A 55,269-nucleotide genomic window follows, 5' to 3' on the forward strand; every position below is an offset into this window, starting at 1 on the left:
AAAAATAAATGTATTGTTCGCCTATTGTATGCGATTAATTCGTTTTATTGGGTCAGTTTGGATCATTAGATGAACTACGTGGGCGTGGCTCTCATTTAAAGTACAGATATTTCTCGTGACAATTTGTAAAATCAACTGTAAATCAATATTAAAACAGATTAATTAGTCACTGTTTCATATAATCGCAGGGCACTTTTGTGCACAATGCTATGGATCCGTTTGCAATATGCATTTAAAGCTGCAGTCTGTGGATGCATCAGGGGTCATTCAGAAATTAATTAAATGTTGACGATCTTCGTTTGGACCGGTGTCTCCAGTATAGTTGCTTAAAAGTATTTAAGATAAACTAATTTTTGAATGTTTTATATTTACGGGTTGTCTGCAAAGCAGGGGACAGAAAAACAAGGGCATGTTGCTCGTGAGTCGCCTGAACCGGTCACTTCCTGTCAACCCGGCTTTTGCGTAATACGTCATAACCGATTACGTTTCACGCTGCTGCTGCTGCAGTAAAGGTAGCCAAAGACAGATCTCGAGAGTGCTCGCATATTACATGCTTTGTTACCATTACTTATAATATTTATAAATTAAATATCAGTTTGTGTCTTAAATGTTTACTAAATGTTGAATGCAGGCGTTTTGAAGATTTTCCAGGGTAACAATAGTTAACTTATTTAAGTTGTTTACTTAAAGTAGAACTGTGATAACTTGGGATTAGCCACAAATGTCATCCAAAAAAAAAATTAAAATGATAGAAAAAGATTCTTATACTATTCAAATCAGATCCCATATTTATTTATTATGATTTTACAGTGGAAACTATATGTTTATCCTTTATTGGTTTATGCTTTTTTTTGTACGTATAGGTGCCATAAATAGATGCAAATCCCTGTTATATGTGTGTCGCCTTCAGCATGGGCAATCTGAAACACGTAGCAACACGTCTTGTCTGGGGTGCTTTGCATTTCTTGCCTTATCTTATCAGTGTTGAACTAAAAAGACAGCCAAACTGTGTATTTTATGTTAATGAACTATTCAGGAGCTATATATTAAAGTATCAGTATCCCACCTCCAAAGTGTAGTGTTTGGTCAACAGCCTAGTGAGTAATTTATCTATTGGTAAAAGCTTGTCATCAAGAGATTTCTGGAATGGCTGGAACGGCAGTGACACCCAACACACCTGCCCACCCCCAACCCAAACATGCATGTATCAATATTAACACTGAATTTTGACTGTACCGGTTCCCAGTGAACAGGTGACTCAACAGTGTAATCGTAATGTTACACCTAAAGCTCACTGAGCAGAGGTGAGTGAGTCATTACAGCCTACTAACACAAAATATTTCACAAAGTGATGTATGCAGTGGTACAGCATTCATTGTTTCCTGGTGGGTGTGTGAGTATCAGCTTGTCGTTTAGGGTGTGGGGGTCCATGACAATGGCATATGTGTGTGTGTGTTTGCAAATGATGCTGTTTTATCAGTTTTAGATTCTATATTGTTTCTCTCATCAGCAGATTACTGAAGCCCTTATATGGATGTTTCAAACAGAAAGAGGAAGAGGAAGAGAGATAGACGATTTAAAGTCTTACAGCCACAGCATGTGACACATTTGAAAGGAAGTCGCAGGAGTTTGTATCAGAAAGGAAATATAAAGTAAGCCAAACTTAATTTAGTCTACTCTCTGAAATAAATCTAGCGTATAAACTGGTTGGAAAGCTTGTAAAGTGTGATTGTTCATTCATTTATTAGTTTGAGCAGCTGTTATGACATAAGGGCATGTTTAATGTGATGGAGGGTACCAACATACACACAGAGCTAAATGAAAAGTTTTTGTTCCATATAGCCATATACAGAGTTCAAACATGTCACATGCTGTCCAATATAACGGAAGGAGATAACCTTTGTGTTGTTTCTTGTTTACAAAGACAGCTTGTTCAGGGCCCCTTTAAGAGATATTCAGCCAATCTCCTTAAAAGGCAATCTCTGGATGAGTCACATGGTATAGTACTTTGGAAGCCAAGGCGAAGTCACGTGACTCCTTAAAGCGGAAATTAGAAAGAGTGATTGGCACTCTTTGCTTCTCTCTCTGCTGTCATTGCATTTATTCATTATAGGGTTTTTTTGGAACAATTATTGTGTTCAATTACTGTAACCACATAGGAGAATTGAAATACACAATAAGATTACATAAATAAACACAATAAGTGGCCTATACTGACTGTCTCCACCCATCAGACCTTGAGTACCCTATATGGAAACATTGACAGGTAACACACACTCACACAAAGTCTGATGGGATGGACTGGTGGATGCTGCTCTCAATAAGCAATGGGAACAGGTAGACTCCTAATATGGAAATATACCCAAAATGACTGAGGTTCGCAAAAGGAAACTAAGCATGATTGATCTTAAGTAAGTTACATAAGGTACATATGCCTCATGATGTGTAACCCACAATATTTGTTTTCCACAGGTAACCTTTCCCAGTTATTTTCCAATTGTTCAATCCCACTTAAGCTCTCTCTCTGAGCGGTTCAGACTAGAGCACAGTGCTTTGAATTTGACGTATTAGAAGCCAACTTTATGCTGTCTAATTACTGAACATGACAGTATAACATAAGGCAAGCTCTCATTCTTTCATAAAATGAAACAGCCTGTTCCAAATAAGCTCTCTGATTGTACATACACTGTAAAAAGGTTTTCAAGCAGTACTTCATCCAATTCATAATTTGTCTTTCAATTCAGTTTACCATTATTTGTTTTATTTTTCAAATAATATTTTTTTCGTTCAAAACATAGTTAAATATAAATATTTTTCATTAAGAGCTCAAATAAGAAATATTTGTTTCGACGAATGTACAATTTCAAGATTACACACAGGATTGCGCATGGGCATTAAACACAAATCTTCTCGACGACAACGATCAGTCAGCAGACCGCTGTAACCGCTCTTCTACGTTCCGTGGATCACTTTGCTGCTCCAGTCAGAGAGAATCAGATTTCATCGCGGATAAACTGAAGTAAGTGAAACAAACAACCATTTAAATGTGCTGCTGTATATTTAGAAGCCTGTACAAGACATGTTGCTCTGCCGAATTTATCTGTTAGATATCGTTATGTAACTTACGTTAGTTTAAAAATGTGTTAGCTAGCTTAGTTTACACTAGGCAAGTTAACGTGTCGACGTTAGCTGCTAATCAATTCCTGACCGATTGCAAAAGGGAACATATACGTTTACCCCTGGCTTATTTTGATTTTACAATGGTAATTAACGTGAACGTTTAATCATTGAACATAACGTTATCTCGATGCAGCGTCATAAGAACGACGTTCTCTGGTTGAAACCGTAGAAACCTGATCAACAACTAAGGAGCTAAAGTTAGCTTACATGTAAAAGGACTGACGTTCACTTGTGATTAATGGTAACGTTATCTAACACGTATGACTGTCGACACTCACAATGGTCTTTTATTTATGGATTGTATGCATAGAAGTATTGCTGCATTGGCGCCAATCGGTTGATGTCGGTTGGTTTTCAAAAAAGTGTAGTAGCAGCTACTAGCCAGAGGACATTTTTTCGTGGCGTTAGTAATAGGATTGACACACTATTGAATCATATATTATAATGATTATTATATCAACTGATAACGTATATTGTGCTAAAGTTTGTTGACCATAATGTACCCTCATGCCAAATTTGTATTATCTTGATGCAGGATACTGACACCGATACAAAGAGCACTGAAATATCTCATCCTTTATATGGGAGAAACAGTGGAGGACCTCATCAAAGATTTCCTGGTAAGGCCAGATTACTTTAGAGATGTGAAAATGCTAGATATGGCTGTCCACTTCAAAATTAGCCATCAGACTATGTTCAGATATATGTCTGATAACAGTCTGAAGGCTAATTTCAAATATAGAAACAATTACTTTCAGCTAAAATCAGAGTCCCATGTGCTGGAAAGTTTGTGCAACTTATATTTATATGTCAACAACAAATTGGAGTAAATTTTATAATTAGTTAGAAGTATTAGTATTATGTAAACTAATTTGGGGGGAAACCCAAGCTGTATTGATTCCTTATTCTTTTTTTCTTAAATTCTTTTCCAGGTGTTGGAGAAGGAAGAGGCTGAAAAAACTCTTCAGCAGAAACCATGGAAATCTTTGTCATCAGAGATGCACAAGCTGTATACCCACAAACATTGGAATCATACTTGAGGGTCAAGAGGTTCTGAAGGACTTGCTGTCTGTCGCAAATGTTGAAAAAGTTGAAAATCTGACACGAAATTGTGGATGTGTGGAAGTAATGTATATACGGTAATAATTTAATAAATATCGATTTAATGAAAATTATGTGTCTTTTTTATTTGATTTTGGACAAGATTAATTAATGTTCCTTATGGGAAATATGTTTTATTGAATCCATATCTTTTTGTTTGTTTAAAATAAATAATTACTATTAACTTGTATTTTTAAAAATGAGAAATAATTGTATTATTAAATCAATATCTATTTAATTGGAGAAAACAAATAATTTCTAATACATATTTATTAAATGATAATTTTTGCTTTGATTAAATCTATATATTTTTGTTTAGATCAAAAATAGAATTTAAATTAATAGATTTTTTTCAACAAGAAAAATATGCTTTGTGCCAAGTTTTATAAAATAGTTTTCATAGACATAGAAAATATTGGTAAGGGCAAGTTATTTATTTTTCATTGGCTCAAGTTATAAAATATAGATGTGAACCATTACCCTAAAATTTTTTAATTGGATGAATGAAAATATTTTTTCAGTGTATAAGGAAAAGAGGGTGGTCACTCGCTGTCATTTCAGGAATGTATGTGTGTCAGAACATGCATAAACTCAGGCATATTAAAATAAGATTCAGTTTTACTTTCACACTCTTGCATCCATGAATGCAATCATGTAAACCAGATTCTCAATTTTAGCACTCTCTCAATTTTGGTTATTTTGTGTGTACTGCAATGCATTATATTAGAGCATTATATTTCCTTATTTTATGATGTGGCTTTAAAAAGATATAAAGGAATAACTTAATTAAAAAAAATGATGTAATTATATTAAATAAAAATACACTATCTTTTAAAAGTTTGTGGGCAGTAAGGTTTTATTTTATAATAATACTAATAAGGACTAATAAAAAGGGCATTAAATTGATCAAAATTGTCAGTTAAGGCATTTATAATGTCACATAAATTATAAGCAAATATCACAGTTTCCACAAAAATATTAAGCAGCACAACTTTTGTTTCTTGAGCAGCAAATCTGAATAATTCTTTGAAGGATCATGTGACACTGAAGAGTAATGATGCTGAAAAATCAGTTTATAACAAAAAGAGTTTGAGTTTCAACTTCTACAAAATCATCAGCAGAGAGAGCTGTTGAGTCGGACTAAGAAGATCATGCAAGATTTTATGCAAGGACACATTCGTGACACACAGATGGGTTTACTTTCAACAAGCACTCTAAAGATGCATTGACTTCTTGAAATACTTGCCAGAGAACAGGACATTCGTGTTTTTGAATTTCATTCTTCAGTCTTTGGACAAAGAGATTGCAACATGTTTTGTGTGAGTTGATTGCAAAAGTATCTTAACCTCAAAGTGAGAAACCTGCCACATTGATCGACAATACTGATATTTTCTGCTACTTTTTGAGTTAATTGGGGAGAAAAAAATAGCTTTCAGCATTATATTTTAGGATATTATTTTCACTTAATGGTTTCATAAGTTGGTTTTGACAGATGAACCTCATTAAATCGAGAGATTTGCACTCTGTTCATCGTTTACACTGCTTCATTAGCAGAGATTATGGGCATAACTCAGTCAATGCTGATTTTGGACTGAGAGAGCAGTCAGAAAGCCTGGAAGCTGTTATGGACCACATAAGAGTTCAGCTCATTAAGAGAGTAAATGAAGCTGGTTTAATTTGTTTTTTAAATGGTCTACTTTAGGCTGTGTTGTGTCTAGGGGCGTGATAGTTATCAGTGTAAATATGGTATAACATTTAATTCTGTCACAGAGATGCTTCATCTTAATCCATCAGAGTGTTTGTTCCACACAATGCACTCGTAATGTTCATTTTCCCCCAAGAAAAAATGCAAAAGGAAGCTCAAGTTAGATTAGTATTGTCATATTGCATATTGTCAATGGCCTTTTTCTGTGTTTGTCTTCACTATTACGGCTGTAAACTTTGACATTTTTTCATTTGAAAGAATTTGAGATATGTTAAAACTCTAGATCATGTGAAGATATCAACATGAACTCTTTTTAACAATAAGAATGGTAACACATTTGTCAACATAACTAGTTACATCTCAGAAAAAAAGGGTATCAAAAGCTGTCACTGGGTGCATATTAGTACCTCAAAGGTACATATTGGTACCAAAAGTTTACATATTATTACCTAAATGGTACATAGTACCTTTTTAAAGGGTACCGCCCCGGTGACAGTGAACTAACAGTGAAAATGACCTCTAAAGCATTTATTAATATTAATTTAAACATTTACTAATATGTTATTAAAATCAAAATTTGTATCTGTTCATATTAATTATTGGATTGAAGCTAACACGAACTAACAATGAGTTGTATTTTTATTAGCTAACATTAAGATGAACAGATACTGTAAAATATTGCTTATAATACATTTCAATAACTAATGGACCTTATTGTGTTACCAAAGAAATCAAATAAAAACAAATCATGCTTGAATATAAACTATTTGTTTAGTCAAGCTGTATCAAATTGATATATATAATGGTTTGTGTAATGTTTAGTGCTGTGTATTATTTAATGTGAATGTAAACAGATTTTACATTTAGTGTTGATTCTATTTCTGCCTGAATTTTACATCTTTATTTGTCAGTATAAAAATTAACTGTGCTGTGTGATTTAGTGGATTTTGTTGTTGTTGTTATTAAATTAGAAAAACCAAACACAATTTCTAAATAGGCTACATAATAACACATAAAAAATTGAATTATCCCTTTAATGCAATCAATAATTGTACCTCTTACCACTGGTATTTAGGCTATGTGTGTTCATGTGCAGAAGAAAAGAGGATGAGTGGAGAGATTTAATTTACATCAAACAGTCAGCAGAGCATAAAGGACTGAATCAATATCCTGTCCTTTAAGAGGAAGAGGAAGAGGAAGAGGAAGGCAGCTGCTTGGCCTGAAAATAACCCAAGCAAGTTCCTGCTTCATTCGTCCTTATTTCAGGAGCAGAGGAAATGTTTGGGGGACATCTACAGCTGTTGATACAAAATAAGTTGAATGGCAGGCGAATGTAAAGTATTGAATGTTACAAAAAAGTAGGCCTAAATTTTACACACTTTCATTGGTGATGTAACGAGTTTATATGTGGCGATTTGTAAAAAAAATTTTTAGGTTTATTGAAGGCAGAACCTTTTAACATCACTTTTGAACAACAGTGCCTTTTACATGACCATCAGTTTATGGGGCGTTAGAACACAGACAGATCATACGAAGAGCGCCCTCTTCTGGCCGCACTTACAGCCTGCAACCTCAGCTTTCCCAGAAGGTTTCCTATACTGACCAAGCTCAACCCCTCAGTCTTAAGCTACAGGTTGCTAGTTGTTGCAGAAGGTCTCTTCAAGTGTCCCATACACCCCACTTCCATAGTCTTCAAGGTTTAAACTTATATAATAAGCTAAGTAGGCCTACGTTTCTGTAATAATGTCAAATTATTTTTTTACTTTAAAGTACATTTTAAAACATGATTTTGTAATGCTTTAAAGAAGCACGGTTATCTTGATGTTGACTTAAGCACATGTAAAGTAGCTACTTGATAATTTTGTAGTATGATATTTAATATAGAGTTAACCTGTTTTAAATGTAAATTTCCAACCAACTACAACATTACAAATGTTTAATTACAAAAATGTTTTAAATACACTATAGGCTACAAGTGTCAATACAAATGACTTTAAAATAGCCTTTACCTTAAAATGCTTTTATTTGGCATATAACCATATTTCAAAAACAAGTAGGCTAATTAGGCCTATATGAAATCACATAGCCTATTGTACTTAGACCTACTTAATGGTCAAAATATTTAAACTCATTTTGATGCAAATAACATGCATGCACTAGTATAGGCTAAGTGTCAGAAAGCATTAGCCTATATTAAGTTCGCATTTAAGTAAATTAATTTAAAGTATGGCTCTTTAAATATATTTAATTAATTATTTTTTTTCACAAGAGAAGGCACTTTAATTTAAGATCGGTCTATTCTTCCCATAGCAACAGCAGCGAGATGACGTGGAAAGCGGTTCCAGTCTTTGCATTTTATTAGGGTAAATCAAGTGGTGCAAACAGCTGTCCAGTACGATGATGCTCCTGTGTGGAATAAAACAACAAGACACCTAAAAAAATATTACATAGGCTACAGCCTTCATATCAGCATCATCAGCATCAGCATCTCTCTCTCTCTCTCTCTCTCTCTCTCTCTCTCTCTCTCTCTCTCTCTCTCTCTCTCTCTCTCTCGCGCGCGCCATCGTGTATCAATCGTCACACCCACTCCTCGGAACCGCTGCTCACCGATTCTCACCGAACCGTAACGTCTAAACAGCTCCAACATGTCTTCTGAAGGATTAGGCGAGACTTTGGTGATTCGGTTCGGGCTAATAAACGCCGGTAACAAATATCTGACAGCGGAGATGTTTGGTTTTAAGATCAATGCCTCCGCGAGCTCAATGAAGAAAAAGCAGGTGTGGACACTGGAGCAGTCCGGAGACCACGGAGACTCCAATGCCGTGTTCATCAAAAGCCACCTGGGTCGCTACCTCGCCACCGACAAGGACGGCAACGTGACCGCGGACAGCGAGCAACCCGGCCCGGACTGTCGGTTCCTTGTGATCGCCCACGACGACGGCCAGTGGTCCCTGCAGTCCGAGCCCCATGCGCGCTACCTGGGCGGGACCGAGGACCGGATCTCGTGCTTTGCGCAAAGCATCTCGCCTGCGGAGAAATGGAACGTGCACTTGGCCGTGCATCCTCAGGTGAACGTGTACAGCATCGCGCGCAAGCGGTACGCGCACCTGTGCGCCGAGAGGAACGAGCTCGCCGTGGACCGCGACGTGCCGTGGGGTGTGGACTCACTGCTCACGCTCGTGTACCTGGACCACCGGTATCATCTGCAGACCGCAGACAACCGCTTCCTCACGTGCAGCGGCGCCCTGACTGCCAAACCGGGCACGGGCACCGGGTTCACGCTGGAATTTCGCTCGGGGAAGGTGGCTTTCCGGGACGCCACGGGCAAATACATCGCGCCCACGGGCCCCACCGGGACAATGAAGTCAGGCAAGAGCGCGCGTGTCGGCAAAGATGAGCTTTTTGTCCTCGAGCAAAGTCACGGGCAAGTGGTGCTCACAGCCAGCAACGAAAGAAACATCTCCATGCGCCAAGGTGAGCAGTGATTGCAGCATGATTCATAAATAATACTATTAATAATAGGTCTGGGCCATATTTGGGTGAATTTAAGTAAAATGGGCCACTTTTTTTTTTATTTAAGTATCCAGCGCTAAAATAGATCCAGACTGCTCTTTTTGTGTTATTGTGAAACCTTGCATGCAGGGCGCCCGATTTATTTATTTATTTTCATACCCGACATTTGTAAAATGATTGTCCTGTCTTAGCAAACCAATCAAAGTTACTGTAAAAAAAAAAAAAAAAAGAAGCAATTTATTGCATGACAAACAGATATGCATGCTATAAAAAGTGTGCATATTGGCTCAGAGTTTTGCTTTACTTTTAAGAGCTCTGGAAATCTGTCAGTGTGTGTACATGCATGCAAGTATCAGATTCGAATTTTAATTATATATTGATTAACTTCACTCTCCTAGTCTGTCTAAAAATCGCACTCTGATTGAATTTATTATTTTAGGGGTTGACTTATCAGCCAATCAGGATGAGGAGTCTGATCAGGAGGTGTTTCAGATGGAGATGGACATGGAGACAAAGCGCTGTGCCTTCCGATCTTGCAATGGGAAGTACTGGAGTCTCACCCCAAGTGGAGCGATTCAATGCTCTGCCTCCACTAAGTAAGAACAATTAACTATACGTAACTACTATCAGAAAATGTCACATAGATATAAATCACAGGGTAGAATAGTAGATTAGCCAGTCTGAGTCTAAAAGATTGTTTGCTGCTGAGTGAACCATATGGCAAGAGGAATTAAATAAAGGCAATAGGGAATGCAAACATAACAGCTTGTCTTGACTAGATGTTCTGTTTACTCAACAATTTTATATATATATATATATATATATATATATATATATATATATGTATATATATTCTCCAATAATTTTTAAACATACCAAAATGGAGGAAAGTTTTCAGTGATGGAGTAAGTTATACCATTTCATAAAAAAATAAAAAAAGCAATTTGTGATAATGTGCACTGATGATTTGTTACATTCACATTTTGCATTTAGCAGACACTTTTATCCAAAGCAACGTACAGTTAAAGTTTTCTAAGAGCCACAATATTTGCAATACATAAAGCAAAGTTTATTGTTAGGTAGAGTTGAACACAAGCTCAGTTGTGCTCAATAAGAACAGAATTGTACGTTCCAAAATTAAAAACGGTCTAGTCTATTATTTTTCAAAGTTGATTTTAAGAAACTGTCTGTTTATCCCCAGATCACCCAGTTGTTTCTTTGACCTTGAGTGGAAAGGGTCAAAAGTGGCACTGAAGGCCAGTAATGGTAAATACATGGCAGCCAAGAAGAACGGACAGCTGGCGGCCGCTGTGGACTCTGCAGGTTTGTGTCTGAGGGTGTGTTCACACTTGGCAGGTTTGGTTCGATTAAAATGAACTCTGTTGCAATTGCTCAGTTAATGTGGTTCATTTGAATAAGTGTGAACCCTGGTGTGCACCAAACAAGCTTCCAAACAAACTCTGGTGACATCTAAACGAACCAAAAACAGGATGTGATGTCACAACACGCAACCCCAAAAAGGACAGAATGCGCAAAAATACCTGGTTCCTCTCGTCATAGGAGCCATGTTGCCAATTACAGTACGGTATAGGCATTGGAACCGCAGAAGATCTCAGTTTGTGTGTGTAACGGAGGAATTCCTGGCGCTGTTTTGACTCTGAAGGCCCGTTCACACTAAGGATGATAACGATAAAAATAACGATAAAATATAGTTCTAAAATCTTTCTCAATATTAAAGAATAGCAGATTTCCCAGCACAGCTATAACGATAGCGATATAGAGAAACGATATCGTTGGGATCACTTTCGGAATGATTTTTTTCCAGCTGTTGAACGATAAAACACTGAGAGCTAATCAGAATAGATTCTAATTTAAGGGCTCGCGCATTTAAAATGGCAGACAACATTGTGCAGAACAAGTTAATCGCCGAGGTCCGGAAAAATCCACCACTGTTTGAGAAGGGTTGAAAATGGATATGGGAAAAATCCATATTTTAACTTACTATGTCAGTTAAATTCACTGTTAGATTATTTAGATCATTACACTAGCTTCACTCAAAACATAGCATGCCGAGGACATCTGCTGGTTAAAGCCATGTAAATGCAACAAGAACAGCAAAAACATGTTTAATGACGTTGTAAACACTTCGAAACCGCAGCGAGCGAGCTTAGAATAAACAGACCGTTATTGTCTGTTGGTGTGGTCGCAAATATAGTTATCGTTCTTGTTCTTTTTGTGAACGGCCCTTTACACATTTTATACACATCCTACTCAATCTGTTCCGAGCGGGATTCGAACCGACATCTCCGGCGTGGGTGGCAGGCGCGCTAACAAGGACGCTAAAAACTGCAGCCTCTAGCACGCTTCTTGAGGCCAGGGGAGTGAGGTTTACACGCACAGCGACTACTAGCTTGCCTCCGTTACACTCACCCGCCTAAACCTCACTTCCATCCAGGTCATGGCACCAATGTAACCCCTCCGGTCCTACTTGACCTGCTCTGAGCAGGAACCGGCGTGGGAGGCACGTGCGCTATCAAGGACACTAAGGACGCTAAGGACGCTAGCGAGCCTCATTAGGTCAGGGGAGTGCGGGTTACACGTACAGCGACTACTAGCTTGCCTCCGTTACATATGCACACACAACGAGAGCATCTAGCCCAGCACCCAGCATTGTTTTAGATGTTCGATAAGTTTAATCACAAAAATACTTAAATTAAAGACAGTGTGAACGCTAAGCTAACCAGGATTAAATGTATCATTTTCTTTTTTGGTCCGGACCAAATGAACCAAGAGAACCAATCTACAAGTGTGAACACACTTATAATTTCTTTTATCATGCATATGTAAAATCAAGAGCACCGTATGATTAACCTCAGCTAACAGGTTATATGTAGAGTATGTCCTAGCGTGTGCTGTTCTCTTTTACAGGCGAGCAGGAGGAGTTTGTGGTGAAGCTCATCAACCGGCCGCTGATAGTTCTGCGTGGGGAACACGGCTTCATTGGTTGCCGTAAGCAAGGAACCGGTACACTTGATTCGAACCGCTCATCATATGATGTCTTCCAGTTAGAGTACAACAACAACGCTTACAGCCTCAAAGGTGAGTGACAGTGTGATTCTGACTTGGTAGGATTTGGTAGGATGTAAATAGTTACCATTTCTCGAATTGCTCTCCTCAGACTCGGTGGGGAAGTTCTGGACAGTGGAGGCCGACGGCTCTGTGATTAGCAACAGTGGAACACCTGTCTATTTCCACTTTGAGTTCTGTGATTATAATAAAGTGGCCATTAAGACCAAGGAAGGCAAGTATCTTAAGGGAGACCACGCTGGGGTTCTCAAAGCCAGCGGCCAGGCGATTGCTGATGCAACATTGTGGGAATACTGAGAAACATTCATGAATCTGCACACACACAAACAAACTATGTGTGTTCTTTAAACCTATACTTAAACATAACACATTCTCTATAGCACAAGATGATAATGTAAAGTCCACATAACGCAACATACAGAAATATTTCAACATAATCTAATGGCTTAAGACACAAAAACACATTTGAATGTAAAAGTACAAACAAATGCACAAATTACTTCTCATTAAACTCATTACATTAAAGGGGTATTTCACCCAAAAATGATCATTCTGTCAGCATTTACTCATTGTATGACTTACTTTCTTTAGTCGAACATAAAATAATATATTTTGACTTCCTTTGTGTTCTACAGAAGAAAGAAAGTGTTTGTGTTTGGAACAATATGAATGTGAGTTTTCATTTTTGGGTGAGTTTTCCCTTTAATGAAGCACAAACTGATGGTACACTGACAAAATATAATACAAAAAACTGGATTATTGTTGCACAAACTGTTTTTTTGCTTAATCTCAATTAGCATAAGTCTTCACGAAATAATGCAACAATACATTAAGCAATTGAATGCACTTTGTGTAGAATCATGCAAAGTCACTGTCATTGCCTCTCAGTGCTTTCATGGTCTTATTTCACTCCGTATAATAGCGGTTTCTAGGAAATTCTGAATCTAAATGTGCTATTACATAATGGTCAGTAATTTTGCTTATGCAAAATGCTGTGCATCATAAGCTGAGCCTTCGGCCATAGGGTTTGTTCCTGCTCCCGAAAACATTTTTAGAGTGAACTGGCTTCTGTAATGAGGCCAGGTTTTAAATAGCAGCAACGTGGCTCAGAAAATACTGGAGAAATATCCTTGTTCACATCAGAGAGATTCAGATTTCTCCACGCACACATACACAAGCACACAAAGCCAGTCAAAAGCAAATCATTTGTTTGTCAAATTGTTATTTGTGGTGTTTGTGGACATTTTGGGTTACATGACTTGTATTCAGCATGTTCTGACATCAGGAACAACAGTGTTTTTTATTGTAACTCTAGCTTGTTGATTTGCACTTTTTCGGCTAAAGCTTTTCCATGTGAATGTGTTGAAGAAAAAGATGAAGTGTTTGTGCCTTCCCTGGTGGGATAAGATCTCATAAGGTGTGAAAATGCAAATTTTTGAACTTCATTTTTATTGTATTCTCATTATGTGCCATTTGCAACTGGACATGACAATGAAATAAAAACAATGGTTGGACAGTAAATACTTAAAGAGTGTGCTTTGTTTTTTAGTTCTTGTATAAAAAGGTTCATCTCACATAATTAATATATTATAATCAGCTAGCAATAGATATGGTTACACTAATCAACTGCCTTTAATGTATCCATTTTTAGTTATTTTTTCCTTTACTCTGTATAAGTTTACATATTGCAACATAACCCAATAGTTTTGTTGCCATGGAGATGACATTTGTAACATTAATTTTACATTTTCTGAAGCAAATGTGAGTAGATTTTGTTTCTTCTTTGTCTTATGCACCTCTGTACCTTAACTTTTTTCCAGTGAATTCTCCCCAACTCGACCTTGGAGATTTTCCAAGATTTTTTAGCTGACAGTGTGGCTCTTGAAACTCAAGAAGACTGCACTGCACACACAGACACACACTCTCACTCACACACTCACACACACACACACACACACACACACACACACACACACACACACACACACACACACACTCTCTCTCTCTCTCTCTCTCTCTCTCTCTCTCTCTCTCTCTCTCTCTCTCTCTCTCTCTCTCTCTCTCTCTCTCTCTCTCTCTCTACACACACACACACACACACACACACACACACACACACAGACACACACTCTCACTCTCTCTCTCTCTCTCTCTCTCTCTCTCTCTCTCTCTCTCTCTCTCTCTCTCTCTCTCTCTCTCTCTCTCTCTCTCTCTCTCTCACACACACACACACACACACACACACACACACACACAGACACACACTCTCACTCTCTCTCTCTCTCTCTCTCTCTCTCTCTCTCTCTCTCTCTCTCTCTCTCTCTCTCTCTCTCTCTCTCTCTCTCTCTCTCTCTCACACACACACACACACACACACACACACACACACACACACACACACACACACACACACACACACACACACACACACACACGGAGATACTAATATCTAACAGATGTTAATATTCCATGTGGCAATAACAAAGAAATATCTGCAGCTGTTTTCTGTGGGTTTTAGATACTACAGCAACAACTGGAGGACAAATTACATTACTTAAATCTGTGATTTTAAGATTTAGATTAGAGGTCTGGTAGTATACATTTGAAGATGAAAATATATAATTGACAAAAGCGTATGACTTATGTGTGTGCGCAAATAGCCATACACTCAAACAGAATAGTGCATTTCAGTTAACAGCTACTCATTCAACATTTAAAAATACTAAGTTAATGGATAAAATTCAAACTAGCTACTTACAAGAAATACAGTAGTGTTTGTATAATTAATATCAGGGCAGTGCAAGAAGACGTGGAATGACCATAGACATATAAAATACAATAGTATTCTATTATGTCTATGGGAGGAACGTGCAGAATGAAAGTCACATTAGGTCATGACTCAGAGCGGTGCTGCCACCTACTGGTGAAATGACTTATTACTGTCTATTTAAGGAAAACAAGACAATCTTCACATCCATTCACTTATGCACACTCACTCACAGGCTACACGTTTTATTTATTTTTATTTGGATAAAAACATATTGATTAACATATTGAAAAATTTAAATATAAATCGCTTTTTGGTTATACAGAATAAAATCTAGGACCATATTTTCTTTGCAACACATGACTTCCATGAGCACAAAAAATTGAGAACTTCATATTTTTTATATTTACATGTCACATCTCACATCTCAGTAACTATAAAGTTGAGTCAATAGACCAATTGTACAAATACAGTGATTTTGCTAGAGAAACATTTACTCTCATCTTTTAACAAACTGTTTTACTATTTAATTTAGGCAGGAAAGCATTTAAATAGCCTAATACACTTCAAATACAGATATGTTGCACAACATGTTTTTTTTTGTTTGTTTTTTTACATTAGAAAGTATTTCATATTTACAAACAGGTATCAGTGTCAATCCCAAATGAATTATCAAATTAAAATATCATTTACATAGACAACAGTGTTTATAATCTACATACAACAAAAATGAAGTTGGTGTACAAAAATATGAATTTTATGAAATGACATTGTGTGTATGAGTCAATCTGTTATGAAGAGAATGCTCATTATTTCCAGCGGTTGATCCTGCGTAACTGTATGTATGCAAATGTCATACACACCAGTATAATGCCCAGAAGAGCCACCTCGTTCTGCCAGAAGCCCCACATACTGTAGTCGATCCCCTGAGATTTCAGATACATCTCTCCAGTTAGTCTGACCATGAGAAAGAGATCAAACAGAAGATGTAAATATCTAGGTTTGGTTATCACTATAAAACAAGTTTAAATTTTAATAGCTCAATCAAAAATTGTATTAAGCAATGATTTAAAGAATACCCTTTATGCCAGTATTGTGTTTTGATATGCACTACACTTCAAAAGTTTGGGTTTGGTAAGATGTTTTAGATGTTTTAGACCAAGACTGCATAATTTGATCAAAAATACAATATTATTACAATTTAAAAGAACTGGTTACCATTTATTTTAATCAGAGTTTTTTAACAATGTAAAAGTCATTACTGTCACTTCTGATCATTTAATGAATATTAGTGGTTAATAAAAATATTAATATCTTTAAAACAAATCTCACTGACCCCAAGCTTTTGAACAGTATAGTGTCTGAGCCAGTCATGATGTGCAAGAGGTTGTCTAACTTCCCAGTTATACAACTCTGTGAACTTTCACTGACCTGTCATTACACTTTATCTTTATTCAATATAAATAACTTACGTAGTGTTGACACCGTAGAAGACCTGCCCTTTCATTTCATTTATTGTCACAGCCTACAAAAGAACACCACACAAGTACAGTATAATCAGCACTGCTTATGTAATCTGATAATGTGTGGCGATGCATTTAAAAAGCATGTGTTACACTCTTTTAATATGTGTTATGTCTTGCAAAAACACTTTGTGCATTAAAAAATGAACGTCTTTACTCCTCCTCCTTACATCTAGTCCATATTTGAAGATACTGGCCCACTTGAGCCAGGACAACCAGTTGAGCATTGAGTTGAGATTTACCAGGAACCCTCCAAATACCTGCAACAAAGAGAGAGAAAGACACGTGGAATAAGAAAGAATGACAAAGAACAAGAATATATGTGTTGTGCAAGTGTATGTTTAGAAATCTGACCATCATGAAGACAAAGGGCAAGGCTATGAGGATGTTGGCCATGGCGAATGAGCTCACGCTGGCACTGATCAGGAAAGCCAAGCTGACTCCCGCCAGACTGACCATAGACATGGTCAACGCAAAGCACAAGAAGGATGTGAATGCTGGATTCAACCCTGTTGACAAATATATATTCATTTACTACACAATATGTACTACTGATAGTTTTAATGATGTGCCAGATGTTTAGCATACTAATAATGTATCATGTGACACGTGTGCTTACCCATCATATAGTAAGAAATGCTGGAGAAGATGAAAATCGGTACAATGCGATTCGGTAGCAGATCCACAAAGACCTTGGACAGGAAATACACGGATGTACGGTAATATCCCCCAGAGTTCTCATGCCTAAACCATGCACATAAAACACACTTATTATTTTTTTGTAAAAGAAAAATTAAAGGGGTCATGACATGTTTATTTTTTATTTTTATTATGTTCCTTGAAGTTCACTTATAATGCTACACAAAAAAATACACATCAGTGTTTTGAAAACATTACCCATATAAAGCCATCCTTTATGAAATCATTCACTTACAGTTTGTGTTGTGCTGCTGTCAGATCCAATAGGCTACAGTTTACTGCTTCATATTTCAACTAAAGTTTATTTGCAAACTCTCCATTACACTGTGCCTCATTTACAAAACGAAACGCTCTGAACAAACATTTAATCCTCTGACGCGATCAGGGATTTCATTAAACTAAACCATCCACTTGTTTCCGACACTGCCTGGATCCTTCTGAAGTCTGTACAGAGATGCAAACGAGCTGTTTAAACTGAACGTGTCAAAGCAAACGTTCTTTCATTCTTACATTTGTCCTGTTGTCGACAGATTAAAGTGTGATAAATATGACAGAAACTGAACACGCATCTGTATAGTCAAGTCAAGTCAAGTTTATTTGTATAGCGCTTTTCACAATACAGATTGCATCAAAGCAGCTTCACAGTATTAAATTAAAATAATACAACAAAGTTTGTTTCAAGAGGAATTTATTGATTGATAAAATTAAATTAAATATCCCCAAAATATCCCCTATAATACAGTATTACTGTATCCAGTGTAGACAGCGTCAGTGATTATAATCGGTGTGTAGGCAAACGTCGACTGAACGCCAGTGGGCGGGGCCTATAGTGTGATGATGTATAACTATACAGGGTGGGCCATTTATATGGATAGACCGTGGTGGCATGGGAGTGGTTGGTGATATTGAGGTCCTGTTTGTGGCACATTAGTATATGTCATGGTCACCACCCATCTTGAGGAGTTTGCCCCCTCACATGTACTGGTGTGCCACAAACGGGACTTTGGTGTCACCAGCCATTCCCATGTTGTTGCGGTGTATCCATATAAATGGCCCACCCTGTACATCGATGTCTTGCTCTGGAGGCAGTCATATGTTTGCCCGTATGATATTGTCACAGATCCCACAATATCAAAACGATGTGTTTTTGGAGCTTGATTAAATAAATGCTTTGTTTATAATGAGGAAGACGTCTTAAGCTATGAAACTTGCAGGATGTTTTATTGATACAAAGTCCTTTTGTCAAAATATCAAGGCAAATTTGATTTCTCATGTCATGACCACTTTAATGAAAGGAAATTTCAATAAATACAAACATAATATGGACACATTCATTTCAGTGTTGTTATGTTAACCAAAACTAAAACTATTAAAAATAATTTCCATTAATTTAAATAAAAACTGATATAAATAATATATATAAATATTAGATGAAAAATGCAAACTTAAAAATCTTCAAATGACAATTAGAAATGTTGTCTTGGTAACTAACTGAAATAAAACTAAAATAAAACTAAATTAAAACTAAACTAAAATTTAAAATAACTAAATCACATCACAAAATTACTAACACTTAACACTGAAAATTTAAAATATAAAAATAAAAGCTAATTCAAAATATATAAAACATACGATAATAGTATATAAATAACACTAAAATAACATTGAAAATTTACAATTATAAGCACAATTTATGATTTGAACAAATGATGTCATACTCACACAAAGATTGCTCGCTCATTAATGAAGAGTTCAACTGCTGATAGATTGCCAAACACCATGTTGATGATGAGAAAGAAGAACGCTCCAATCCTGCTCACACAAACACAGAGAAATTAATCTGTAATGATGTAAGGATGGATGGATGGATGGATGGATGGATGGATGGATGGATGGATGGACAGACGGATTTTGGATGGGTGCTTGGTTGGAAGGATGGATGGATGATGGGTGGGTGGATGGATGGGTGGACGGATGGATGGATGATGGGTGGATGGGTGGATGGGTGGATGGATGGCTGGATGGATGGATGGCTGGATGGATGGGTGGGTGGGTGGATGGACGGACGGATGGATGGATGGATGGATGAGTGGATGGATGGGTGCTTAGTTGGAAGGGTGGGTGGATAGATGGGTGGATGGATGGGTGGGTGGATGGATGGACGGATGGATGGATGATGGGTGGGTGGATGGACAGATGGATGATAGATGGGTGGATGGATGGGTGGGTGGGTGGATGGATGGACAGATGGATGGATGATGGATGGGTGGATGGACGGATGGATGGATGAAGGGTGGGTGGATGGGTGGATGGACGGATGGATGGATGAAGGGTGGGTGGGTGGATGGATGGATGCGTGGGTGGGTGGATGGATGGACGGATGGATGGATGGATGGATGGATGGGTGGATGGGTGCTTGGATGGATGGATGATGGGTGGATGGATGGATGATGGATGGGTGGATGGATGTGACAGTACCTGTTCTGTAAGGCTTCAGGAAGAGTTAAAGGCATCTGGTAGTAGATGAGTCCAATCAGTAGAGCACAGAGGATGTTAAGTGCCATCTGAGCATATGAGGTCTGAGGATTCCTGACAACGTTCAGCATTGTCCTCCAACATACCACATTTAACTACATACAAACACACACATTTAACCACATACACATGTTCAGGTAAGCATGCACATACACATACATGGAAAAAACATAAAACCATTGTCACATCTGTTTTGTAGTTTTATTTCAAGTTTATATTTTCATGTCTCTTATTTAGAATTTCTCATAGTTTTAGTTCCTTAGTCTAACTTGCCTTCAGTGGACTTCATGTTACAACCATCCGAAAGACAAGGTTTATGGCACACTGTTTATTTCACCCATAACTGACCTGATAACAGCTATGAGCTAAAGTTGAACAGTCGGTCAAAGTAATGTACCGGTTAAACATTTACTTATAAACACACGCCTAAAAGACTTTTTTCTTATGAAACAAACCTGGTAGAAAAATGAAGTGACATAGGATGGTGCCTTGCTCTTGGCTTCAAATGAGGGATCTGATGGTCCCGTGATACATTTCAACTCCTCTTTGATAGAAGCACAGTACTGAGACTCACTGTAAAGCTCAGCCAATGACTTCTCTGAGGAAGAGAGAGAAACTTTCAATCCACTTAACTCATGTGATTGAACAATACCACAAAACATTGATTACCTTATATAAGTTGCATTTGTCGATCCCTCAGTTTCATAATCATGTATGTGCTCATATCTGCATGTCTGTGTATGTGTATTACCTGTTGGCATTGAAGGAGTCGTCTCCCCATTGGTTATGTCCAGAAAGAAATCGGCAGGGTTGTTGAAAGCCTCACACTCATAACCTGATCAACAGAGGAAACCATATTTATGAGGAATTTAATAATATTTGAAAATATGAATGGCAAGTATTCTGTTTGGTAACACTTTATTTTACAGTATCCATAATATGTTACATGTAGTTAGTATAGTAACTATAAATTATGCACAATTACATGCGACTAACCCTAAAACAAACCCTAATCCTAACCCTATAGTAAGTATATGCTTTAATTATTATCACTCAGAACTTAAATGTATAATAACACTGTAACAAAGACACCTTAAAATAAAGAGTAACCTTATTTTTCTATTATAGCAAAGGCACTGTAGTGAAGATATTAACCACTAAATGAATTCTATGGAATATTGTAGTGTTTTGTATGAATACACAAGCAAAAAGGCTAATAGACTAGAGCATGAATTATTTTTATTATTATACTGAAAGATAAATTGTCCTTTTCAGTTTTGATTTAATTCAATTCTGGCACCTTTTTTGCTTTTAATTATTTCATGCGTCCTTGTTTCATGCACAATTTAAATAAATCTATTGAAAACAATAGATTGCACTATCGTGGTACTTTGATACTATACTATATTTATATATCACAGAGTATGGTACTCCAAGGTTCTTCAAAGAATACCTTCAAAGTATTACTATTTTAGTGTTCAAAAATCATGGAATTGGTTGAGTTGGATGGGTCTGATATAACATTTTCGTTTAATTCATATTTATGTGACCAGCATATCAAATGTGTGGGTATTTTACCCAGACTCTGGAAGTAGTCCATGGCTTTGCCGGCAGGGCCAGCATAAACGGTTTCTCCTTTATGGAGAAGTGTCAGATGATCAAAGAGCTTGAAGATTGAGTAACGTGGCTGGTGGATCGAGAAAATTATAGTTCTACCGCCCCGTGACAACCTGAATGACCAGAAGAGAGAAAGAGGGGAGTTGCAGAGATAAGATAAAATGACATGAACATAAGGATTTCGAGATCATCTGGTTTCAAAACAAGAAGAAGTTAAGTTAGAAGTACATAATTAACCAGGCGATGAAGTGTTGTTAAATAAGGCACACGTCTGTACCTGTGCAAGAGAGAAATGATGCTGTTAGCTGTATTGGAGTCGAGGCCTGTGGTCGGCTCATCCAGGAACAGAAGACTAGGAGATGTGATGAGCTCCATACCAATGCTACAGCGCTTTCTTTCTCCTCCCGATACACCTCTTATGAACTCTGTACCAATCTGGGAGAAAGATATTATCTATTTAATATATTTAAATAACATTTAACACGTTTAATTTTTTTTATGGCAAAAGTATTTTCAAATGAACACCATTTGAAGCATGAACCTGAACTGACCTTGCGATAAAAAGATCTCTCTATTGGCACGTTTACACGACAACGACGTAAAATGGGGGGGGGGGGGAAATCCTTGCCGTTTTTCACGTACAGAAAACAACATTGTCAAAACGATCCCTGTTCACACGGACGCCAAAACGACTAAACACTGTTTTCTGCTGCCAGGCCAGTAGTTGGCGATGTCATTTTGTAAAGAGTGAAAAAAATCCGCGTTTTTGTAGTTTACACAGAGACGATGCAGTAACTTTTTTGTTTTTTTAAAAGTGCACTTTGTAACCCGTTTTTAAAAGTTTGCGTTTTCAGGCCCCAAAACGCTGTTGTCTTGTAAATAAACAGCCAGAACTTATAAAAACGTTTCCGTTTTAAGCTGAAAACAGTGTCGTGTAAACGCCCCTAAAAGATTTTTGTGACCTTGACTAGATTTTCTCAATAGGCAGTTTACAAATATTAATAATATTTTAAAACAAAACTTCATTATTTCACTACTTTTTTTTCGTTTTAAGACAAAAAACAAACAAAATTAAAATTAAAAACAAATAAAAGATTATTCCCAATTAATTAATTTTTTTAATCTTTTTAGCAAGGTTTTTCTTTTTTTTTCTTTGCAATCTCAGGACAGTTACATTTTTGAGTGTATGCACCACACATCTAAATGAATAGATCTGGACATAAAAAGCTGCAATCACATTTGTGACCAACCTTGGTGTCTGCACAGTCCTCCAATCCAAGCTCCTGAATGATGCTCTCCACTTTTTTTTCCTTATCAGCAGTGGAATACTGTTTCCTTGGCAACCGCAGATTTCCAGAGAATAAAAGATTCTCCCGCACAGTCAGAGTTCCCATCAGGACATCATCCTACAGAAGGGGAGAGACAGACAGACAGACAGACATGTAGCAAAGAAAATGCTGGAAATTAAACCGATTAAATGCATGCAAAAGACTCCAGAAGAGAAGACAAAAATAATTCTATCACATAATAATCTTCCCTGCATTAACATTTACATGTGTCACACAACAGAGCAGATTACTCCTGTATCCTCATGAGAGGACATACTAACAACTGTAAAGTTGTGCATTCTCACCTGTACGACATAGGCAGACATGAGACGGAGGTCAGAGGTCACGACCTTGTTGTCAACAAGAACTTGACCTGTACGCAAACCACGAGGATCCTTCCTGCCAGCGATCACATCTAACAACCTTCACACAAAAAATAAAAGGTTATTAATTGTGCGTAGTTGCCAGCTTGTTGTCAGTTGTGACTATAGTCTGATAATTCTGAGCATCTTACGATGTTTTGCCGCTTCCTGTTGCTCCCATGATTGCATTCAGTCCCGTTTTCATGATTCCACTAAAACAGGAAATAGCAAAACAGTCTTATATGTGCTCTGTAAATATGTTTATCAAATAACCTAAAAATACGATTCATGTGGCGACATCTAAATTAAGTCAAAAATATCTGTAATATGCTTCAATCATTAGGTTTCACCAATGAAAGTAACTTGTAAGAGTAAAATTCACTTTATATTTTTCATATACACTACTAGCGTTCTCATTTGAAAGAAATGAATACTTTTACTCAGCAAGGATGCATTAAATAGATCAAAATAGACAGCAAAACATTTTTTTTCTTTTTTACAAAATATTTCTATTTCAAATAAATGCTATTCTTTTGAACTTTCTATTCATCAATAAAAAAATGTAACAATAATATCAATATCAAGCAGCACAACTGTTTCCAACATTGATAATAAATCATCATATTAGAATGATTTCTGAAGGATCATGTGACACAGGAATAAATTACATTATAAAATATATTAAATTAGAAAAAAGTTATTTTTGGGATTTACTTATTTATTTTTTTACTGTATTTTTGATTAAATAAATGCTGCCTTAGTGAGCATAAGGGACTTTCAAAAACAAACAAAAACGTACCAATTTCCAACTTTTGAACAATAGTGTATAATTTATCATATTAAATATGTTTTTGACTTTACAAAGTCACTTTTTCATTTAACAGGTCATTTAAACGTTAATGCGCGAGGCACATTTTTGGTTATCTGATTTCATTATATAACAAAAGAGCAATCTATATATCTAGTATTGACGATATATTATCATTAAAAATATGTGGCATTTTTATTGCAATTAATATAAAGTATTATTTAAAAAATAAATAATACAAAAACGATTAAATAATTGGTTATATTTCTTGTGACATAGAAAAGAACCATCACAGTTCCTCAACCAAAGCAAGCAACTGATTGCTGCATATAACACAAAAAATGAAACATGAACACACTAACACAAAAAAAACTATGAAGAATTACAATTTCAGGACTTCTTTTTCATTCTAATCTCTAAACATCTGATCTCTGGACAAACTTTAGATGATATTTTCAATAGCATTAGGTCAAGAACTATTTCTTTTGCAGATATAAAAACATTTAAACAGAAAGACACTGATATGCACATGCATATCAACTAGCTCTGGAGCGCACAGATTAAAGATAACTGTTATCTGTATCAAAATGATCTGCAATAATGTTTGATGGCACAGCAGTATGTTTTGCTGAATATGGTCTATGCGAGATGTAAATCTTATGAAGCATGTCATAAGCAGTCCAGTGAATAAGACAATCTGATTGAACTGCTTCTACAGCATTTAGAGACTCACACACACAGACACTAACCTGACATTTTTTAGGATGTCTCTCTCGGGTCCTCTCTTGCGGCACAGGCCACGGCTTTCTCTAATGCAGTACTGAATATTCTGGTATGTCAGAGTTGGACCTGGCACTTTTACAGACACCTTTGAGCCATCGCTCTCCCAAGCAGGCAACATTTTTATCCCACACACTTCCATGGAGCTGGAGAGCATGAGGCAGAGGAGAGAGAAAGTGACAAGCTTCCAGGTAGAATGAGTTTTCAAGAGTCTACAGCCAGCACACCCTTTCAGGACTCTCCTCCAGACATTAACCTGGGGTCACTGCGCGTCTCCTGTCAAAGTCCTCACATGCCCAGTTCTATGTTACTCCTCCTGCTATGTAACACCAGCACTTAGGAAACAACATACAAGTTGATAAGACTCTAACTTTGCACATATGAAGATGAATTATGATGTGACATGCCATATATTATACAACTTCTCTTGCACGTGCAATCATGTCAAATCACTCTGCCCTTCCCCTTTATGTTATCTTGTTTTATCTTACTTTTATTTTGGGGTCAAGGTGATTTTCTTCTATTCAAATATGAACATCACTCCGTAAGGATGTTACCAAACAATCTCTAACATCAGAATGTGTTAAATGTATAAACATTAAATATTACCAATAAGAGGGAAAATGTCACTAATTTTAATGTTATTGGTTTTGCGGCAAAATTTGACTGTCTACATGCTTATATTTTTTTGTGAAGTTTAATCGAAACCTCCTTAAACGGCCTTTTTAAAAACATCTTTGGGTCTATAAGAAATAAGATCAATTCAGTATAGCTTGCTGATGAGTTTCATTTAACCTTATAAAGCCTACTGTATTGTGGGTGACACGACAGTTTCTAAGGCCTCTAAATTATAAACATGATCAAAACTTTGCTGAAATACCTGTTGTAGGCTACACAACAGATTCATTTTTATATTTTGTCTAAATGTACAATATATACATATATATTATATGCATATAAAAAGAGAGGTGTTTTTAAATATGCCACCGTGAAAATGTATTTTCTTCCAATTACCTGTGATGTCTTGTGACAACAATGGGTTAACTTTGAGCACGAAAGATGCATTCGTGTACTTGTATAATGACGCCCTCTGTAGGCCAAAGAAGGTAATCACAACAGGCTATATTTATTCAAAAATCCCTCTCTTTGTTTAACAGTCTCCTACTGTAATGAACAGAAGAGAAACAGGAAAGGACCTTGGAAAGCATGAATAGCGACTCATTATGGGCTTGCGCAATCTTGCGTTCCTACTCAGTGTACTTGAGTTGAGGCTCAAGTGTTCGGTGTGGCACATAAACATGGGCGGTGTCATCATTCATTGTCACTCCGTGACATATGACAGACAGTTGGTGCATCTAATAAACAGTTGAGCCGTTGACGCCAAGCCACGCCCTGTGTGCCTGTAGCCAATGAGCGTCGAGCCCAACTCAAGAGGGCGGGGTTTGAGTGTCGGCAACGTTAAGTTGTTTTCATCGACTGTGTGGCGGAGAAGTGCAAGCACCGTTCGCTATGCAGACGTAAACTAACAGCTGTCGATGAGGCCGCCGCCGACGACAAACGACTACGTCCGGGTTTAATCGCCGCGGAGAGTTGTTTAAGCGAACGTTAGAGCATTATAGCAGCGGTTTTAGTGTTTTTTTCGTGGCCATGGAGGAGAAGAAGGAGGAGGGGGAAGCGGAGATCCAGGAACACGGACCCGAGCACTGGTTCTCCAAATGGGAGCGGCAGTGCCTAGCCGAGGCCGAGCAGGAGGAACCGAGCGAGGAGGAGACCGAGCAGAGCCAACAAAAACTTTGGCATCTCTTCCAGAACTCAGCCACTGCCGTCGCTCAACTGTATAAAGGTGCGATATGTATAATAAAAACTCACCGAGAGCTAACGTTAGCCAGCTAACTCTGACACTGGCAAACAAAGGAGACTAACTCATAAACTCAACGGATAGCCACCAAATTAAATCTAACAAGATCTAATTAAGACGTCGAGGGGTTATTTTATAATGAAATACACACATTTAGTGCTTAATTAGTATAATTTCGCCTTTTGTTTGGCTGGTTTGAAGGCCGGTGGCGTTTACAGATTAGCATTGATGCTAAGTGGCAGACGAGCAACGTAAACTGACACACAAATCAGTTTCAGTAAGGAAATGTCATCTATTGTCCGTCTTTATTCATTATTAAAACTAGGTACAGTACACTTAAACGTGTTTTGTGAAATTTTTTATATATTTAAAGCTTCACCCAGCTGGTTGTCTATCAGCGAAACAAAATGGCGAAGTGCAGGGAGGAGTTCGTCTGATGAAAATAACGATTTGTGATCGAAATCTCATCTGTTATGAACTCAAACGCCACATATGTAGACGAAAGGATCTAGGAATACAAACTGTGATGAACTGATGAAAACGTGTAAAAAAAATTTGAACAACAATAATAGAATGCGAAACAAAATGGCGAAGGCAGGATTAGCAGGCTAAGTTCAAAATATTGTGCGAGTTATTGTTTCAGGGCTGTGTTGTTTTTGTCGATATCGGTTATTAAATCGATGAAACACTATAAAGCCGGTTTAAATATACAGCACACCATGTTTTCATACACAAAGTTCTGATTTGGACCACACGGTACATTAAGATAAACTAAAGCTACACAACAAAATGGCGTAGAGTCCACTTGCTACATATCAAATTTAGACGTCGTCTAATTAATGGCTGTGTCTAAAAACATAGAGAGCTGCTTATGTAGACCTCACTTATGGTCATCATACACGCTTTTAGAACATTCCAAGCGTGCTTATGGTGCCCAAAAGTGCTGTTTAAGTAGGCAGCTCACTATCTCATGACACACAGCCAGTGCGAGGGTCTGTAAAGGTGCTAAATGTGAACCTTATGGTGGTGTAATTGTCTTGTTTTTTTTAAACAGTGGGTAAATTGTGTCTTATATGAATGGGAAATGATGTATCTCCACTTGCAACGTAAACATTTCCTGTCCTGTCTTGATCACTCCCTCAGATAGAGTATGTCAACAACAGGGGCGTTCTTTGTGGGTTCCCTTTCAAAATGCTGCAACTGCCGTCACTAACCTATACAAAGGTAAGTTGAGAAACCTTTCATGACCAGTTTTGCATTTTACACCACTATAGCCTAATGCATACTTCAGTTTTTTATGCATATGCCAGAGTGTGCGTACAGTGTGTGTGTGACATAGTGTCATTAGCATAGTATGTGCTTACTGTACACATGTAGGTAGGCATACTGAACGCATGTACAGCCAGATTTTCCTTAACATGCGTACTCTCTGTACACTCAGCTCGCAATGCACCTTGAATTTTTTTGCACTAATTAAATTGGTCCAGTGTAGTGTTGCCACCTTGTGGACATTTCATTTTTTAGTCAAAAAGAAACAGAGGAGATGGAACAACAAACTACTGGAGACGGCATCAACAAAGTTGACACGTGCTTGTTTGTGGGGATTAAAGTCAGCATAAAATGGAAATTGTCTATAGTCTTTTCTTCCCTATTGTGATGTATCTGCGAGTAAAATGGCTTCTCGAACATGAATGTTTGCAATTGCTGTGATGTCAGGTGAGTGACAGGTTATCCCGTCATCAGAGAAGAGATGTCGCTGCAAGTGGGAGAGGAAGTTATTTTCATTAAAGATTACAATGGCACATGAATAATGTGTGCATAGAAAAATTATTTATTATAAATACTGATATATTCCATAAAAAAAAAACCCAGAATTGTCTATTTAGATTTTTTTGGTGACTTTAAAGGATACCTGCAACTGTAGTTTAAAAGAGTACAAAGACATTTTTTGGTCCTACCTTCTAGAGAGAAATGGCACAGACACTGGACAAGGATGAAGTGCACTACGTGTTCACATCCAAAATGAGGTATACTATGGGCTTTCGTATGTGAACTACAGTTGATTGGAATTTACTGCATTAGTATTGTTTTGTTTCAACAAATCCCTGTTTTTAAATTAATCTGTTGAATGATTACATAAATGTTCTTAAGAAAAAAAACATTACTGGTGTGTGCATCTTGACAAAAAAAATATATTTTAAGATATGTCAGTGCAAGTTGCTTTCAGTTAAGACAGCTCAAACATGCATTTTATTCTGGGACTTTAGGCTTAAGTCCTGTCTGTGAAACCCGGGGCTAGATTATCTACAAATAATCGACACATGTTAGTCTTTCACTTAAGAAAATAATTAATTCCAAAGAAAAACTATAGCACAAACCAATAGCATTTAAGTCCAGGGTGTAAGGAGGAATGTCATTGGTTGGCATTCTGAACAAAATGTCCCCTTCACAGAGTCAGTGTGTTGAGTAAATTGAAAAGAAGAAAAAAATAATCACTTAAAGTTACACTTGTTTCAGTAGGTGGCAAAAAGCATCTAGTTTGTGTTATAAATTATCTGGAATGACACTGAACAGACGAAGCACTTATTTCATGATTGAGCAGCTGCTGACTGAGTGAACAAGATGTTGTTTGCTCAGTTTATGTAAAGTCAATCTCGTTTACAACAAAGATAGAAAGAGGATGAAAGGGTTTGGCTGTGAATCGCTTTTCTAATAAAATGGTCAAGTTAGAAATCCAATGCCTCATTCATAGCACAAATAAGATGTTTTTTGCGATCTGCTGTTTTTACAGTCATTAGCCCTATTCAAACTAATTATTTGTCATGGGGACGCAAGTTATTTTCAGTGTTTACAGGAGATAGTCTGATTTTATTGCCATCCAGTGCAGTAAGTCAGAGTTTTTCCTCCCACCACCCGTGTAAAAATCCCTGGTTGAATTACCTACTGTTTTTTTTGACAAACACCAAGATCGTGTGGAAATTGAATTGCCGTCTGAATCCACATCACTGAGTTTATAAGAAGAAATACCGTACGATAACTGTTGTGCTTTGGATGCATTTTAAAAATGTAGCCTACACTTTTATTACTGCTTAAAAGAGAAGAAAAGCACGTAAACAGTTGAAATGGGCCGTTATTATGGCAGCAATTATATATTAAAAATATAAACCTAGCCGCTTTGTTTACCTCATGTAAATAGGCTGTAACTTATTTCTGCTAATTTCCACATTTTTAAAATGACCCATCATTTTGAGATAAAATACAATACAGAAAACCATTTTCACTACTGCGCATCTATCTTCCTATTTTTAAACAGGAGGTTAAATAATACGTCGGATATTAGCACGTTCCCGGGTTCGTAGGGTCACAAAACTCGCTTCTCCAACCGTTAGTAAATGCCATCTGAATGCACGTTCCATGCAAATTTATTTTTACAGACATCCACATGAAAACAATTACCGTCCGAATAGGGCTAGAAGAATCCAAATTACTTGATAACTCCTGCCTGCCCATTATTTACGCGGAAGTGATAAATAATCCTGTATTATAAATTAAGGCCAGACAAGTAATTTGTTGAGGTCAATTTGTAAAGTAAGACTACACACCTGCACACACATATATATATTCAAACACGAGTACCTATAGACTGAACGCGTAATACGCATGTGCACGCTGTCATCGTTTTCACAGGTTTGCGTTTTTTAAGGGTTTTCTGTTAGAACGGTGTCGTGTTAAGTTAATAACTAATGATCTTTGCAATGGAAGTGAATCAGTCAAAACTAACTTTAGCTGGACAATAACTTTATTCTAGAGCTGCTTTGAAACAATCTGTATTGTTAAAAGTGCTATATAAATGGTTACTTAACTTGACATAAAAATAATTGGTTGTTCATATGTTTGAGACTAGAAACAATATGGCTGACAGCAGTTATTAAATTCATATTGGTTTACTCCTGTTCCTAGAATCTGTCTGATTGTAATTGTGGAAATGTGATTCACAGCCCTAAAGTAGTTGTGTATCAGACTGCAGTTATGAGACCCACCATGGCCGTGAGTCTGCTTGTGAAACTTGAGTCATCATTCAGAAGTTAGTCTTTAGTTGGGGTAATGAGAGATGATGAGGCGGGGAGGATGTCAGATGTGTCATGTGGATAATTTGAGTCACGTCATTAGGAGCTGTCAGGAACAGGGAGGTGTTTGTGTGTTCAATTTACTGGAGATCAGATCACGTATATCAACTAATTAGCAAGAAGTTTTCAAAGCATATAGGATGTGGTCAGTTCAAGTTTGATCACCGCCTGTACATGTTCTTTTTTTATCTATCAAAAGTTCAGTGTGCAATTTCACATTGTGAACTTTGACTGAACCAGAAATTGTTCAGTCCAAGTGTATTTTCTAAAACCTCCCATTTTTCTTTATAAACTCCTCGGTGAGATTTAATCATCTCTTGAATCATTTCATGCACCTCATCTCAAGGTTTTGTAAGCGTAAAATTCATTTCAGTCTGATTCCTGCCTGGCAATGGAAACCCTGTCTATTGAAACAAATCTTCATGCCTGCCAGTTTTGGTTGAGGCAGTTTATTTGTTGCTTATTATGGATTGAAAATAATAGATTGAAGAACAGTGGCTGCCGTTCCTGAGGGGAGAGGATGCTGCTGTTCTGGCAGAACGAAAATGTATGGTGTTATGCAATTGCTTTGGAAGTTAATGTAACATTTACATAATTGCATTATTAAAAGCTTCTTATTGTAATCATTACCAATAATTCACCTGCTGTTCAGTTTCTCCTTCACATCAAATACTTACTCGCTGCTTGATGCCGAATTAAAAATTCTAAGAAGAGCTTTTGATATCAGATTGTTAAATGAGACTGACATCATTGGGCATAAATCACCACGGGACATTGATGCAGCTGGGCTGATTCCTCACATACATACATACAGAAATGCTCATGCTTTTTTTTTTGCCATCTTCCAGAGAGTGTTGATGCCCATCAGCGGAGTTATGAGCTGGGTATTCAGATCGGTCATCAGAGACGAAACAAAGATGTCCTGGCGTGGGTGAAGAAAAGGAGGCGGACTATTCGGCGTGAGGATCTTATCAGCTTTCTCTGTGGTAAAGCCCCACCGCCACGTAGCTCCAGGGCTCCACCAAGACTTGCAATGGTGTCACCAAGCCGACCCACGTCCTCGGAGACGAGTTCATCTGTAGAAACAGACCTGCAGCCTTTCAGGGAGGCCATTGCTCTGCATGGTGAGTGTGCCTGATGACAGTGCTTAGATTTATAATGCATCTATCCATCTAAACACACATGTAATGCAAGTTATTTTCAGGCAAAAAAAAACTTTTGCATTGTACAGTACAGAAATGTGTCTTATGACATTCTTTGAAGCGTATAATATAAAGTGCTCTCTTGCTTTGGGCAGTTTGAGTTGTACATTTCCACTCCAGTTTGCTCTGTGGCCACTGGTATCGTTAAAATTGAATTTCTTTTCTCTCACAGAAATAGTACTGCAAAATGTCCCTGAAGGTTTTGCTTTTTTTTTTTTTATGGAAAAAGTATAATTCAGGCATTTATATTTCATATGTTTTCCTACCTGTGTGTGTGTTACAGGTCTGAGCGGAGCCATGGCGAGTATCAGTATGCGCTCTGGAGCCCCGGGTTCACCCACACACCTGAGCGCTAGCTCCGCCCCCAGCCGCCGCAGAAACGGCCTCCACGACGTGGACCTCAACACTTTCATTGCTGAAGAGATGGCGCTCCACCTCGACAACGGAACTCGGAAACGAAGCTCCGCCCAGTGCAATGATGTCATAACAGACTCGCCCACTCACAAACGCAATAGGATGATCTGAGCTCTTAAGAAAAAGAAAACAACAACAACAACAGCGAAAAAAATGCCACTCCTCAGTCATCCTCCCATCTTTATTCAGACCAGGAAATAAAAGCAGCCAATAACAGTGCTCACCACAGCCCAGCACATTCTCTGATTGGTCTACAGAGCCCAGTTGAGGTCATCGGTGGGGGACGGGGGACGGTGTTCAGTGCAGAGGCCTAAGTGCCCTTCCAATAGGATCCTGTCGACAAACACACAACTCTCATTCACTATATTGCTGTGTGAGTTGATTGTGTGCGTGTATGGCTGTGTTACGGCTGAACTGAGAGGTTATCGAACGCAAGAACAACATTTTTGTGTGCATGTTCGCAACATAATGAGCAATGTCTGTATGACTGTGTATACAAGTACTTGATGTGTGTGAGTGAACGACTGATGGGTTTTGTGTTAGAGTGTTTGTGTGTGTGTGTGTGTGGTACCTGCCTCTTCCTCCAGCACCTGTCACTGCCCCAGCTTTCAGTTACCACGCTGCGGCTTTGAAAAGCAACAAATGTTTTATTTTAATGTTATTGACAATGTTATTCATGATTTTTTTGCCTTCTCTTAATTCTGCTCTAGCAGCAGGCACAAGTGCTGTGATAGCCATACTTCCGCTGTCATGCACATCTCTCAATCACTTAATTTTCTTCAATAATTTCCCTTCATTCTTCCTGAGCATCCAACCTTATTTTTCACTCATCCTCTTTCGTCACTCTTCCCCAGCACCTTTGTCTCCAGTGTAACATTATGTAATGTAAATACCTGTAGGTGCTGACATAGACTTGTGGTACATATTGTAAAAAAAAAAAAGGAAAAAAAAAGCTGTGCAGAGACCATTGAATTGTTAATGTACAATAATGATTCTTGCATTAAAGAAATCAAGCTTTTAACTACCTCTTTTTCTTGAACTGAGTCATTGCATATTCACTTTTGCGAGCACATAAGATTTTAATCCTTAAACTGGATTAATGTCAATATATGAAATGCACATTCTGTTGTGTACAATCAAAAGTACAATCTGTTACTGTTCCTTTGACAATCTGTGAACAACAGCTGTTAATAACAATGCTTTCAAAATGATTGCCTGTGCCCATGTGTTCAGCTGTGTTTGAACACTGAACGAATGAGCTTTGGAGATGCCACAGCCCTACAATGCTAGCTACAATCCAACAAGTTTGGGTTTTGACACTGATTTGTCATGTCTAACATTAAGGGCAGCTAAAATGGTTGTGGAGAACAGTATAAAGCTATGAATTGTGTGGTAAGGAGGAATCAAATGTCAAAATAGTGACAATTCTCTTGAGCTTCAGCTTCTCTCTTTATTTATTTGTGTGTGTGTGTGTTGGCAGGTGACAGCATGTCAAATGGTGTCAGCAGTGCTATACTCCTTCCAAAACTTTTTTAAACCATGTTTTTCTAATCCTTTTGTAGTATGTAGTTTTTGCAAATGCATCTAATATTACCTAAAAAAACATGTCAGAACAACAGGGTCATTAAAATTGTAACAACTTATGTCGTTTCTAAACTTTAAAGATGAAAAACTGGGATTTTTTATTGTATGGACAAAAAAAAAATATATCTCAGAACAACTTCAATATTATAAAAATAGTACCTGTAGTAACGAAGATTTGTAACAAAATGACAAAGATTCAATATGAAATGTACTATTTTCAAGCGTTCGTATCAGTCAGATGCGAAACGTTTCAGTGAACCAATTGATTCAATGGACCTTATTCAGAGCAGCGCCATGACAGGTATGAAAGCGAGGCTGTGAGGGATAGACGTACTGTGTTTTCAGTGGCATCCGCTGTATAAAGTTCCTAGATCACTAGGCTATCATTTTCCACAGCATGTCTGGAGTTTTTTTTTTTTTTTTTTGACTACTGAAATTTAAGATATTTTGCAGTGTTTTGGCAGCAGAACCATTCAAAAACTCATTAAATAACTGTACAGCACACTGAAGAAATGTCTTAAATTAGTTTTAAAAAAGGTGAGGGTGAAACGGTGAGTTTTTATTTTTAGGTGAGTATCCCTTTAAATTTGTCTTATATTCAAAACAGCTTTCTTTTCTTTTATGTTTTGTTGAACCCGCTTTACCCCTTCCTCGCTCGTCATCATTTTGGTACATAATTCCTCCCTCTTTCTCACGCGGAACCTGTTGTTTCATTGATAAAAATAAGCGGTCACACTTCGCGTGTGCGCGCTTCAGGGGTGTAACGAACAGCTATTTCTGTGGTAACAGTCCGCCGCTCTCAGTTACAGTGTCATCGGCTCCGCATTCCCTTACGCTGCTGTCCTCCGAATCATCTTCGTTTCTCTGTTAAAGAGGACCGTGAGCCCATCACCATAGCAACACGTTACATATCTAGAAGTAATATTTATCCTTCATAGCGATGAGAAACTGAGGCTTTTTTATATTTTGCTGCGTAATGTTGATCAGTCACCACTAGGGGGCAGCAGTTAACAACACAAAGAAGCGTGACGACGAGAGCAAGAAAAATCCAATCCGTCAAAAACACAAATTGCTCGTGCAGATCGCGTCTTGTCGACATAGATTGTGTGTAAATGAGGTAACCGCGTCTTTTGAAAGTAGTTTTGGCAAAAAAGGTGAATGCAAGGTGCTTTTCTGTCTCTTTGAAGATAAATAAGAGAGGGAGGGGTGCAGATACATTTCTGTAAAGAAGATGAGCTCACTGGTGCTGTGTTGAATGATGAGAAAAATCACAAACAAAGCTTTATGAGTGGGTAGAGGGAGAACGAGAGAGAGAGAAGGAAAGAGAGAGAAAAGTAGAAAATAATTGTGTATTGTAGAAGCCTGTCTATAATGCACATCAAATGCTTAATAATGCACACCAAAAAAAAATGAAAATTGTGTCATCATCTACTCACCCTCATGCCATTCTAAACCTGTATCATTTTCTTCTGTTGAACACAAAAGGAGATGTTAGGCAGAATATAATGAAAAGAACAGCTATTATTATTTTTAACAATGGAAGCGAATGGGGACCGAGGCTGTCAAGCCCAGTATTTAAATCAGATTTTAGTGCTGTCATGTAGATTTTATGCAAAATCTAATTAGATTCTGTTCATCACACTAATTTATCATTTGAAAATATCACACAAGTTATATGAACTACTTTCATTGTGCAAGCAGCATTTTTGTCAAATTTGGAGCATGACATGCAGCTTCACATTCATTGTATACAAAAGATAAAGTCAGAGAGATTTTGGTAACACATTATTTTAATCTTTCCTTTTATACATTTAAGTACTGATTAATATAATTAACTACACGTACTCGGGAATGGGGTTTTGTTTAGGGTTACTTTCTTGTAGCTAAGGGTGTAAGGGTTGTAATGACCAAATTCTTATTTCACGATATGATCAATTTTATTTCACGATAACACGATAAATATATATCACGATATAGTAATTTTGTGTTATTTTATCTCATTTCTGTAATTAAAAATAAGAAAAAAGATGTCCTTGTTACAGTGTAATTATACATTTATGTACTGAGTAATATTAATTAACTTTGTGTACTTACTATAGGGTTAGTATTATGCATGTAATTATGCATAATTTATAAAGTGTTACCATTTATCTTGTTAACAATAAGTCAAGAGCAGTAAGTTATTTTCTGTTTTGTTTGGTTCAATGACAAATGTGATTTTAATGACCAGAGCGCATTAAAAGTTTCCTTTTTTTCAGTTGAAAACGGTGTCGTGTAAGTTAATAACTAAGGATTTTTACAACGGAAATGAATCAATTAAAAATGTACTTAAGCTAGACAATGGCTTTCTTCTAGAGCTGCTGTACAGCCAAAACAATCTTTGTTGCATTAATTTCCTATGATCACTGTAAAGCTGCTTTGAAACAATCTGTATTGTAAAAAGCGCTATATAAATGAAGGTGACTTGACTTGTTATATATTTATATACCGTGATATAAATGATATAGCAACATTTTATACCGTGGTAACGATCATTTCAGCATGATATCGTCATGCTCCCCCAGAAGTGTTGTAGTGCTCGAGACTAGTCTTAAGACCATTTTTTGATTAATGTGTTTTGATGTCAAACTTACTGCTTAAAATGCAATCAATAAATGATTTAATGTGATTTCTTTTGTTACTGTTGTGTTGGGTTAGAAATCAATGCATATTTGTCTCAAAAAAGTAAAATTCCCCAAATTCATTCAAATGCCCCACAAATTCAAGATTTGATTGCAAAAAAGTACTTGTGAGATCTTGTTTGTTTTATATTATAACATAGGATATAATTAAGCAATATCACAAGAGCAAGAGAGCTTGTTTCACGAACATGAGCATGATTGCAGAAGTAATATTGGTTTTATACAAATGTTCAATAAACAAGAAGTTAATATTAAGGGACTTACATTTTAGACAATTTTAGTTGCTATTTCGACAACGAATATAGTTCCAAAAAAATCCATAGCAGAACTTTAATGCGTTTCCGAGCAACACGCTGTGTTTCTTTAATGAATCAGCTGTTTTGAACAAATTCCTTGAATAAATTATTGAATCACTCATTAAGTGTTTTGTCGCCACCTACTGGCGGTTTCAGTTTCATATATAAAAGTAGGCGTATCATTTTTTTCCCCCCCATCATATTTCTATATTCAAAATGTTATTTTTAAAACATTAATCTCACCATTATTTATGCAGGTCTAATTGTACCAATTCAGATACAACTTTTGTGCCACCTCTGCAACAAAGATTCATTTTATTATTGTCTTATAGACATTTCTCAGACAGTAGATATGAATCTTTTAGATGATTTTGAGGAGTGCTGGTCTGGTCTTGTTCTTGACTCGGTCTCACCCTGCCTCGCTGGTCTTGTCTTGGTCTCAACACACTCTGGTCTCAGTTTAGGTGGTCTTGACTACAACATTACTGCCCAGTTTTTCTTGTAATTGTGCGTAATTTACTGTTAATAGTGAGTACATGTAACAACGATGATTTTACGTCTATTTTTGGATTTGGAATATTTGGAGTAATGTGATATTACTTTTACCCAAAAACAGTCTGGCCTTCTGTTTCTCCCTTCCTCTTTCTCTCTCCCACCCATAGTTCTCTGGTCCACCTTGGCTGTGTTTCACTTGCAAACACACAAACACTTTGGTCCCTCTCATGTATTGAATGGTCTGTGAGACCCAGCCCCGGAGCGCCTTCGAAATATTATTACTTCTGTCTAAGGGCAACTCTGTCTGCGGCTCCATCTCTGCCACACACACAGAGTGTGACCCCGAGGCTGCTTCTGTGAAATTACTTGCATCTCAGAAACACCTCAGAGTGAACAAAAGCCTATTTTTATCACCAGAATCTTTGCGAGTGTCCCTACCTGTTCGAGCGATGCCTTCTTAGACAGCATCTTGTAACTCTGCGTCATGTTGACAGTCAACAGGAAATCAAAATGGAATATTTACTTCCACATTACATGTTCCTGATCATATTGTGCACAATTCATCAGTGCATGTTATTTCAAATCACTGGCTCCTTCCTTTCCAGATGATGTAATCTAGGCCCAGTGGGAGCGGGGCCAATGATGTCAACCAATAATCAAATACCTTGACATTGTTTTAGGCCTGTGGTTTTTATTTCTACATTTTCTGTTTTTGTTTTAATTTTAGTTAAAAGTTATAGATAATTTGTTGTGTGTTTGTCAATTTCATTAGTTTTTTGTAAATATGTCTATTTCAGTTTTAGCTTATTTTAATATACACTGAACAAAATTATAAACGCAACACTTTTGTTTTTGCTTCCATTTTTCATGAGCTGAACTCAAAGATCTAAGACTTTTTCTATGTACACAAAAGGTCTATTTTTCTCAAATATTGTTCACAAATCTGTCTAAATCTGTGTTTGTGAGCACTTCTCCTTTGCCGAGATAATCCATCCACCTCACAGGTGTGGCACATCAAGATGCAGATTAGACAGCATGATTATTGCACAGGTGTGCCTTAGGCTGGCCACAATAAAAGGCCACTCTAAAATGTAGTTTTACTGTATTGGGGGGTTCCAGGGTGGATGAATGAAAAATGAGGGCAAAAACAAAAGTGTTGCGTTTATAATTTTGTCCAGTGTATTAAATGAAAATGAAAAACCTCCTCCCCCTGTGGTGAAATAAAAGTTTTTAATGTTGTTTATAGGTTGCAACCAATCCTGTCAACGTGCGGGCGGGCTTTAGCATATCATTAATATGCAACGATGTTGTGAACTATATGCCTTTCTCCACTGACATTCTTCATGTCGGTCTTCATGTTGAAGTTGTTCAATGGATGTTGATTTTTAGAAGGCAGCCGTCATGGCGAACGGGAACATGGTTTGTGTAAGATTAGCAACACATTATAAGCTGTTTGATAACGTAGTCAATATTAATACTAATCATATTAATTACCGTCCGACTTTGTAGAAAGCGATACATAAAATGCACGACCATTCTGATGCATTGACAAGCCTGTATAATTCACTCTTCGACTCCTTCTGAATCAGTTTCTGGATCAAACATATATGGCTAAATTTAACAAGTATTTCCACTTGCCATTGTGCAGCATTTACGACAGTAAAGTTGACCGAGTGGATCAGGTATTATTCTGAGCTTGTGCGATTGAGTGGAGGCGGGGCTAATTTGCATATTTGTGAATCCATATATACTATATAAAGCAAGTTCTAAATTTTTGTTATAGATCATACCATAGATATAAGTAAAAATATTTGTAATCCTTATCCAGTATTAAAAAAATAAAATAAAAAAAAACCTGAAAAAGGTCATGAGGCCACTGTTTTAGCTTATTGTTGTAGATAATGCAGTTTTTCTCAAATTTCGGTATCCAGTCCAGTCCCGCTAGCCATTTTCTTCTCATTGAATTTCCCGTTTTACTTATGGAATTTATGAAAGTAAAATGGGTTATGCATGTCTTTTACTTTAAACTGCTTTAGCATTAGTGATAATTCGCAAATATATTTTCACCATTCTACTCTCACCATATTTTTGAAAACACCATCTGTTCTGTAGTATATTTTAGTTTTATTCCAATTTCCTATGCTTATCTTACATTCTTCTCAGATTTGACTAGTTTTATAAGACCACAGAGAAGGCTTTCCTTATTCGCAAGCATGATGAGAAACTCAGATTTGTCTGTTGTGGAGAGCAAAGACAAGCTTTTGCTCTTTCATGCACAGACTTCAATTACGCTGCACCCCATAAAGTGGATGAGCGGCTCTTTATCGATCAAAACATCTTATTATTTTTGTACATTTTAAAATCTTTTGCTAAAACTGGATACTTTCAGGTCACTCAGCAATGTTCTATTTGACACAGACCTTTCCTCTTCAATCTGGGTTAGACCAGCTGGCCAAGATAAACACACACACACACAAACTATATAAGATGGTGAGCACTTATCAGAACGGACAGAATATATGCTAACTTTAGTTCAAGTCTTGCATTCACTCACTCTTTTACTCTCGATCCCTCCCTCTCTCCCTCTATCTCTCTCCCTTTATCTCCCGCAGGGTGTGCTGTCTGGGATGAGGACTCTCACAGCAAGAACATTTTCTCTCTCTATCAATCTCTCTCTCACACACACAGACACACACACACACACACACACACACACACACACACACACACACTCAGTCGCAGGACTCAGCATGGACCTATGCACTATTTTGAATAATATATGTTGACCGCAGGAGCAGCTCAAGAGAATCATCCTGTCTTTAGTAGGGTAGTAAATTTAGCAAGTCTGATCTCATGTGCTTTTGAGGCCACTGTACGCTTCACGCTGACGTTCAGATGGTTTAAGCCGTTCACCGCAACTTTGAAATGAGATTTATATAAAGATTCAGAGCCTTTATGGTCTTGATAGCAAGGAATTTCTGATTAAGGAAATAATGTAGGTGTGTGTGGAGTGGAATAGCAAGATATCTCAAGGAAAATGTTGTTTGAGTCATAAAAACAGCACAGGCTGAAGGCTGCTGAGGTTTTATAAGTGGCATTTCTAAGATGTTGTAACTCAGAATAATATTTCTTGCTTTACAGTAATATTACACCCAAACATTTCTCATTTATGTATTCTCCCTCATGTTGTTCCAAAATCACATGCTGTGAAACACAAAAGGAGAACTACGTCTGTTTTGTACTCATTGACTCCAAAAAAACAATAAAATTACATTAAAAAAAAGATCATATGGACTACTTTTATGGTGCCTTTGTTTGTCCTTTTGGAGGTCCCTAATCACTTTCATTATAACTTAAAGTCCCCATTGCATGGATTATTTTATTATTTTAGAATGTTTCCTGGGGTGCCCTTATAATGTTAGTATGTTTTTTTAGATCAAAAGTTGTTATAATTTAGAAATAAAAGGCATATTTCCTAGCCTGATTTTAGCCTCTGATTTGAACGCTCTGTTTGAAGGGGCGTGTCTGCTGTGAGACTTCAGTGTAAACGCCCACGGCTGTGATTGGCTGCTGTGAGACTTCAGTGTAAACGCCCACTGCTGTGATTGGCTGACATGCTTGCATATGAAACATCTCGCATTACACGTGGAACTCTCTCGAAAACTTTTACTATTACAGCTATTATATGTTTTTACTATTACAGCTATCGGGATTAACGAATCGTGAGAAGTTTAAGTATTTAGATCTATTCCCATCACAGTTGCAGTGATGAGCATTGAGCAGATGACAGCCTGTTGATCGCGTGAATGAAGATCTTATCATTGCAACGCAGTTTCTGCACTCTCACTAATGATTTCACCAACGCAAACATGAGGTAAGTACAGTAAGAGCTTCGTTGTGCAGCGTAACAGAGTCATTGATTTCATAACGAGTTTTGGCAAGTGTCCAGATAAACTCGCGCAGTGTGATTGACAGCTTGGGCGATTGGAAAGGAATTGTTCTCTGATCGCTTTCTGTATATATATTAATCACAGTTTAAGTAAGATTATTTTCATCCTACTAAGAGAAACGACGTGAAGTTGATCGTTTAGTCACTGGCTTGATTTACTGATGCATAAACAGTATTGAATGACTTTGAGAGAAAGATTATCTGTCTGAACTTGAACAATTACACATCAGAAATTCACATAACCCACTGGTTCTTCAGAGGCTCGGATGAAGGAACTAAAAAAATAAGTTTGTGTTCATTTGTACATCCAAACACTGAGCAACTGCCATGCTTTGCTCATTTGCAAGCCATGATGTTTCTCGAGGAAAAACCAATATCGCGCAGCTCATTTTCTCATGGGCGGGCCAAATTCTTTTTGCGAGCAAAGAAGAGAAAGGGGAGGTAACCTTTCCCCTTATGACAACATAAGGGGAAGATTTCTAGATTCGCCCGTCTGAGCTTTCATTTTCTCAAAAATACCCAGGGCTTGGTTTACACCCATCAAAACGTCTAGCCACTGGGGGACCATAGGCAGGCTATAGGGGAACTCATATTAAGGTTAAAAAACCTCAAAGTGAAATTTTCATGCAATGGGACCTTTAAAAATAAAGGTTCTTTAACATTCATGGAACATTGCACAAAATAGACAGAAGTTCATTTCACCAGTATTCCACCACAACAAAAGCTTGAAGATTTGAATGTTTGAAAGTGAAAAATGAAAGACATAAATATAGCTTGCAATGTAAAAATAAATATAAAAAAATCCTCATGAAATATTTTTTGTTGTTGTATTTTTTAGGACAGTTTACAATTTTATTTACAACAGTAATATATATTTATAAATATTTTTTTATATATTGTTAATTAGAGTTAAAACAACAACAACAGTATTAATAAATATCCCTGCAGCCCTTTGTAAAAAAAAAAAAAAAAAAAAAAAAAAAAAAAAGATTAAATATTTTATCAGTTTAGTTTCATGTCATGTGACCATTAACCAACATCAGAAAACCACAAGCATGCAAATGTGTCAATAATCATAAATATTAACTTTAATTCTCAGAGGGTACTTCTGTGGCATCACTGTGAAATCCCCCTTTAGGAACCTTTAGTTTTAAGAGAGCGTTTTGATAATTGTCAATGCCACACAGCTTTGGAACAACATGAGGGTGAGTAAACGATGACACATTTTTTATTTTAGAGTGAAGTATCACTTTAATCTAATGAGCTTTAAAGTTTAAGTTTAACGACTAAGGGGAAGCTTCAGTGTGAAATGACCTGTGAAATAAGATGCCGCTGTTTTCAGTAAACACTAATGATCACATAATCACCGATTTTAAGGGGGCTGACAGTTAAATTCATTGCTGATTAGATGAAAGACAAGGGGACTGAAGCCCCCCTATAGTGTCTATAATTGCCTATGTGATGTATTATCAAATAAAGGCCCTTTTGCAAATTCAGGTGTCCTTATAGAGCAGAAATTCTCAGATTAGAAGCAATCACAAAGGCGAACATATACGGCTGTGCTAAACCCTTATGGTGTTTGATCTGTGTTAATCAAATTCAAATCCAACCCTTCCAAATGGTTGGAATTAGGAATTCTAATTCTGGAATAATTAGAGCGCACTTTGAAAGAAGCGGAGAGACCCGTGATTGTGCAGCACCAACATTGTCCTTTCTGATTTGCCTATTAAGACTACCTGATGGACAGAATAAAAACGCCTGACATCAGGGAATGAGGAAGGATTCGGAAAAGCATGGAGGAGACATCAAAGCACGGATCTTTGAAAAGTAATGATTATCTCCCGAAAGCACTGACAATGAACATTCTCAGTTTCTAAAAGTAAGGTGGACATGTCTCCTCTAGTTATAATCTTTGCAGGCTCCTGCCAAAGCCTGCAATCTGGAGGAAACAGGAAAAACTCGGCTGCATTCGGAAGATTCCCCCCCTTAGATGTAGACGGGGCGCTACATGGCTGATTTGCATATCTTTTGGCATTTCTACTCCTCATTTGGTATGAATGGGAGAGATTTGAAATGGGATTGTGAAATTCAGCCAAACAGCTGGTCATGGGGAGATGTTAGTGATACTCAGCATGAACCTTCGAGGAAGGAAGACAACTTTTTAAATTATGTTCTCAGTCGGAGCCGTGACGCAGCTGGTTTTGCACGTGCTTGCTGGGACACAGGTTTGAGTTTGCCCTGCGTCGTGTCCTGAACACAATCCCACAGGCTTTCCTTTCACCTTGCTGTCTGCTCTCTTTGATTCCTGCATATTAAAGGGGGAAAAAATGGATCAATCGCCTTTGTGGATTGTGAAGAGGAGGATTTAATAATAATAATAAAAAAAAACATACAAATCTATACAAATCTCATTTAAAACACATAATGCTTTAAAAGCAATCTAGAAATTCATTCTCAATTTTAATTTTTCTATATTCATGCTGGTTTTATATGTTTTCTGAAAAACCTGAGTAGATACCAGTTTCACTAAGTTGCAAATTTAATTCAAATAAATGGTATAATTCATTCATTCATTAAAAAAAAAAAAAAAATAATAATAATAATAAAAAAATTATCATTAATGCAATTATCTAATCAACCAATCACATGGCAGTTGCTTCAATGCATTTAGGGGTGTGGTCCTGGTCAAGACAATCTCCTGAACTCCAAACTGAATGTCAGAATGGGAAAGAAAGGTGATTTAAGCAATTTTGAGCGTGGCATGGTTGTTGGTGCCAGACGGGCCGGTCTGAGTATTTCACAATCTGCTCAGTTACTGGGATTTTCACGCACAACCATTTCTAGGGTTTACAAAGAATGGTGTGAAAAGGGAAAAACATCCAGTATGCGGCAGTCCTGTGGGCGAAAATGCCTTGTTGATGCTAGAGGTCAGAGGAGAATGGGCCGACTGATTCAAGCTGATAGAAGAGCAACTTTGACTGAAATAACCACTCGTTACAACCGAGGTATGCAGCAAAGCATTTGTGAAGCCACAACACGCACAGCCTTGAGGCGGATGGGCTACAACAGCAGAAGACCCCACCGGGTACCAATCATCTCCACTACAAATAGGAAAAAGAGGCTACAATTTGCACGAGCTCACCAAAATTGGACAGTTGAAGACTGGAAAAATGTTGCCTGGTCTGATGAGTCTCGATTTCTGTTGAGACATTCAGATGGTAGAGTCAGAATTTGGCGTAAACAGAATGAGAACATGGATCCATCATGCCTTGTTACCACTGTGCAGGCTGGTGGTGGTGGTGTAATGGTGTGGGGGATGTTTTCTTGGCACACTTTAGGCCCCTTCTTTAGGCCCCTTAGTGCCAATTGGGCATCGTTTAAATGCCACGGCCTACCTGAGCATTGTTTCTGACCATGTCCATCCCTTTATGACCACCATGTACCCATTCTCTGATGGCTACTTCCAGCAGGATAATGCACCATGTCACAAAGCTCGAATCATTTCAAATTGGTTTCTTGAACATGACAATGAGTTCACTGTACTAAAATGGCCCCCACAGTCACCAGATCTCAACCCAATAGAGCATCTTTGGGATGTGGTGGAACGGGAGCTTTGTGCCCTGGATGTGCATCCCACAAATCTCCATCAACTACAAGATGCTATCCTATCAATATGGGCCAACATTTCTAAAGAATGCTTTCAGCACCTTGTTGAATCAATGCCACGTAGAATTAAGGCAGTTCTGAAGGCAAAAGGGGGTCAAACACAGTATTAGTATGGTGTTCCTAATAATCCTTTAGGTGAGTGTATGTCTATATATATATATATATATATATAAAACATAATATATGAGTATTTGTGAATGTCTTTTTTTCACAACAATGTTACAGTTTTTCCCAATTTTGACATTTCTTGAAACCTTTACCCATTTTCTCACAACACAAATCCAAATTTTCTAAATAAACTCACAAAACCCTTGACTCTTCTGGCAAAGTCAAACAATTGCTTGACACACGAGTCAATAATATAAGCACTACAGATCATTCATTAGACACTACATCAAAACATTATACAATTATATTGTACACAGTAAACAACTTTTGCAATCACATAAAAAAAAGTATAGTGATTGCAAATGAGTCGAGTGAATACAGTTTTTCTCAATTGCTTAAACACATTTCTTGAAATTATGCCTCCTTTTCTTGAAACTCTAAACACAAATCCATAACTTCTCACCCAATTCCCCATGCTTCCTATTTTCAGGTCAAGATGAAGCTCTCCACTCAAAACCATTAAATCTTGCTGAAAAAACCAACTTTGCTCTCAGACATGACACACAATCCCTCAAAAATACACACACACTACAACATAGTCTTACACGAAAATGAAAAGCAGTAGTTGAAAAGAAAAGTTGAAATACCATAGAACTGAAACTGAACTTGGAATTGCAATACAATACAGTATACTGTCAATTACAGTACAGTAAATAAATAAATAAATTTAGCATCCTCGGCCAAATTGCAGTACGGTACTGATAATGACCATATTTGCCACACTAGAGCAGTTTCTTAGTCTTCTGACAACAGACTTTCTCTCCCTCCCCTAGGCAGTCGTCTCTCAGTTCTGCAAAAATACCAAATGTTAGAAGTACTTGGCTACAAATCAATTTGACAATTATGAGTTTGAGGGTGTACAAGATGTGCTACAGAACTTTACTGTACATAGAATAGTGAAAGTACAGCTTCTTTGTACAGTAATTATACTATATGTGTGAGTCATATAAAACCCCTGTAGATGAGCCTGTAGGACTTCCCTCATGTTCATTCCTGCACAAGAACATGGTCAACTATAGTGCTTCGTATTTCATCAAGAACAGATGTCTTTTTACCCCACCCCCTTCATTTTTCTTTCCCTCTCCTCTTCCTCTTCCTCTTCATCTCCCACCACTATTTTCCAAAGCACACAATCACCCGTGGCCCTATTCATATTATCCTGAGATTCTGGCTGGTGTGTCATCTGTTTTGCTACTTACAGTTTTTCTGAATTGCTAAAACACTAAACCCCATTCTCTGATCCAAAATCTCAATAGTCTAAACCAATTTGTCGAATAAATCTGTCAGAAAGAGTCTGTAAAACATTAAACAAGTTCAGGTAGTTAAAACACTGTTTGCAAATCTCATGCACTCTTTTCTCAAAACTCTAAACACATTCTCACTCACTAAAACACATTTCACACTGTGATACACTTATGTTTCAAAATGCTAAACACAGGCAGGCAAAGGTTAAACACAATTACAACACAGTTGTCATCGTTTACACACAACGACTCAAAATTGTTCACACTTATTTCTAATGATGTGACCAAACCAACTGTACATAATACAAGTCAGTTCAGAGTCCCAAAATGTACTCAAAATGCTGCACTGAATGTTGATACCAATAATGGATGGAAACAATATAAGAGGGAGAGAAGGAAGAGCATGAATAAGAGGAGGTGAACAAGCAGGAAGAGGATGAGGACGAGGAAGAGCAAGACGTGGAGAATGTTGTCAAGGCTGGATCTGCTTTAGGGTTTTTCCTTTGCCTGCAGAGATGACATTGTCTGAGATGTGGAGAAACTCCTCCGGCCAGACCCAACATGAAGACATGAAGCTGAATAACATCTCTCTCTCTGACCTTGATTTTGCAGTTGCACAACTCTTCTGAGTGTACTTTACTGTAACATGCTTTTCATTTAGAGTTTTTTACTGTAACCTTTTTGTCTTTTGCAGTTGGGTCACTGTATTTTTATATACAGACATTCGATAGGCCTACTATTCAATATTCAGTACAATACTATACTTGCAGTGGATACAGTATACAATTTATTCACCGTACTGTAAGTTGTCATTACTATACTTTTTTTACGTAATTGCAAATTTTTTTTAATGATCTGAGAGCATTGTTTAATTTTGAGCACAGATAAAATGGTTTTGAGGCAATTGTTTGATTTTGCCAGAAGAGTCAGAGTTTCTGTGAATGTGGTTTGAAAATTTGGTTTTGTGTTTAAGGTTTTGAGAACTGGTTTCAAGAAATGTGTTTTAGCAATTCAGAAAAACTGTAATGTTTACACCTGGATAAATGTGTGTTATTTGAGTTCTCAGTGTCACACTTGAGGTAATTATATTGTGTACTTGTGTTTTCTGAATGAGAACACAGTTAAACCTCTGCAAAATGAGGGCATTTTTGTGTAGAGTTTTGCAGAAAGCAGAGAGAAAGTTGGAATGTGTGTGAAAACAGGTGAAATGTGTTCAACGTTTTGAAAAACGTGTCTTTGTTTCTAGAACTGAATGAATGGTTTGGGAAATTGGGTCAACTGAACAGTTATAGTGTGTTAGCAATCGAGAAAAATCTGTATATGGTATGTTTGTGTACTACAATTATAGTATTGTACTACTGAATATTGAATAGTAGGCAACTGAATGTATATTCAGCACTTGCATTCTGTAAAAATACTGCAGTCCAACTGCAAAAGACAGAAAGGTCAAATAAAACTCTAAATGAAAAGCATGTTACATTACACTCAAATACTGTAAGTTGTGCAACTGCTAAATCAAGGTCAATGAGAGATTGATTCTGCTTCAGCATCATGTCTTCCTGCTGGCTCTGGCCTGAGGACTTTGTCCACATCACAGGCAATGTTGTCTCTCGCCAGACGAAGGGAAAATCCCTCTAGTCCCACACATCAAGCCTCTTTCTCATCCTCATCCACCTCTTTCACATCCTTTTCCTCTCCCTCTCAGATTGTTTCCATCTATTGTTCGTATCATCATTCAGTGTCACCTGTGCACTCTGAACTGGCTCATATTTCATACAGTTGGTTTGATCAAATTTCAATTATTGTGTGTAAACGTTGACAACTGTGTTATAGTTGTGTTTAACTTTTGCCTCTTGTGTTTAGTGTATTGAAACATAATGCATCACAGTGCAAAATATGTTTTAGTGAGTGAGAATGTGTTTAGATTTATGCAAAAAGAGTGCACGAGATTTGCAAACAGTAGCCGCGTTTCCATTACCCTTCAAATTGCGCAAAATGAAATTGCGAATTGAAAATACGCCCAATGGAAACACGTCAATTTCGCAAAAACTCCCATTTATCGCAAAAAAGTTTTTACGCTCGCATGAGGTGGTTTTTCAGGCAATTCGAAAAAGAAATATTTCGCAAAACTGCAATGGAAACAGTTTTTGTGCATTTGCAGGTCACCTGACGTAGATGACGCAGTATGTTTGGACAGAATACGAGACTGAGTTCTTTATTAAATTCATAAAAGACAGAAGAATTACAGGAATACTGGATTCTAAACCTCAAAGAAATGCCACAATCAAGACCTCGAAGCAGAAATTTGTGAGAAACACCCAGAAACACCTCATATATGGCACTCCAAGTATAGGCTAAGGGTCTTTCCTTGCCATTAATGATTGGATAACACACATACGCCTCCTTTGATTAATAATAATGGCCAGTGCGGTGGCTGAGATACATAAACCTACCAACGTCTGTTGCTATGATTTTTGGAATGACTTATCGTGAGAGGAAAAATTAAGTTTTAGTCGCATAACATCGGTTAATGGAAACACCGTCATTTTGCAATAGTTTTTTGTCGACATTTAGAAAAAAATCGCAAGTGATTTGCGCAAATCTGTAATGGAAACGCACCTAATGTCTAAGGTTTTGTAGGAATTGGTTTGGGGTTTTTAGTGCTTTAGCAATTCAGAAAAACTGTAAAGTACTTTTTATTCATTCTTAAATTTTTTTTATCATTTTTTAAAAATAACTTTATTAAATCTATTTATTCTTGTTTATTCCGTACTTCATAAATAAAGTTTCTGAAATGCTATTTCCTTTAAAACCATCGAAACCATTTCAGTTATTTAAAGCAAACTGAGAATATATTCATCAGGGTTTAATTAAACAATACTGGTAAATGGTAGATGCATGAATAGATGGACAGAAAGTACTTTGCCACTGTAAAAAACGTAAAAACTTGTTTCCACTTATTTCAACTTAAAAACTTAAGTTCAGGAGCAGCCTTAAAGGGATACTTCACCGTTTTTTCATATTAAACTATGTTATTCCCTTAACTAAGACGAGTTGATACATACCTCTATCGTCTCAGTGCGTGCACTAAATCCCTCTGTCTTGCGGCGAAACTTTGTTAGCCCAGTTCATTTAATATGGGCCAAGCAGAGAAGATACCAAACACCTCCACGTTTTCCCTATTTAAATACAGTTACTCGCGAAGTGTAACTCGACCTAGGACGGTGACACAAAACAAAACGTTGCGCTTTTCTAAGCGTGTAAAATGGATAACTATTTTGTATGGCGGAATACCATAGCAAGTGCTTGTAAGCACTTCGACTTGGCGTAGTAATATCTTCACTCGTGAAAAATCCTCTCACCGGCCCCCGCTCCCTCTAGTGAAGATATTACTGCGCCAAGTCGAAGTGCTTACAAGCACTTGCTATGGTATTCCGCCATACAAAATAGTTATCCATTTTACACGCTTAGAAAAGCGCAACGTTTTGTTTTGTGTCACCGTCCTAGGTCGAGTTACACTTCGCGAGTAACTGTATTTAAATAGGGAAAACGTGGAGGTGTTTGGTATCTTCTCTGCTTGGCCCATATTAAATGAACTGGGCTAACAAAGTTTCGCCGCAAGACAGAGGGATTTAGTGCACGCACTGAGACGATAGAGGTATGTATCAACTCGTCTTAGTTAAGGGAATAACATAGTTTAATATGAAAAAACGGTGAAGTATCCCTTTAAAGTATAACCAATCTAGTTGTCCAAGTCATTTCAACTTAAATTAAATTACTTAAATTGCTTTACTTATTTAGATGAGTTAATGTAAAAACACAAGTTGCCATGACTAACTGATCTTTTTACAGTGTAAACATACTGTAAAGTTGTAATAAATATCCTATAACTAATGTGCATGGACCAGAGTTAGTATGTAGGCTAATGGACAGTCAGAACAAATGTATGTTCATGATGCTGCATCTGAAATCAGTGTATGAGAACTTGTGTGTGTACCTTTCATAAATGCATTCATGAAGCCTAGAAAAAAAACATGTAGGTGTGGGAATTTGTGTGTGTGTGTGTGTGTGTGTGTGTGTGTGTGTGTGTGTGTGTGTGTGTGTGTGTGTGTGTGTGTGTGTGTGTGTGTGTATCATCATAAATATATAATTACGTGTCAAAGTGTGTGTGTTCATGTATGTGCATGGGGAGCAGAGAGTTCATCATAAATATGTGAATAAAATGAGTGTGCATGGCATGATAAATTATGTACTTAGTGGGTGTCCAACTGAATAAATATCACTCAGTTAACAGTTCATGCACTCTGTGTGTCTATAAGTGTGTATGTGTGTGTGTGTGTGTGTGTGTGTGTGTGTGTGTGTGTGTTTGTTAATGGAATGGTCGATCTTCTAGAAGTCAAAAGAGAATCTCACAACATGTTTTATTGTAGTCCGCTAAGTAACTGTGTGTGAACATTTGGCAGATAGTGTGACACCAAAAATGACATGACCTCATTACAGAGAAAGAGAGAGAACAGACACACAAAAAAATTATTGATCAAATTAAATCAGCCATTATTCCCATTAAATTTTGCTAGCTTGTTGGAGATGTGGCCCGGCGGGTAGCAAATGCCTTCTAATGTGGGTGATCTGACGTTGAATCTAACTTGGGTCACGTGAATTTTGGATTTGTTCTGGCTTGAATCATAATGGCATAGCTTGGAGTCTTTAGCTGTCACAACTACAGCAAATGCTCATTTTATTTCTATATACTATAGCGGCACAGATGCTGCTTTCGCTGAGTGCTAGAGATCCCAGCATGCACTGAGGCATGAATAAATAATACAGTTGCATTGTTTGACCGTTTGCCAGTTTTATTTGTATAGTTGTGTTCAGTAACTTGTTCTCTTGTGATGTCAGGATGAGTTTGTTCCTCTATTAAAACGATCAGCAGAGTGTTTTCCTTTCCGTGTTTCTATATCTATAAGTCTGTGTGTGGCATTTTTGGGCATTTCATGAGCGCTGTTTTGTGTAATGAATGCTCATGTGACATTGTCAATAATTTAAAACTGCAAGTGCTTTCCTCTCCATAATGTGCATTCATTATGGGAACCATTATGGCGACATTTTATGTTAAGCAGTTAAGAATTGAATCAAAAACAATTAAGTAGATTAACTAAGAAATTCATGCAGAGAAGTAAAAATATACATATTGGAGACAAATGCCGACATACAGAGCATAATAGTGCTAAAACCCCGATAGAATATAGTGTTTTTAAATTATTATTGTTATAATTATTTTAATAAACCATTCAGTTTATAGCAAATTGTGTGACCAGTGTTATTTAGACACTAATATAGTATTAAAATTTTTCAGTTTTCATTTTAATTTTAGTTTAAATTTTAATAATTTTTAATAAACTTGTCTTTTTTTTAAGTAGTTTTAGTTTTATAGTTGTTATTAGAAAGTTGCCTTGACAACTAACTGACATAAAAAAAAATAAAAATATATATATATATATATATATAGTTTGGTTACTTTACTGGACAGACTAAATGTAGACAAATGCATGAGTTCTGCTACAGAATTTTAGCCGAACACGAGAATCGTTACATTAAAAATCCACTAATACAGTCATTTTTTAAAAATATTTTTTTTGTTGAAAATGACCTATTTTTACATTTAAATTAAATAATAAATTATAATTTTTTCACATTATATTAATGTGAACAAGATATCATCATCATTATTATTGTAGTTGCGGCTAATTGTCATGAAAATAAGGTCACAATGCAAAAAAGTCTTAATGGTTCTAAAATATAAAATATCACCCGATTAATTACGTATTAATGATATAATTTATCATTATTGTTGTTAGAAATATTATGCATTATAGTACTGAAAATTGTCAGTAATATAATGCACATATATATATATATATGGGGTTCATGTACTTCAGTTTGAATGGAAATGACACTTCTGCCTATCATAGATCAGTTCAATAAACGAATCAATGAACGAAAGTGAACCTCTACAATGGTGCGTTGTGTTGGATTGGCAGCGTTCATTCTTTTGGTTAGCGACAGAAGAAGCCTGCTGGTCTCTACACCCTCTTCCAACTGCCGTCAAGTTGCAAATTACTCCCACGCACTCTCAGCCTCTTTGTTTTTTTCATGCGAATGTCTCCAAAACCCCAAAGTAATCCCAAACCCCTTAATATATGTTTAATGAGTTAGCAAGACTGAACAACCTCTAACTATAGTACAGTAATTGCCCACTGCCAATTAAAGGAGGACAGGCTCCCCTCGGGTCTGATTCCTCACTAGGTTTCTGCTCATTGCTCTTCTCTATGGGAATCAATCCTCCCACAGGTCGCTTAAAGGTACCCTATGGCATTCTCTGAAGGGTTCAGACCCAGTATTCTGTGAAGTTTTCTCTGACAAGATCCATTTGAAGATGCATTGCAGTAGGAAGAAATTTAATAATGCATGCAGTTGAATTGTTGGAACCCATCAGTGTAAGCTGTTGTATAGAACTAGACATCCGGCTGAGAAGGTGAAAGATCTATGATGGAGATGGAAAGCTGCTCATCTAGCATAACAGGAGAGGAGAGTAACTAACTAAAGCCGGCATCAACTGGCTGACTCGAAACAACTTGATTTATGCTAGGGGGTGTCAGAAATCCAAAATGTTTTCGCTGAAGTCTTCTGCCTTGTTCTGTCAAAGTGACAAAACAACTACCTTTCTGTTCATTTCCCTGTCGCACAAAGCTTGCTGAAATGTGAACGGGAGCAGGACGTCAACATAAACAACTGTAATTCATGGAGTAACTTTACACCGTGAACGCGTGTGATTATGTATTTGTCCCTTCGGGGCTGTTAAATGTTCACGCACAGCTTCAGTGAGAAGATGATTTACATTCGATAAACAGACTGCTCTGTCTCCACTTTCTTATTTTAATAGTCATTTAAAATATGGGATAATCCCAGAAAAGCATAAATCACAAAATGGTGTTTGAGGAAAAGATTTAAACGAGATCCGATCATGACACCGCAACAGTGGGTCAACCAATTACATGAATTTGGGGCGGGGCCATCTGTTTTCTGACCAATGGCAGACAGAGTGTTCAGGATTTCGCAATTACTTTTGGTGAAATTAAATGAGATCCATACTGTTTGTGTGCCAAATGAATAGAAATTGACTGACTGCACCCAAAAATACCCCTTTTTTTTTTAAAGTTTGAAGTCAGTTTGATTTTTTTTAATGTTTTTGAAAGAAGTCTTTAATGCTCACCAAGTCTGCATTTATTTGATTAAAAATACAGTAAAAAAAAAAACCCCAGCAATATTGTGAAATATTATTACAATTTCAAATAACAGTTTACTATTTGAATATATTCTAAAATGTAATTTATTCCTGTGATGCCAATGCTGAATTTTCAGCATCATTACTCCAGTCTTCAGTGTCACATGATCCTTCAGAAATATGATTTGGTGTTTAAGAAACACTTATCACTGTTGAAAACAGTTGTGCTGCTTTTTTGTGGACACATTTTCCTTTCCAGGACTCTTTGATGAATATAAAGTTATAAAATAGCGTTTATTTAAGATAGAAATCTTTTGTAACATTATGAACTGTCATTTTTGATCAATGTGATGCATCCTTGCTGAATAACATAACTGACCCCAAACTTCTGAACATTATTGTGGCTTTTCAAATGATAAGGATATGAATTCGAAACTTGACAAAATGGGGCAGGGTTGAAATATAGTAACAAATAAATAACTATAGGTTCTTTTTTCTTTGAAAATGGTATCAATTACTCACCCTCATGTTGGTCCAAAGTTGTATCACTTTCTTTCTTCTGTGGAACATAAATCAACATTAGACCCCAATGACTTTTATTGTACAGACAAAAAATAAATACATGAATAATAAAAAAAATAAACATATATAAAAAAACACTATAATTAATTTTTTTGCAAAACACCTTATTTTTGTATTCCACAGAAGACAGAAAGCCGCAGAGGTTTGGAAAAACATGAAGGTGAGTAAATGACAGAGGTTGATTTATGGGTCAAGTGGCCCTTTAATTGTTTAAGCGTTGATATATGCATATAGCTATAGCTTTTCTTTATTACTTTAAAGATAGCTTCGCTATCGGCACATTAAATATGTTCATTACTGCACTGGAGTAGCAAATGTTGTTCTTAGAAGACAAAGCCAGTATAAAACTACCATGGAAAGCACATTCTTGAAGTTACAGACCTGTGCCTGTTCAAATACACATAAATACACACACTCACATTAAGGTCAACACCTGCCAAACTTGCAAAAATGTGCTGCAAAAACTACCGGAGGTTGACAGCTTGAGTTGCAAGTGTGTGTTCTCATTTTGGGTCTATCGTCAGGTTGCCCTACTTCAGGGTTGCCAACTTTTCAGTTTAGCTCGGAGTGAGACTTCTCCGACGGGGGGCTAACTGGGGGGGGGGGGATGGGGCAGGCAGGGGCCACTTGTGCTTTTAGGGGGCACACCTTTAACATTCATCTTAACCTATTTTCAGTATTATTTCAAGTCATTTTTCACCATGTCATGCATG

General features: G+C 37.1%; 3 protein-coding genes and 1 long non-coding RNA gene across 6 annotated transcripts; 3 read left to right on the forward strand and 1 right to left on the reverse strand.

Moving 5' to 3' along the window:
* Positions 1–1,376: 1,376 nt before the first annotated feature.
* On the forward strand, positions 1,377–14,107 carry fscn1b (fascin actin-bundling protein 1b). 3 transcript variants are annotated; one of them, XM_082163490.1, is made up of 7 exons: positions 1,377–1,393; positions 1,511–2,688; positions 4,811–9,460; positions 9,939–10,095; positions 10,701–10,822; positions 12,428–12,598; positions 12,678–14,107. In XM_082163490.1, exons 3-7 carry the CDS (start codon positions 8,632–8,634, stop codon positions 12,881–12,883), a joined length of 1,485 nt encoding a protein of 494 aa, XP_082019616.1. In that variant the 5' UTR covers positions 1,377–1,393; positions 1,511–2,688; positions 4,811–8,631; the 3' UTR covers positions 12,884–14,107. The 3 variants fall into 3 exon arrangements, with proteins under 3 accessions (XP_082019616.1, XP_082019617.1, XP_082019618.1); XM_082163491.1 differs by lacking the exon at positions 1,377–1,393 and having other exon boundaries at positions 1,459–2,688; positions 4,811–7,344; positions 7,421–9,460; XM_082163492.1 differs by lacking the exon at positions 1,377–1,393 and having other exon boundaries at positions 1,459–1,652; positions 2,473–2,688.
* LOC309494280 lies at positions 2,804–4,299 on the forward strand. The gene is made up of 3 exons (XR_014204282.1): positions 2,804–3,019; positions 3,716–3,800; positions 4,113–4,299. It is a non-coding gene; the product is annotated as an uncharacterized lncRNA (long non-coding RNA).
* Positions 14,108–15,596: 1,489 nt separating the features above from the next.
* abcg2b (ATP-binding cassette, sub-family G (WHITE), member 2b) lies at positions 15,597–25,332 on the reverse strand. Its single transcript, XM_082162696.1, has 15 exons — positions 24,975–25,332; positions 23,570–23,629; positions 23,361–23,478; positions 22,978–23,133; positions 22,005–22,162; positions 21,689–21,840; positions 20,862–20,945; positions 20,566–20,708; positions 20,054–20,205; positions 19,298–19,387; positions 17,496–17,620; positions 17,231–17,385; positions 17,047–17,136; positions 16,826–16,878; positions 15,597–16,310 (listed from the first exon to the last, which is right to left on the reverse strand). The coding sequence occupies exons 1-15, from the start codon at positions 25,160–25,162 to the stop codon at positions 16,163–16,165; spliced, it is 1,872 nt and encodes a 623-aa protein (XP_082018822.1). The 5' UTR covers positions 25,163–25,332; the 3' UTR covers positions 15,597–16,162.
* Positions 25,333–26,466: 1,134 nt separating this feature from the next.
* Positions 26,467–33,630, forward strand: hapstr1b (HUWE1 associated protein modifying stress responses b). The gene is made up of 4 exons (XM_082164627.1): positions 26,467–26,848; positions 28,007–28,087; positions 31,839–32,114; positions 32,476–33,630. The coding sequence occupies exons 1-4, from the start codon at positions 26,653–26,655 to the stop codon at positions 32,715–32,717; spliced, it is 795 nt and encodes a 264-aa protein (XP_082020753.1). The 5' UTR covers positions 26,467–26,652; the 3' UTR covers positions 32,718–33,630.
* The last annotated feature ends 21,639 nt before the right edge of the window (positions 33,631–55,269 follow it).

This window comes from Leuciscus leuciscus (assembly GCF_965113295.1).
Source record: "Leuciscus leuciscus genome assembly, chromosome: 3".
NCBI lineage: Eukaryota > Metazoa > Chordata > Actinopteri > Cypriniformes > Leuciscidae > Leuciscus > Leuciscus leuciscus.

What these genes read in the sequence shown, in the direction of transcription:
- fscn1b (XM_082163490.1), top strand. Translation starts at nt 8,632, where the DNA reads ATGTCTTCTGAAGGATTAGGCGAGACTTTGGTGATTCGGTTCGGGCTA. An exon ending in AAACATCTCCATGCGCCAAG is followed by an intron (nt 9,461 to 9,938) that starts GTGAGCAGTGAT and finishes TTATTATTTTAG; the next exon opens with GGGTTGACTTATCAGCCAAT. An exon ending in CAACGCTTACAGCCTCAAAG is followed by an intron (nt 12,599 to 12,677) that starts GTGAGTGACAGT and finishes TGCTCTCCTCAG; the next exon opens with ACTCGGTGGGGAAGTTCTGG.
- abcg2b (XM_082162696.1), bottom strand. Translation starts at nt 25,162, where the DNA reads ATGCTCTCCAGCTCCATGGAAGTGTGTGGGATAAAAATGTTGCCTGCT. An exon ending in GACTCCTTCAATGCCAACAG is followed by an intron (nt 20,709 to 20,861) that starts GTAATACACATA and finishes TCTCTTCCTCAG; the next exon opens with AGAAGTCATTGGCTGAGCTT. An exon ending in TCTTCAAATATGGACTAGAT is followed by an intron (nt 16,879 to 17,046) that starts GTAAGGAGGAGG and finishes GTTCTTTTGTAG; the next exon opens with GCTGTGACAATAAATGAAAT.
- hapstr1b (XM_082164627.1), top strand. Translation starts at nt 26,653, where the DNA reads ATGGAGGAGAAGAAGGAGGAGGGGGAAGCGGAGATCCAGGAACACGGA. An exon ending in CGTCGCTCAACTGTATAAAG is followed by an intron (nt 26,849 to 28,006) that starts GTGCGATATGTA and finishes TCACTCCCTCAG; the next exon opens with ATAGAGTATGTCAACAACAG. An exon ending in GGAGGCCATTGCTCTGCATG is followed by an intron (nt 32,115 to 32,475) that starts GTGAGTGTGCCT and finishes TGTGTGTTACAG; the next exon opens with GTCTGAGCGGAGCCATGGCG.